Source organism: Cupressus sempervirens, chromosome 3 (assembly GCF_028749045.1).
Source record: "Cupressus sempervirens isolate cs-2001-9-10 chromosome 3, ASM2874904v1, whole genome shotgun sequence".
Classification (NCBI taxonomy): Eukaryota; Viridiplantae; Streptophyta; class Pinopsida; order Cupressales; family Cupressaceae; genus Cupressus; species Cupressus sempervirens.
Genome location: NC_143120.1, coordinates 1,085,896,590 through 1,085,968,678, shown reverse-complemented (window position 1 = coordinate 1,085,968,678; position 72,089 = coordinate 1,085,896,590). Strand labels below are relative to the sequence as shown.

The window sequence follows — 72,089 nt, the reverse complement described above, 5'->3', positions numbered from 1 at the left end:
CCTTATTGTTACTCTCTAATCACTGTATCAATTTATGGTAAATCCTTTGGATTAATATTGACCTGACAATCATTTGTAAATCCTTTAACTGGGTGGTATTCCATGTGAATGATCTAAAGTCCTCTAACAAGGCTCACTCCTAATAGGGTGATTGAAATCCTTCAACTAGATCACATTTAAAAGTGTGCATTGTAACCTTTAACATAGTTGGCCTTTCACAGGACATCACTTTAGAAGAGTGAGAATGAGTAGCATGTTACTGCTATTTTTTTCCAAATTAGATTTTCACATTAAATCATTGTTTCAAATGTGTTATTAAATCTTTTATGTTTGATTTTTACATTTCTGCAAATTGATTTGACAATAACCTACAAGTTTGAGTGATTGCATAATCTAATGGATGCATGCATGATGAAAATGTTTTATAGATATGGGTTCACTAAGATATGAAAACTTTTATTTGTACATATGGACCTTGGATAACTAATTCCCCCCCATCTCAATTATTCTAAAGAATTCCAACAATTGGTGTCAAAGCCATTTGCTTAAGAGGACTAGTTTGAAGGTACTAGAAGCACAAAGATCAAGATGTCAAAAAGAGTAGTACCCAAGCTTAATAGAGATAACTTTCCTACATGGAAAAGTCTAATGAAGCTACACCTAGGACTTCTTGGAGATCATGCACAATCTACCATTGATGTTGAGCATACTAATCTTGTTGGAACCCTAACTATTGAAGATCTAAAAAAGAAGAAAGAACAAAACTAGGCAATGTTGGAGATTTCCTCTATCGTAAGCTATACCAAGTTTGATGATATCAAAGGTTGTGATAGTGATAAGAAAATTTGGGATGCTCTACACACTATTTATGAAGGTGACGAGAATGTTCTAAGAGCCAAAGCTAAAAGTCTCAGAGGTAAATTCGATGACATGAGAATGAAAGAAGGTGAGAATATTGCTCAATATTTCTCTAGGATAAAAGATGTTGTTTATGCAATAAGAGGAGCTACTAGTAAGATAGATGATGATATTGTGTTAAGTAAAGTTTTGAGAACACTTCTGCTTATATATGTTATTAGAGTTTCTGCAATACAAGAACTGCGATGTATGTCAGGGAATGATCTAACTCTTAAAGGTCTGATAGGTAGGCTCACTAATTTTGAACTATCTAAATTTGATAATTATAGACCTAAAAATATTGAATATTCTTTCAAATCTAAGCTATCATTAAAGGAACTTGATGAGAAAGACAAAATATGTGTCTAGTGACAGTGATACAGATGAGGAAGATGTAGATCAACTTGAAGCACTATTAGAAAGGAGATTTCACAGAGGTAAAGGCAAGTTTAAAGGTAAATTACCTATCATGTGTTTCAATTGCAATGAGGTTGGTCATATTCTTGCTAGATGTGTAGAGAAGAAGAATTACAGAGGTGGTGACAAGTACAAGAGTAGAAGAGATGAAGATAGTAAAGACTATAAACACAAAGGCAAGAAGTCTTGCTACATTGTTAAAGAGGAAACAAAAGATAGATCTAAAGATCATGATGATGAAGTGGTCTATATTGCAATGAAGGATGAATCTGATGAGGATGGTGCAACTACAGTAGTGTCTTGTGTGAACAAGAATGATAGATGGATTATTGACAGTGAGTGTTCACATCACATGATTAGAGATAAAATTAAGTTCATTACCTTGAAATATTATGATAGAAATAGTGTAAGGTTTGGTAATGATGCACCATGTTTGATAAAAGGAAAAGGTTTTATCAAGCTCACAGAAAAGATTTTATGTGACAATGTTTACTATGTTGAAGGGCTTAACTATAATTTTTTGAGTGTGTCATAGCTAACTAATTTTGGATGTAAGGTTGAGTTTGAGAACAAAATTGCTAAGATATATGATACTGGTAGAAAATTGATTTGAAAAGGTGATCAAACTAGAGGTAATCTATTCTACCTTGATATAGAGGATGCTACTTGTTTAGTTGTAGAATTTGATAATCTGTGGCTTTGGCACAAGAGGTTATGCCATGTTAATTTTGATAACTTGGTTAGTATCAGTAACATGAGAAGAGTCGGAGGTTCAAGCCTAAGTTGAAGAAACCTGACAATATAATTTGTAAACAATGTCAGTTAGGCAAAATGACAAAGTCAAGTTTAAGAGTAAGAATCATAGCTCTAAAGGAATATTAGAGATTGTTCATAATGACTTGTGTAGACCAATTGAAGAGAAAAGTTATAAAGGAGATAAGTACATTATATTGCTTGTTGGTGATTATTCTAGAATGATGACTGCTATGTTTTTATAAAAAATATGATGCTTTCCAAATGTTTAAGTGGTACTTAGCAAGAGTTGAGAAGGAAGTAGGTAAAAGTCTAGAAAGTTTGAGATCTGATAGAGGAGGAGAATTTACATCAAATGAGTTTGAGATATTTTGTAATGACAAAGGAATCAAAAGAGAAACATATGTTCTTAGAACCCCTCCACAAAATGGAATTTCTAAAAGGAGGAATAGGTTTATAATGGACTATGCTAGGATGCTCATGATGGATAAAAATGTTGCTTTAAAATACTAGAGAGAAGTTGTTAGTACAACCACCTATACCTTGAATTGTGTACAATTCAAGAAAGGTAATCATTCAACACCTTTTGAACTATGGTATAATTTTATGAAGGTATGCCTACTGATGAAGATGTTTTAAATCAAGTTGCAAACCAACAATAAGTTTTAGTGACTATTGAGTCACATACTATGAATGTCGAATTGCATTCAAGAACTGAGCTACATTTAAGTGTCGAGTTACAAAATGAAGTTGAGGCACATTCTAATTCTAAAATTAGTGTACATGAAAAAGAAGTCAAACTACCTAATAGAGAGGTACATAGTGATTCAAAAGTTGAGAGACCAAATGTAGAAGCCAGAGCTAAACCAAGATTGTCTAAGTATGTCAAGAGACATCATCCTACTACACAAATTATTGGATACAAAGATGCTAGACCTATGACAAGGAACAAGTTGAGAAATGATACATGTTTGCTGAGTATACAAGAATCTAAAATAGTAAAATATGCCTTAGAATATGTAGACTAGAGTAAAGCCATGGAAGAAGAGATTGAAAAAATTGAGAAAAATAAAACATAGACTCTAGTTCCTAGACCAGAAGACAAAAATGTGATTGTTACCAAGTGGGTATATAGAAACAAGTTAGATAAAAATAGTAAAGTCACAAGGAACAAGGAAAGATTAGTTTGTAAATGATATGCACAAGAAGAAGGGATAGACTAGGGAGAGACATTTGCTCCTATTGCAAGATTGGAAGGAGTAAGAACTTTGCTTGCTTAATCTACATATAAAGGTTTCAAATTTTATCAAATGGATGTTAAGTCTACAATTCTAAATGGTATATCGGAGGAAGAGGTTTATATAGAACAACCAAAATGATTTGTTGATACTAACAAAAAAAACATAGTATTTAGACTACACAATGCTTTATATGGTTTGAAGCAAGCACCAAGATCATGGTATGAGAGACTACATAATTATCCCATGAAGATTGGATTTGAGAGGATTGATGATAACAACAATCTATATTTGAAGACAATGAAAAGAAAAGGTATTTTGTTATCTAGAATTTGTGTTTATGATATCATATTTAGAGGTCAAGATACTTTGTGTAAGGCCTTTGCAAATGAAATTAAGCAAGAATTTAAGATCTCTATGTTTGGAGAGATCAAGTTCTTTGTGGATTTTCAAGTACATCAGATGAAATATGGTAAATACATCACTTAGTAAAAGTATATAAAAGAGATACCGAAATTTTTTGGATTGAAAGATTCTAAACCAGTAAGTACACCTATGGTGATAGAACATGAATTGTCAAAGAATGATGATTCAGCTAAGGTGAATAAAATATTGTACATATCTATAATTAGAAAATTATAATATGTAGTACATAGCATACCTAATATTGCACTATCTTTAGGGGTAGCTACAAGATTCTTGTCTAATTCTAGGGAGAATCACTTGATGGAAGTTAAGAGAATAATGAGATATTTGAAAGGAATAGAAGACTATGGTCTATACTACAAGAAGAATGAAAAATTTGAATTGAGAGCATATACTAATGCTGATTGGGCAAGAAATGTTGGTGACAAAAAGATCACTAGTGGAGGAGCATTTTTTTAGGCAAAAGGTTGGTTGCATGGACTAGCAAGAAACAAAATTGTACTTCTCAATCTACTACTAAAGCTGAATATGTTGTTACTATAGTAAATTGTAAAAACATTGTATGGATTAAATAGCTACTCAAAGGTATGAAGGAAGAAATCACTAAACTTGTGAAACTTTATTGTGATAATATAAGTGCTATAAATATATCAAAGAATCTTGTGATACATACAAAGACTAAGCAAATTGTAATCAAGTATCATAGAGAATTAGTTCAAGATAAAGAGGTGAAGATGGTATATGTTAACACATAAGAGCAAATAGCTGATATCTTCACAAAAGCATTACCTAAGGATGCTCATGAGTATCTAAGAGGTAAACTAAGGGTGATACCCCTATCCAGTTCTATCTAAGAAACATGAGGAGTGCCCTGCATCAAACAAGTTGATTGACATATGTTACACATTAATGCAATAGATCTTACTTTAGGAGTTGCCTAAAGTAACCAAAGAGCTAGAACTAAAAATCAGTCACAAGCAAGGTAATAGAGGGAGAACTAAAAAAAAATCATATCTACATATGAAGATGACACATCTTTGGCATTATTGTCAAAGAGGGAGAAAAGAAAGATTTTTGTCAAGAACTATGTACTGAGATCAGGAAATCACAGAGGGAGAAATCCAGTTATAGCAAATACAAAACTATGGAATATCTACTCAGAGGGAGAAAGTGTACAAGTGTACCTGCTAATTATATCTACCTAGTAAGAGGGAGATAATGTTAAGGGAGATATAAAAAGGAAGTCATAAGGATGAGTTGATTAATTTTCTATTGATCATAATAGAATTTTGTAACCTATTCAGAAGATGGAAGTTGTTGATAGAGGGAGAGATTTCAATACAAGGAATTATTTTATTTTTGGTATTTTGTTGGTCTTACTAATTAATTCTAGTCAATTTGGTTTTCCATCAATGCCAAAGAGAGAGATTGTTGAAAACAGATTGATATAAGTATGATAAATGTGTTTTAATGATTGTTTTGTCACTGATGTCAAACCTGCTACTTGGTAGTAAGAAAATTGCTCATATGATTTAAGTACTATCATTTATTTGGTTGATGAAGAGGATTTAATGAAATGAGGTAATAATAGCACGTAGAGGAAAGGTTGAGTTATGATATGAAAAGGAGTGTAAGAATTAGTTAAGATAGTGATATTATAATGCATTGATAATCTACCTAAGGTTTCAAAGGTTGCTTACATTGAGCAAGTTTAGAAGAACAAGTTAAACAAAGTTTTTCTGCCAAGCTTGACTGAGTTGAGAGTAGGTGTCAAGAAAAGTTAGTACAAGCCAAGTAGAAAATTAGTTGGAGCTAAGAAAAGTTAATTTCAATGTAAACTGAGTGAAACTGTGTAAGTCAAGTAAAGTTTAGTTGATGTTGAGCATCAATAACCTTTAATTTGTGCCAAGTATTTTGATAGAGGATGTCGAATAAAATAGTATGTGTCGAGCATCAGAAGCTAGTTAATGCCAATTGTCAAAATTATGAGAAAGATCAAGAATTTGATGAATCTGATTTGACAAGTTTAATTTCTTGGATTGTGTGAATCATGTGGGAGATAAGGTTGATAAATTGGTGGCATTAAATTCATGGTGAACTATTTTGAGGAAAATTCAAACAAAATTGAAGGAGAAGTTCCTAGAAGGGAATGAAATGAAATGAGGGGTAGATTCATTGAATCCTACCTAATTTGACCTAACCCTAAATGGACGATGGAGGATGAATGACAAAATATCTTAATTCTCTATTTATAGAGATGGCTGGTTAGAAGCAAGGGTTGTCATGTGCAAGAACCTAAGGAAGACAAGGAGTCTAGGGTATTTCTTAATTTAGTGACCTAATAAAAGAGATTGCATTGGCAAACAAAGCAAGAAGGCTTAAGAGTATGAATTCTTGAAGACTGAACAAGTTATTAGAGCTAAAGTGTATGAAAGCCAAGCATAATGGAGGACTAAAATAGAAATCTATAATCTACAATTGTGTTGTAAGTTTTTATCAGATCAAACCTTACTATTACTCTCTAATTGTTGTATGAGTTTAGGGTAAATCCTTTGGATTAAGGTTGACCTAAAAGTCATTTATAAATCCTTTAACTAGGTGAAATTCCAAGTGAATAATCAAAAGTCCTCTAATAAGGCTCACTCCTAAAAGGGTGATTGAAATCCTTTAACCAGGTCACATTTAACAATGTGCATTGTAACCTTTGATAGGGTTGGCCTTTCACAGGGCATCACTTGAGAAGAGTCAGAATGAGTAGCATGTTACTAGTGGTTTTTCCCAAATTGGGTTTCCACATTAAATCATTGTATTAAATGTGTTATTGAATCTGTTATGTTTCATGTTTGCATTTCTACAAATTGATTTAGAAGTAAAGTTTGTAGCGATTGCATAATCTAATGGATGCATGCATGATAATTTTTTTTTATGGATATGGGTTCAGTAAGCTGTGAAAAGTTTTATTTGTACATCTAGACCTTGGATAATTGATTCCCCCCCCCCTCCCCCCCATGCTCAATTATTCTAAAAAATTCCAATAGATATACTTGGGAAACCTTCATTGAGGGAAAAAAAATCCAACCTCCAAAAACATCCATTGTCATGTATTATTCAAAAAAATACCATTGCAATACAACCATGGAAGCCTTCAAAGACATAGCCAAAACCAAGCAATCCATGTGAACAAGCATGAATCCACACATCACATGTCATGCTTCTAACCATTGAAAATTCTCACTTGGCTAACCTGTCAAGCCTTGTCTTGCTCAACTTTCTTTTTTTCTTTTTCCCCTTTTGTCTTGTCTCTACAACTATCCTTATGGCTACTTATATAGTAGCAAGTTCCAAAAAACCACCAAGTGGTATTACATAAACCATGTGCTACCTAATCCATTGACCCCACATTTAATTATTTTCCCCAATATTAAATAATCACATCAAATATTATCAAAATATTACAATACAACTCATCAAGTATATCCCATGAGAATATCTCCATGTTGCACATCTATCTAGGTGCTTGTTGGTAAATGGATTTGTCTTTCCAATAAAACAAACAATTAAAACTCTTAATTCCTAATCTCTCAAGAAAAACACAATTTTCCAATAGTTGAAGGATTGGTATTGTTTAATTCTTCTCTAAATTTCACTAAGGTATAGCTCCCTTATCAGATGTTCAACATAATCACTTTTAAATGTGAATTACTTTTAACTAGAAAGTAATAAGGGAGCTAAACCGTAGTGAAATTTAAAGAAGAATTAAAGAATAACAATTCTTCAACTATTGGAAAATTGTGTTTGTCTCAAGTGATTGAGCATAAAGAGTTTAAATTGTTTATTTTGTTGGAAAGACAAATCCATTTACCAACATATTTTTGGTGACTCTATTAGGGATCAAACTGCAAAGGAAACTCAGATGTGGAAACAACTTCCTACACTAATCCCTTAAGAAAATTATTGTGCAAATTCCTATTAAATCCTTACAATTTCAGATTCGATATTATGTAAACAATAATATTGTAGTCAATCATGAATACAGAAAACATATAGAGCAAGAAGACACATAAACACAAAGATATGCCGATGGGGAAAAACCTTTTGTTAAAACAACCCCACCCCTCCAAAACCTACACAATGTATTATCTTCAATACAAAAGGTTACAACACACTTGCAATGCAAGTTCTTTTAGGAGAACAATGACACATCAACATGCCAACTAGACATGTGCATTCACACTTAATTACATTATTTGCAAAAAATAAATTTACTAAAAAATAATAAGAATAGGAATTTTCCAAGGTTGAGACACCTTATTCCTAACATTCTCCCACTTTTCAAACACATTGTAAGAGCAATAGAAACATAACAGGAACTAACCATTGTAGGCCAAAAGGCCCAGATACTCCGAACACCATTTGAAATTCTCTGTGCCCACTAGTTTCATCAATGCATCTACAAAATTATTTATAGTATCTACCTTCTCCAAATTTACCTTTCCATCTTCCACCATATCTCTCACAAAGTGAAATTGCACATTAGTATGCTTCGTTATGGCATGGAAAGTTGGATTCTATGCAAGGCAAATAGCACTCTGATTTTTGCACCAAATAGTAATCTATCCTACATCGACACCAACATTAGAACACAACTCCTAAGATAAATGGCTTCCTTACAAGCATGAGTAGAAGCCATGTACTCAACTTCTATAGTGGACAAAGAAACCACAATTTGTCACTTACTCATCCAACTGATGGCACCACCAAACATAGTGAACACATAAGCATTGGTGGATCTCCTACTGTCAATATCACCTACCCAATCTAAATCCACAAACCCATGAATACAAATTGAATGTGGAGCTCTAGAAGAGTTACTATGATAATAAATTCAATAATCTAATGTACCCCTCAAATATCTAAATACTCGCTTAACTACATCCCAATGTACCCGTCTAGGATTAACTATAAACTTGCTCAGAAATCCTATGACTTGGGCAATCTATGGTCTAGTACAAACCATAGCATACATAAGACAACCAACTACACTAACATGAGGTACTCTACTCATGTCCTCCACCTCACTAAGAGATTTTGGACAATCACCTACAGATAACTTTGTTCCCATAGAAATAGGAACACACAATGGTATACAATCTACCATGTTGAACCTATCCAACACAGACTTCACATACTTACTCTAAATCAACCAAAGTTTTATGTTAGACCTATCTCTATTGATTTCCATACCCAAGATGTACCTTTCTGCTCCAAGATCTTTCATCTCAAACTATGCTGACAACTAAGATTTAAAATCAGAAATCATACCCTTACCCTGCCCAAACAATAACATGTCATCAACATATGATGCAACAAGAAGAAATTGATCATTTTAAACTTTGAAATAAACACAATGATCTAATTTTGATCTTACAAATCTAATTGACAACACAAAGGCATCAAACTTAAGGTACCACATCCTAGAAGATTGTTTCAAACCATACAGAGACTTCTCTAATCTACAAAGAAAAGAATCTTTACCTTTAAAAATGTAGTGCTTAGGCTATGACATATAAATCTCTTCCTCCAAATCACATGAAAGAAAGTTGTCTTCACATCTATCTGTTCTGTCCCTAAATCATATGATGCAGCAAGAGATAACTAAAATCTAATGGATGTCAACTTTGCAACAAGAGGGAATAGATACCACTTGTAAGGAAACTCAAGTGTAGAAATAGCTTCCTACACTAATCCCTAAACCTGTGAGTACCCCTTTGCAACAAATCTAACTTTGTACCTTTCAACACTGTCATCTGCACATAATTTCTTCTTGAACACCCATTTGCTACCAATAGGTTTCTATCATTTAGGAAAAGGTACAAGGTCCCAAGTTTTGTTTTTATCCAATGAAGCCATCTCATCATCCATGGCCTCAATCCAGAAACATGCATCTACCATATCCAAAGCCTCTTTCACAAATCTATGCTCATTAGTGTTAGTAATCAAAGCGAAAGCACAACTAGAATCAAACATAGAATAACCAAACCTTTTTGTCTGCTTTCTTTCTCTCATGGATCTCCTCAAGGGCTAAGGTTGAGGTTTTTCTTCCTCTTCTTTTGAACTATTAGAGCTACTAGAGCTCTCCTCATCATTAGACCCAACATGGTCTTTATGTTTAGTCTTCTTAGGGGTAGGAGGCAACTGAATAATATCTTCTTTCTTTTCTTTTTCATCTAGTTTTAGCACAATAGGAGAAGATGCTAGCTCTCTAAAAATAACATTTCTTCTATACAACACCTTACCAATCACAAGGTCCCAAAGCTTGTATCCTTTCACACCAACATTGTATTCAATGAAAATATATTTGACAGCTTTATTTTCCAACTTAGATCTTTTCTCCTTTGGAACATGTGCATAAGATTCACAACCAAAAACATGAAGATGTCTAATTGAAGGCTTTTTACTAGACCACACCTCCATGGGTGTCTTACCAAAAAGAGTTGATGTAGGAGATCTATTAACCAAATAGCAAGTAGTGGCCATAGCTTCAGCCCAAAACCTCTCTTCAAGACTAGCTCCACTAAGCATAATCCTAGCCTTCTCCATCAGTGTCGTGTTCATTCTTTCTATAACTCAATTTTATTGTGGGGTATAAGGAGTTGTCTTATGTCTCTCGATACCTTGTTCTTTATAGAACTATTCAAAATCTATTGAGAAAAACTCACCATCACTTTTAGTTCTCACACACTTAATCTTCTTACTAGTCTAATTCTCTACAAGGGTTTTAAATTCCTTGAACCAACTAAAGAGTGTTGTCTTACTTTTTAGGAAATAAATCCATCTCCTTCTACTATAATCATCTATGAAAGATACAAAAAATATAGACTTGGAGATTGAAGGAACTTTTACAAGACCAAATACATCAGAATGGATAAGATCTAAAATATCAGAAGATTTGTGAGAAGTACAGTAAGACTTAACATGATTTTGTTTACCATAGACACAAGGTTTGTAGAAATCAAACTCAAGATTACAATAATTTAACCCCTCAAAAAGATTATTGTTTTTTAGGTTTTTGAGATCCTTCTCATCAATGTGGCCAAATCTCATATGCCACAACATTATTTTTTCTACAAGAAGCTTTCCTTCCAAAGTGTTTGCACCCTTAGGTACACATGTTGCACTACCATCAGAACCAATAACCATATTCTTCTTTACTGCTCATTCAAATGGTGGGGATGAAAGTGTTAGCTACTCTTGTTTTTGAAATAGAAGAACTATTACACTAAGAAATGCATACATCAAGCTAAAACAAAGTACTTCTCCTAGTACCCTAAGCAAGCACCATAGCTCCTCTCATCATCTTGCATCCATCTTTAGAAAAACCAACTTGCATACCCTCATCATTCAGCATACTTATAGATAATAGGTTTCATGCCAAACTAGGGATGTGCATTACCATATCTATGCCCTTTACTCATCCATCGGGGAATCTGATAGTGACCCATCCTTGTCCAACTATCTTTAGGTGAGAATCATCACCCAAGTACACCTTTCCACCATCGAAAACTTCATAATTTGAGAACCAACTTCGATGAGAGGTCATGTGAAAAGAACCACCCAAATCTATCAACCACACATCATCAGATGCATGCATTACCAAGGCTACAATAAAAGCATCACCATCTTCTTGAGATTTTTTTGAACTTGAATCTAAGGCCTTATTCTTCTTTGGCTCTTTATAGTCTTTATGGAAGTGCCTAGACTTATCATAGTTCCAGCATTTTTCCGTGGACTTTCTAGGAGTCTTTGATTTTCCACAAGATTTGGATCTACCCTTTCCAAACTTGTCATTTTGCTTTCCTCTCTCATTGGATCTCCCACGAATAGCAAGAGCTTCCTTAGTGAAATCTGAAGGATTTCTTCACATCTCCTTAGATAACAACAAAGACACCACATCATCCATTCTGAAAGTGACTAAAGTGCTTCCAAGAGCCATCACAAGATGGTCCCATGAATCTGGCAAGGAACACAACAAGGTCATTCATTGATCCTCCTCCTCTATCTTGACACCAGATGATATCAACTATACAATTAGTAAATTAAAAGCATTTAGATGATCTATAATAGATCCTCCTTCCTCCATTCTTAAAGAATTCAAATTCTTCCTTGGAAACAACTTGTTCACTAGAGATTTGGCCTGATACAAAAACCCAAGCCGTGTCCACAAACTATTTGTGGTCTCCTCATCAAGAACATTTAGGAGAATTGAATCTACTAGATAGAGTCTAATGATACCCTTATCTTTTTTATCCTTGAGATCCCAATCTACTTGAGATACTATTGTTGGTCTCACATCAAGTGAAGCCACCTTCCATAGATCACAATCTTCAAGAAAGTCTTCCATCTTGAGTTTCCACAACTCAAAATTATTGCCATTAAATTTCTCCACCTCCATTTTTCCATATAATGAACATGCCATCTCAATTTACAAATAAGATTCAAAATGTTCAACACAAAACTCCCACTCAACTTGAGATTATCTCAAAAAACCCTACCCAACAACTAGGATCAAAATTTGATCAAGCTCTAATACCACTTGTAATGAAACTCAGGTGCAGAAATAGCTTCCTACACTAATTCTTTAAGGAAAGTATTGCACAAATTATTATTAAATCCTTACAATTTTAGATTTGATATTATGTAAACAATAATATTGCAGTCAACCATGAATACAAAAAATAGATAGAGAAAGAAGACACATAAACACAAATATATGTTAGTGGGGAAAAACCTTTCGATAAAACAACCCCACCCCTCCAAAACTTGCACAATGTATTATCTTCAACATAGAAAGTTACAACACACTTGTAATGCAAGTTCTTTTAGGAGAACAATGACACATCAACATGCCAACTAGACAAGTACACTTATAGATGATTACATTATTTTTAAAAAATACATTTGCAAAAAAAATAATAAGAATAGGAATTATCCAAGGTTGAGACACCTTATTCCTAACACAAATAGATAAGATCTAGTGTTTCATTAAGATTGAAAAGGATATCATGCACCACAATGGTACTCCCACACTATGATATTTTTCCCATTCTACAACCCAATATTGACTTTAATAATACTTAGGAAGATATCATATCTAATTTGAATGTAGTATCTTGGAGAGAAAGAGTAAGTGATAAAAAATACTCACAAGTTTCTAGACTCTTAGAAAGGGAAGAATAAATTGGTGAGCAACTTAGAGGGATTCTTGTAGTTAGAGAAGTTGCGGTAAACAAATCAGCTCAAGAACCAATGAGAAATTGAATAGAAAAGATTGAAAAATATGGTTTAGAGAAGATACACAAGGACATACAAGTATAAGGGTTTAATTGATGATGACTTTGAAGCTTTGAGATTGATCAATTTCAAACCCGATCATACTCTAAGAAGACAAAATAAAGTTTAGTCAATTAGCAAACCTACATCTCCACCACGTTCAGTACAACCTTCCCTTATTTTACAAGCTCTTGTTATGGTTGGTACTATCACTCATTCCTTCCTAAATATTCAACCTTGAATATCATCAACCCAAACATGGCCTTTTGGGGTTAGCAAAATAGACCTCTCCATCTTAGAGAAAATCTTGGATCCATGCCTAAGGGTGCTTGGGACTTCTTGCCCAAATTTAATGGAGACAACAAAACCCTACCTCGGTTCAAAACCCCTAGTAATGGAAATCCCCTTCTCATCCAATTAGCACAACTAGAAAAAGAAATGCACAAACCAATGAGAGAATTTTTGGCTAAATACAATAAGCTTTTGGAAAAGATTCCTGCAACTTCAAGACCTAATGCTAAGAATCAGAAAGGATTCTTCTTAGGTACAATGCCTCCTGATATTTATTTCCAAATGAGGAGGAATGTACCTATTGATTTAGAAGTGGCTCAAAGGTTAGCCATTGAATTAGAAGATGATCTAATAATTGCAGGGAGGTGGAAGAAATATGTGCAAACATATAGTGTTCAAACCTCTACAAGCACATATCCTATGGTTTAAAGGTTAGTAAACAATGTTATCACCCTAAAGAGACAATAAGGTAGAGCTAATGTTTATTTGAACCAATATCAAAATCAACCAACACAAAATAAATTCCCTACACAACAAGGAAGAGGTGTTTATTAGTCTTCTGGCCCACAAAATAAGTTACAGATAGAAGCTCCTCCTAGGAAACAGGTGATGTGTTCTTTTCATCTTACCATAGATCACGATGGTGAAACATGCACTGACTGGCTAAGCTATTTGCAAATGAAAGAAACTAAAGATCAGCATGAGATTTTTATTGAAGAGGAATTTGATCCATCTAATCAAGCACCCCAATAGCTTTCTTTCTCAAGTACAAGCCACATTCTAAAAAATGAAGGGATATCCTATTAGCCACGAATGACTCATCCTATTTTTTATTAACAAGAAGTCAAAGAACTCTGAAGTTCACACCTGGAGAAAGTTCAAGTCCATAAGGTACAAATGGGAAAGACCCTTCTCAATCAAATAAAGATACCCCTAAAGGTACTGAAAATACTTTTCCCAAAAAGAACATTATAAATTCAAATTCTTCTTCTCCTTTTGATATACTTCAATTTTGTAAATTTTCTTTTGTTATTATATTGTTGTTAAACAGATTGTCCTTCTTCTTTTCCTCTTTTTATGTGCCCAAACTTATAATGAAGTATAACTTTACACAACAGTTGGGAAACCGTTTCTAAGAATATCTAGTTTCCCTCTGAATTGAGTTACAACTCCCTATGTAAATGATATTCAATGAATTATGTTTTATCTCTAATTCCTATTGCGGGGTATGTTCTTAACCAGAGAACAGCAGAGGCAAAACCAAGCTAATCCTATCCAGGACTAACTCGGGCATATTTAGATTCTAATCCTATCCAATTTCAAGAACTCACACATCCTATGACTTCCCAACATTGGTGATGCAAGAATGCTATTTGTTATGCAAATGCAATGACATGAGATGAAAAATGAAGATTGAACATTCAAACCTTTGCAATAGGATTAGTTGACAGTACTCTAATCTATCTCCCAATCACCATTTGACCAAGAATACAATAAAGTGCTCAAAACTGATCATAACAATACTCCGATTGAAAGTAATCAGAAAAGTGTTGCCCAAATACTATGATTCATAACAAAACCTTTCCTTATTTTAAACACACAAATACAATACTCTGATCATATTTTCTTGAAGACTATAGCCAAACCTATTACAAAAACCAAACATTAATCTCAATACATGAATGAAATTACAGAAATTGAACGTGCTCTCTCCTCCACTCTAGCTCTCTGACTGTATGTAGAAAAGGGAAGCACCTGGACAGTAAAGAATTGACACCAAGCATGATTGTCTCTACAATCTCCCTCCATACCAACAATTTTTTGACCCCTTGTTACATCTTTTACAACAGCTTATATAGAAAACACCAGCATAAGCCTTCATGAGAATATGAAGTGCTTTGAAGTCAAAGATTTGGAAAGACTTTGAATAATATTTATGAAATTGCACATAAGGAGAAGCCCAAAAGACTTTGTCTCATCCTTTGATCTACCTCCAAGAATATGAAATGAAAAGACTCCATCAGTCGACTTGATCCTGGAATATTGAATGACAATTGCATAATGGAATCAACAAAGAAGCATTGACACTGCCAAAGTTCTTGCTTCTGCACCTTTGAACATCATAATGTCGATCAAAACTGGATCATCATCCTTGCACGTTCATCTATCTCAATGCACCAATTTTAATCTACTTCTCTGTCTCCTAAGCGATCAACCTTAGAATAGATTAAGATACCATTTAGATCAATCATGAACAGTGATTGATTATATGAAGATACTCCACGACATGCTATGCTTGAACAAACCTCCTTCCTTTGCCATGACTTACATGTTTAGTCTGCTATTCTTTCATTTTAGATGCATTAACCAGTATAACTCATAAGAATAACTCTGTTTTACAACTTCAATAAGGTATACTTCCTTAACATATAATATATTCAACGTTCTCAGTTCAAATGTGACAGCTGAATTTTGAAAATGTTGAGAACTTGTTTATATTAATCTCTGCAATCTTAATGATCAGACCATGCTTTGATCATTGTTAATGGAATATAAGACAATAACGGTGCCATTTTAATCCTCTTGTACTGATTGTATTCTCATAAGAAGTTACCATCATAACTGAAAATAATGACACTGGCTTTCATCATTATGAAAATATATAATGAAACTACTATGTTCGTGCCCTGTATTACAATAGTCCTCTTTGTCTTGACATAATCCTTTAATCACAATTCAATTTGAAATTCATTGCCATATCTGCTCATTATCATGCTGTGACACATGAAACTCCCGCCCTGAATGAGAGAAGCATCTTTAGGCCATGCTTCCAAAACCAAAAATGTTCTTTGAAAGATTTGAAAACAATCCAAATCATTAGTTTTTGAAAACAATTTGAGATTCCCAAGATTCGAGCTGGCGAGTTTTGGAGAAACGAGTGCGAAAATGACAATGGCACACCAGATTTCAAGATTTCCGCCTCGACCCTTTACACATACTTTCAGGCCAAACTCTTTGAAGATTAAATGTTCTTCAAAGAATTTTAAGAAGACTCAAGTGGATAGTTTTTGAAAACAAGCCATATAATGTCAAAAAATCGTTGGCGGGTTTTTGCCTCTGTTGGTTCACAAAAGCAATGGTGTAGCAGATCTTCAAATTTCTGCCAGCAAATATCTCGCTTGTTTCTTCATCATTTTGCCTGCCATTTCTTCCATTAACTTTGTAAAGGCCTAAAGAATTGATGCATGGCTTCATTTTGTGGGAAGCATCGACCTTTATTGTCTGTTAAGCCTTATTTGGCTCTGTTATGCCTTTTAATGGCCAATTCTTCACCCGCATCTGACTAAAACTTTTAAACTTCAAACTTTTGGATGTTGAGAAACTATTATGAGCTCATATCAAACAGTTCTAACCTCAAAAGACCTCTGAGAAATGATCAATTGCATTACAACAATGTAATAAGCCGAAACTTCACCCTATATGACCGTTATAGCTTTGAAAGATTGCATTTGGCATATCATTTGTTAATAAACAATCATTCTATTGTCATCTTCGAACCAGAACTGGGAACGTGTTTTAGGGAATGAACTCCTTTGAATGCATAGCTAGCATAATTAGTATATTCTCTATTTATAATTTGAAAACATATCATATTTATCACCATTCTATTGATGCCTTTGCCAAACATCGGCATTGTCTCATACTTCATCATAATTTGAAAATTAATTCTTTTAAAACTTTCATGTTATTAATGTGCATATCAATGCCTTTGAAACATGGTTAAGGATAAAATGTGCACTTCAAGCTTCGAACCTTATGCTTAGAATATGACCTCTTTTTAATGCACAACCCTCATTGTATTACTCATGTCACTGTTCTAATGATGCCTTATACCAATGATTAGCATAGCTCCATATTTCATTACAATTCTGAAATCAATTTGATCAAATGTTTTCAAAATTCAATCATCATTAGCAATGTGACATATGCAACAAATCATCTCATAGCCATATCTTTTGCATAGCTAATCACTAAGAGCTCAATTTTCTTTCAATATTAGATCCAATGTGTCTTGATAACTTTCAGAAACTGCCCTTTTCTGATTCCTCACAACATTTGAAGATAATGACTTGAAATCATTATTTTGCATGAAAAAGAACATTAATTGGAGCACAAGTCTCTACCGAGTTAGGATCTACAACCTACATAAATAATGAGACCTTGATAATAACCCAACCAGCTTGAAACAAGATGGCAAATGAAAATGAACCCGGCAAAGACTTCCTATCCTAGGGAAGATCTAGACCTAGACACCAGACTAACTTGAGGACTATATGACTCCAATATTGCCAAAAAAAAAAAAAAGGGTGACTGAAAGTCAGGCAACATATATCTACCATTGATTGTTTGAAATTCAATCCCAAAGAATTAGACAAACTAGTTGAATTTATTAAAGGTAATACTTGTAATAATTCCAAATGTATAAGAGAAACCTCTGATTCTATTGAAGCTCCCACTCCAACTCTTGAACATGCCCCAAAGAAACCCATAGATAATGAAATTTCAATGGATCTTGAAGCTGATAAACAAGATTAAAAACCCAATCCATTCTACATCTCATTATTACTAATCGGACGAAAACTCAAAAATTACATTATTGATTATGGTGCTTCTAACAACATTATTCTCTCTTTGGTTGCTAAATCTTTAGGACTAACTCTTAACAAGAATTTTGGAAAATGTTATTCTATGGGTGGTAAACAGATTCCTCTCATAGGTCAAGTAAAGGATACATAAGCAGTGTTGGTGTACCTTGACAAAAGATTGAAGTTAACCATTTTAGTAGTTGAGATACCAATAAGCTATGAAATGTTGCTAAGCCAAACTTTATGTAAGGACATGGGTAGAGAGATCAAAATGGACTAGTCCAAAGTAATGATCCTAATTGGTGATAAGAAGGTTTGGATGGCTCCTAAAGTGAAGAATCAATATACAAAATTTCCTTCAAATTATCCCAAATCCCACATCCTATATGAATAGTGTCAATTTGGTAACTACTTTGTCCAATATAATGAAGAAATAAGTCCTTCAAAATAAGAAGAAATGTGGAGCATGGTGTTTGATGGGAGTTGTTCTAGTTCTGGTTCAGGAGCTAGAGTTGTACTAATTTCTCCTAAAGGAGTTATGTCTACATATTCTTTCAAGTTAGGCTTTCCTAACACCAATAATACCTCTAAATATGAAGCTCTTCTTTTGGAATCACATGAAGCAAAATTGAAAGGGATAAAGTTTCTCATAGTGAGAGGAGATGTTGAGTTGATTATAAAGAAGGTTTGAGGTCTCTATTCTATGAAGAATGATAGGCTAAAACAATATCAAAACTTGGTATAGGACAATACTAATTTTCTTGATGCATTCAATATCAAAGCAATCCCTAGAAGTGAGAATTCTCAAGAAAACTCTTTAGTGGTATTAGCCTCATTACTTCTTCCACACCCAGAATTTGATCAGAATTAGTATTGGATTGAGATGATTTATCACCCTAGTGTACTTGACAATATAAATCACTAGTAGGTCTTTGATAATGACAAGGAAATTGAATAGCTCATGGCTTCCATAGGGTGCTTTCCTAATTCCTATTTTGAAGGTTCTTCAAAATTACTAAATGAAGGTCATTTGGAGCCCCATGATGAACAAGAGATAGTTCAAATGAAAGGAAATAAACTTCCTCATGGCCTAATCTCCCTTGAGAATATGTTGTCATGGATGGATGAAGGTCTTATATCAAAGAAAGATCCTAACCCTAAGGTAATTAAAGAATATGAAAAGATAAATGTTGGAAGTGAGAATGATATAAAGTGGATCTTTATCGAAAGAACATGTTCTATAGAAGAAAAGGATAAGTTAGAATCATTGTTGATAGAATTTAAAGATGTTTTTTCATGGAGTTATGATGATTTGAAAAAATTTAGGAATGGAGAATACAAGCATCATATCTCATTGAAATAAGAAGCCACTCCTTTTAGGTAGAAACTGAGAAACTACAATCCTAAGTGTCTGAAGCCATTCTGAGAGAAGTTGAGAAGATGTTGAAAGCTTAGATTATTTACCCTATTCACCACTCTACTTGGGTAGCTAATATAGTACCAGTACAGAAGAAGAATGGGGAAATTAGAATCTACATTGATTTCCACAATCTAAATCAAGCTAGTCTTAAAGATAATTATGCCCTCCCCATGATGGAATATTTACTTCAAGTAGTGGCTTGACTTGAGATGATTTCAATGTTAGATGGTTTTTTAGGTTACAACCAGATCATTGTAGTTGAACAAGATCAACAAAAGACTACTTTTATAAATCCCTGGGGCACTTTCACCTATATTAGAATGCATTTTGACCTTATTAATGTTGGTGCTACTTTTCAATGGGCCATGAATTGTTCTTTCAAAGATCTAAGCAACAAAATCATTGTAATTTATCTTGATGGTTTGATCGTGTTTTCTAAAAAGAGTAAGAATCACTTGAAGGACCTACGTAGTGTACTTCAGAGGTGCAGAGAACATGGTATTCCTCATAACCCTAAAAAGTTAATTTTCTTTGTTGAAGAAGGGAAATTTTTAGGACACATTGTTATGAAATGAGGAGTTTGAATAGATCCTAAAAGGATAAAGGCTATCCAACATTTGAGTCTTCTAGTGAATAGGAGTGGTGTGAAGTCCTTTTTGGGACAAGTTAATTTCCTTCGAGCCTTTGTACTAGACTTTGTTGAGCTTACCAAAGACATAACAAAAATGATGAGTGAGAAAGAAGTGTTTAGATGGAATGGAGATGGGAAGAAAGAATTCGAGGAGACTAAGAGATCCATTGCATTCGCTCTTGCATTTAGTGACTCCTAATTTTAAGAAAAGCTTCATGATTTATTACTATGCCTCCAAACATACAATGTGAAGTATACTTACACAGAAGGATGATCAAGGTACATAATCATCTATTGCATTTATGAATGCACCCTTTAAAAAGCATGAATTAAAGTACTCGCTCCTTAAAAAAAAGCTTTTGTCATGGTAAAAGTAGTAAAATAATTTATGTACTATATCTTACATTCATACTCTATTGTTTATGTTCCTAACATTGATGTGAAGAGTATTTTAACTCAACAAGTTGTGGGCTTGAATAAAAGAGATACATGGGTGGCTAAGGTGCAAGAATATCATATTGATATAAAGCCAATTAAGTTGGGTAGAGGGAAGGCTTTATGTAATTTAATTATTGAAAGCACTTCCATTTCACCAGAAGAGGAAGAACAACCACAAGTATTATTTGTAAGTCTCACTAATTCATGGTTTTTCCAAGTAGCTTATTATTTGACTTATGGGGATTTCCCATAGAGTATGATGCTTAGGGAGAAAAGAGATTTGAAATTGAAAGCTTCAAAGTATGTGATAGCCCAAGGTATTTTATATAAAAGAGGTTTGGATGGTACTTACTTAAGATGTGTAGACGGAACTCGACATAAGAAATTTCTCAAGACTTTTCATGATGAGGTATGCGGAGGTCATTTCTCTTCTTTTGTCACTACTTATAAAGTCCTTAGAAATTCCTTCTATTGGCTTGGAATATTTCAAGATGTTTATCTATATGTTAAGGATTGTGAAAAACGTAACCTATTCATGGGTAAACCTTAGCTGGTAGCATTGCCTCTTAGACCAAGGACTATTCATGAACCTTTTAAGCAATGGCAAATTTATTTTATTGGATCTATAAATCTAACCTCTAGTGCAGGACACATGTATATTTTGACAATGATCAACTATTTCATTAAGTGGGTCAAAGCCATTCCAACCAAAAATGAAAATACCCAAGTGACTTGTGAGCACGAATCACATCCTGGTGAGATTTAGCATACCTTTGAAAATTGTTGATGATAATGCTACATATTTTTCTTCTAGAGAAATGAGCATGTTCTACTACAAACATGGAATCACTATGGCACATGCTTCATATTATTTCCCCCAAGGTAATGGCTAGGCCTAGTTGAGCAACAAAATTTTGGTGTCAATCACAAAAAAGATGGTAAATGATAATGGTAAAGATTGGCATAAAAAGTTGTATGAGGTACTATGGGCATATAGGATTTCTCATAAATAGGTATGTCTCTATTTGAACTAGTTTATGGGATTAATGCACAAGTTTCTTTACCTCTAAACCTTGTAGCTTCAAAATTGCAAAAAATGATAGAAGATTTTATTTTTCAATCATCTCTGGAAAAAAGGATTATGTACTTAACAAAGCTAGAAAAGGAAAGGAACAAGATGGTAGATAGGATAATAGAAAACCAAATGAGAGTGAAGAAGATCTTCGACAAGAATGTGAGATCAAAAAATTTCATGCTAGGTGACAAAGTTCTCTTGTGGGATAAGTGAAATGAGAAGAAAGGGAGCCACGTCAAATTTGAATCCTTGTGGAAAGGTCCTTTCAGAGTATAGGAGGTAATTGGACCTAATGTTGTGAAATTGTCTTATCTAGACGGTGAGATCCTACCATATACCTACAATGGGAAACATCTAAAATTATTTAAGTTTTGAAGGTTTTCCCTTTCTTTGTACATATTTAGCTTAGATTTTTGTTTTTGTTTTTGTTTCCTTGCTTTAAGTCTTCCTGCCCAAGTTTCTGAGTTCCCTAGTTTTCATTTGAAAACTAGTCCCCAAGTAGAGCCGATGTTAGTTTGGGATTTTTCAGAGTCGCCATTTCTTTTGATGTATCTTTTTTGATTCACTCCTACTTAAATTGTTTATTTTTGAACCATTAGTTCTTCCTTTCATCAATATTTTAAATTGAGAAGCAATAGACAATTTATAGTAGCTCTTTTGTAGACCTTGTCCTAGCAATATCCTTCTCTCTTTCTTTTCCTATTGTTGACCAAGTTTGACCTGTAAAACCTCATGCCAAATGTTATTTTTATCAAGCTAAAACGTTCAAAGTTTCTTTAAGTAATCTTAAATAACTTTGTATCACTATGTGAATGGTACAAAGGAATCCTAAACCTCTTTGCACCTCTTGTACATAGTTCAATAGTTCAACAGTTCCTTCAGTTCAACTTGTTTTTTATTCTCACATGACACTTTGATGGGGACACAACCCAACAACAGAATAGACACAATAGAAAGGGGGAATTATATTAACTGAGAAAATATGCTAGTACAAAAAGTGCAGAGAAAATAAACTTCAAAACATGCCCTACGGGCTTACAATAGCATAAATCTGGAGAATATTTCTCCTTTTAGCACCTCCTCTCAAGCTCCAATCCGAACTGCCTTTTACAATGCCAAAAATCTCCTTAAATAGACCCCGGAGGGTTAAGGACTAGGAGTACATTCTAGAAAGTGCTAGTAGGCATCCACCGACAAAATAGAAGGTTCCAGAAGCCGCGTTAGAAGTCGGTGCAAATCTAGAGGAATCCAGAAACGGTAGTCGAACTTCCGGGAGGCATAACTTTCGAACCGTAGCTCCGATTGACAAACCGTTTACATTTTCGGAAAGCTCTCGAAGCGCTCTATAGCCCTATGGACCAGCTTCGCTCATCCCCTATTTTTTGACCCTTTTCGAGTCATTTAATGCCCCAAACCTGACTTTGAAGCATTCTTAGGAGGTCTCCAAAACTCAAAAAATTGCAATAACTTTCAAACCGTGGGGCCTTTTGACCTGATTCTTTTTCTGGAATGCTCTAAATCTCAATTACATTCATCTAGCCAAGTCACACCTTCTAGGTCACCAAAATGATGGCCAAATTGCATGCTCCTATTTTTTCGGGATTTTCAAATGCACTGATAGTTGGACCATGAGAGTTGGAACCTTTATTTGGGCCAAATGGGTATCCAAAAATGTAAAGACATGAAACAAAAACTAAGTCTAAGTACATTTTTTTGGGTGACACAGGATTGCCCTTATACCTTCGGATGCTCCTGCATCACACTTTATGGTTGGCCCTAATTGGATGCGTTGTGAAGTTCAAGGAGAAATTGCACTATAGTTGGATGTCATTCTAGAACTAACGCACTCATGTGCAATTCAATTATTTATGGAAAGGTCACAGATGGTTAACATTTTGAGATAGGGTCATCTTTAATAATCATGTCGAGACATTGATTTTTGGGATCAAAGGTAAAGATTTGGCACATGCAAAGGTAAAATATTACTTTAATTCCTTCTTTGGTAATTAATGTGAAAGCTCTTAATAGTCTCATCTACCATTTTTCATGGCATGTAAGAATTCATTATGCCTATTTCATATTTAATTCCTTGTCCTTACAGTGAAGTCTATATGAGGTAAATTATTCTTTGTAAAAAGAAACATAGGTTTCCTCAGATGATTTAAATGCTAGCTGCAGAAGTCTAGAGAAAGAATCATCTTTCATAGTTTCCATAGTTCTTGCTCACTAAGTAGCTTTCATATTTCCCATTCCTACATTTCATCTTTTGATAGACAAGGTAGTAACTGCTTCTTTTATTTCCAAAAAGTGAGGTTCTGAGTCATGAGGTCTACTCTGCATATGTTTGGAAATACTCATAGTATATATAGTAAGTCACCTATCATATCAGATACAAACCTCCTAGGGGTTAATTTAGAAGGAGTAATAGAGAGGCTATGTGAAAGACGATCAGAGCCCTTTTCAACCAAAATCTTGGAATGTAATTTTTGTATGGCTTCTACTTTCCCTCCTACATATCCCTATCTAGAATTGATTCAAGAATGTGTTCAAATGTATGATGTACCCAGTAATTATATTCTCAAAAAGGATGGGAGTGTGTTTCAAAGAATTACCAGAGAATTTGTGTCTAAATTGTTCCACCTTGAAGAACAAGATTTTGCCAACATGACTCCTATGTCATCTTTGGTGAAATTCTCAGCAACTCCAGACATTTAAAGGAATGTCATTGCAAGTAGCTGGACTGTGTCATTTAAAAAGGTGGTTTTCAGTTGTTAAAAACCCTTAATAAAGATCATATGTCCCCATGAGTTCATGATATAATAATTTTATTGCACAGAATATGTGGTTCTCTATATGTGAGTCTGTTTGAAAATAGGATGTATTTTACATCCATATTGCATTGGAGGGGTCACAGTTTTTGGATTGGGCCAAGTTAATTTCTATCTCTTTGAGGAACCAACTCAAGTTGGCTTTGAACCTAAATAAATATTTTCATATGTCCTCATATTTGATGTATATGTTAGCCAATACCCAAGATTTGAAATATTCACCTCATGAACTCTAGACCGAGAACATCACTGTGTATAATTAGTGCTCTTTGTTGCGTAAAGATAAAGCCTTGGAAATTTTCAAAAAAGTTCATGATATTTTCTCTAGGAAGCTATGTTTTGAAATGAGGGGTTATCCTTGTCGTAGATTCTCTCATGAGTCTTAGAAACATTTTCAATCTTATGGGAGCATATACATTCAATATCCTAAATTTACTTATTTGAGGATAGGTGGTTCTAACAATGAACCCATGTGAATCCCCAGATATGCTCTTGATTGTTTTATCCTAGCAGAGGTGTCTCAGCAACTAGTTGTTGTTACGAACAAGTTTTCAACCGAAGAAGCATCAAATGTTATCTTCTCACTTAAATTAGGAAAACTAACCTATAGAAGTATGGAGGATGTCATATGTATAAGTTCAGACTTAGTCAATTTATCTTTTGTCTTCTATCATGCTAGGAATTATTTTGATTGTGAGGGGATATTTCACAACTTATTCAGAACCAATGTCAAGTTTTGGCCTGCTCATAATGTTGAAGATTTTTGGGAGGATTATGCAAATGAACTGGAAGTATGGAAAAGAGAATCCTCCAGGTTTACCATTTCTCAGATTAAGTTGTATCAGTTGAGTGTGGATGTGGACATCACAGATGTCAAAGAGGATAAGACAAACCTAATTGACACTCGAACAACTAAATCGTTGGTTTCCAAAAAAAAATTCATGAACTGGGAATCTAAAGAGGAAGATAATATTCTTGAAAAGATGAAAGTTATCTTTGAAAGAAAAAATTCTTGGCTAAAGAAGAAAAAGAGAAAATGTGTTCAATAATAGCTAATCCCAAATGTTCTAATGCTACCCTTAAGGTTACAAGTAACATGAGATCTTCAAGAACTAGCAGTGTGAAGGGTAATGATACTTCCTTAGTGCAAAAAAATCATTCGAAGAGTAAAGTTGAGATGTAAACACCATCAAGACTTAATGAAGCTATCCAAGTCGATAGTGAACCTAACAAAGAGTAGGTTGGTGAACTTATTGATAATTGTCAATGAGTCCAAATGATAGTGGGTATATCTCCTAAGAGAATAGAAGTTATGAATACTCAAGCCAAGGGTAATGAACCTCAAAAATCTAATGCTTCTACCCCAAATTGGCTAGTTGCTTTGGTTAATAAGAAATGAAGCTTGGTACCTATTTTCTTTCAGGTAGATGAAATTGTGACCAAGTACACAACGAAGGCTCCACAACCCAAGAGAACTAAGAGGACAATTGGATAGTGTTTGACAATGCAACAGGTAAGAGCATTGTTGAAGTAGCTACATATAATCACAAGGAGGGTATAGATGAGATTGATTTGAAAATTTTTGAAGTTACTCACATAGAACTGGGAGTAATCAACCATAAAATGAAAGAGCATTGGGTGGAAGCATCAACCAAACAATTTTTTTTGAAATCTCAAAAAGATGGAATTGAGAAGAAAAAGATGAAGGAAGAAATAAATGCAATGGTTGATTATATAAGTTTTTTGAAAGGATAGAGTTTGGCATCCAGTGATCAATCAAAACTCACATTTGATCCAAGTGCACATGAGAATCAGTAGTTGGTGGTGATTTGAAAAAGGGGAAAGTTGTGATAACCTTTATCTACACTTGGATTGATCAAGTGGTAAACCTAGTTGCTAAGCTCATACATGATCTGCACAGAATCTTCATTCTTGTTGAGGTTGTACTCAATGAATCTTGCTTTCAAGTGACAATGTGGAAAGAAGAAGTTGAAAGTTTGTTAGCCATGGCCATTCAATTGGTAGAGGTAGTAGATTACAGTTCAAATAAATTCCTGGAGGAAAATCTATTGCAACATGTTAATGCAGGGTTGATTTATGTTTTGTGGAAAAACATAGCTTGGAGGATGTGTAATTATGGTTCAACCATCTCCTATGTGCAATCCTTTGAGAAAGAGTCCAAAGTTGCACTAGAGAGTGTGAACAGGGAATTTCAGATAATCAGTGCAATCCATTTCACACCACTCAAAGAAGGAGGTCTTGATTTTGAGACTGTGATGAACCTCCTTATAGCAATATCATGAGAATGCTCAAAATAACAGAATACAAAGTGATAGCAGAACTCAGAATGAATCTACTGATCGCAGGCCACTTCGAGGGGGTAACCTCCTTTGAGCAAGCTCAATACAATAAATTCGTCCGTGCTCATCAAGGGCCTCAACCTATTCTTATATACTGAGTACGATCTAGAAAAGTAATACTACCTATGCATGTGGGATAATAAAATATACTCACGGGACGACTTACAAAGCATATGCGTCCAACAACACTACTCTAACAAAATAAACATAAGGAACACACAGGTTCCTAACATCCCCTCTCCCTTAGAAAAAAGCTTTGTCCTCAAAGCTTAAGGTGTGGAAATTGTTGTTGAATCTGAAGAAGGGGTTCCCAGGTAGCATCCTCTGGTTGCATGCCATGCCACTGAATCAAGACCTCAGAGATGGAGCGAGAGCGAAGCTGGCGAGTGCGCTGGTCAATGATTGCCACCGGCTCCAGGATAATGGATCCTTCCGTATCCATTTCAGGGAGAGTAGTTTGTGCTCTGACAGTGGTACCCAGAACTTTCTTTAGACAAGAAACATGAAAGACTGGATGAATGCGGGAAGAAGGAGGAAGTTCCAGTTTATAAGCAACTGAACCAATCTTCTGCAGAACCTTATAAGGCCCATAAAATTTTGGGGCCAGCTTATGACGCCCTTTCAGCTTTAGGGAGGATTGTTTGTATGGCTGTAGACGAAGAAAAACCATATCCCCAACTTGAAATGAGCGCTCAGAACGGTGTTGATCTGCTTGTTGTTTCATCCGATTACGGGCCATGTGAAGATTATCCTGTAAGGTACGAAGAATCTGATCCCTGCTGCGGAGAACTATGTCAACTGCCTGGACTGGTGAGCTGTTGGGAGTGTAGGGAAGGAGCACTGGAGGTGCCTGACCATAGACTGCTTCATATGGAGTCATTTTAGAGGCAGTGTGGTAAGAGGTATTGTACCACCATTCAGCTAAAGGGAGCCACTTGGCCCACTGATGTTGCTGTTCGGAAGTGAAGCAACGAAGATAAGTTTCCAAGCATTTATTGACAATTTCAGTTTGACCATCAGTTTGTGGGTGATAGCCCGAACTCATCTTCAGTTTGGTGCCAGTTTTCTGAAACAGTTCAGTCCAAAAATGACTGGTAAAAGTTGCATCACGATCAGAGACAATGGAAGAAGGGAGTCCATGAAGACGAAATATCTGGTCCATGAAGATTTGTGCAACAGAGGAGGCAGTATAGGGGTGGCTGAGGGCACAAAAATGACTATATTTCGAGAGACGATCAACCACAACCAAGATCACTGTCTTGCCACCGGATTTAGGAAGCCCTTCAATGAAATCCATAGAAATATCAGTCCAAATCCGTGTAGGGATGGGCAATGGTTCGAGCAAGCCAGGAAGGAGGGTCGTTTCACCCTTGTGGCGTTGGCAAGTATCACATTCAGCCACCATCTGTTGAATCGTCTGTTTCATCCCTTTCCAAAAGAAGTTTCTCCTTGCTCGCTCATAAGTTTTGAGGAAGCCTGAGTGCCCTGCTGAAGGAGAAGCATGGAGTTCATAAAAAATAGCTTGATGTAGAGCTGGGTTCTGAGGAAGCACTAGCCGACCCTTGTATCGAAGAGAAGCACCATCCCAAGAGTAATGTGGTATAGCAGAAGGATTATTGGCTAGCTGGTGAATGATTTGAGATAAAGAAGAGTCACTGTCATAGCCCTGCTGAACAGACGCTAACCAATTGGGAATGGGCATAGAAATAGCGGAAAGGGAAGCTTGATTATCAAATGTGCGAGAAAGAGCATCTGCCACAATATTCTCCTTACCCTTCTTGTAGGTGATCTCATAATCATACCCCATGAGTTTGCTGACCCATTTCTGTTGTGTAGGAGAGGATACCCGTTGTTCCAGGAAGTATTTCAGACTTTGGTGATCGGTTCTGATGCAAAAATGACTCCCTAAGAGGTATGGCCGCCACTTCTGTACAGCATGCAAAATAGCCATCATTTCTTTTTCATAAGTAGAGAGGGCTAGATTCTTACCAGAGAGGGCTTTGCTAGTGAACGCAATAGGATGGTCATCTTGCAGGAGAACAGCACCCAATCCATTGCCGCAAGCATCACTCTCAATAGTGAAGGGTTTGGAAAAATCTGGCATCGCGAGAACAGGTGTACTGCACATAGCCCGTTTCAGTTGTTCAAATGCAGTCTCAGCAACAGGGGTCCAGGAGAAGGCATCCTTTTTTAACAGAGCTGTCAATGGTGCTGCAATTTTCCCGTAATCTTTGACAAACTTGCGGTAGTAGCCAGTCAACCCCAAAAAACCCCGAAGGCTCTTGAGAGTTTTAGGATGCGGCCAAGTTTTCATGGCATCTATTTTTGTAGGATCCACCCGCACTCCATGGTGTGCAACAATATGCCTGAGATACTCCACTTCCTCCTGGCCAAACACACATTTAGATAGTTTTGCACAGAGTTGATGATCAGAGAGAAGTTGCAAGACAAGCTCCAGATGATGGAGATGCTCAGCCCAAGTTTTGCTATATATGAGGATATCATCAAAGAAGACCAGAATGAATTTCCGGAGGTATGGTCGAAATATGTTATTCATCACTGCCTGAAATGTTGAAGGAGCATTCGTGAGGCCAAAGGGCATGACTAAAAATTCATAGTGACCATCATGTGTGCGGAAGGCAGTTTTAGGTATATCCTCCTTATTAACCCGAATTTGATGATACCCAGAACGAAGATCTAACTTGGAGAAAAAATGAGCCCCATGAAGTTCATCAAGAAGTTCATCAACAACTGGAATGGGAAACTTGTCCTTTATAGTGAGATGATTAAGTGCTCGGAAATCAATGCAGAGTCGCCATGACCCATCTTTTTTGCGAACAAGCAGAACTGGAGAAGAAAAGGAACTGGTACTAGGGCGAATAATACCTTGCTTCAGTAAGTCACGGACAAGTATCTCGATTTCGGTCTTCTGATGAAATGGGTAGCGGTAGGGCCTGATGTTGGGCGGAACACTGCCAGGAAGGAGCTGAATACGGTGGTCCTCTGGACGAGAAGGAGGTAATCCCACAGGTTCAACAAATACACCAGAATACTTGTCCAAAATGTGTTGGAGATCGGCAGGAGTGCTAGAGACTGCTGATGGCTGCATCTGAATGGAATGGAGCTGAGCGATGACACCATGTGAATTCTTCTTAAGAATTTTTTCCATACGGTGTGAACTGATGATGCTGAGAGACCCTGGTTGTAAGCCTTTCAAAGTGTGTTGGTGCCCCTCGGCTGAAAACTGCATCCAAAGTTCAGCAAAATCCCAGAGAATGGGGCCAAGAGTGCGTAACCATTGGGCACCCAAAACCACATCACAGCCACCTAAGGGTAAGGCAAACATGTCAGAGCGCATGTTATAATCGCCAATAGAGAGACGCACATTGCGACATTTCCCTTTACAAGGTAAAGTGCCCCCATTGGCAATCATGACTTCAAAGCTAGAGCAGGGATGGATAAAGCAATCAGCCTGTTTGGCTATTCGTGGATCAATGAAGTTATGAGTGCTACCAGAATCAATGAGTATAGTAAGAGGGATCTTCTTGAAGAAACCCTGGACCCGCATGGTTTGTGGAGTAGTGACTCCTGCCAAAGCATGGACAGATATCTCTGGTGGAGCTTCTGGTGAAGGAGGTTCAGGCTGGTGAGGCTCAACCTCATCATCCACTGTTTCCTGAGCATCTACATATTCTTCCAGTTCCGGTGGAGAATCCACATCCAAGAGATAGAGCTTTTGCTGAACACATCTATGGCCCCGAGACCATTTCTCATCACAATTATAACAAAGCCCTTTGTCTCGCCTGACTCGCATCTCTGTTTCAGACAAGTGCTTGATCGGAGTAGTTCTGGGAGCTGGTATGACTGGAGGGTTGTGAGAACCTGTATTTCTGAATGGAACAAAATTAGATCTGGAGCGTTGTAGAGCACTAATCTTGTCTTCCGCTAACTTAGCCAACCCAAGGGCTTCCATCATTGTAGTAGGTCGAAACATTTTGACTTCTGAGCGAAGTGCATCCTTCAGACCACTGACAAAACAACTACGGAAGAATTCATCAGACAAGCCCTCTGTGTGATTAGCTAATTTTTCAAACTCTGTCTGGTATTCTCTTACAGTGCCTGTTTGACGCAGTTTAGTGAGTGCTCCTGTGAAATCATCAAAGGAACTAGGGCCAAAGCGCTCCAAAATGAGGGTGCACAATTCTCTCCACGTTGGGCCTACATTAGCCTTGATGTACCAACGGAACCATTGAAGAGCTTCATGTTCCAAATGAAAAGATGCAAGGGGGACTTTGTGGTTATCCAAAGTATTATGCAAGCTGAAATACTGCTCTGCCCTATAGATCCATCCAGTCGGATCAGAACCATCGAAGCGTGGAAAATCAAGCTTTGGTCCACGAAAATTGCCAGAAGAGGACCCAGTATCTCCTGAATGGTTTCGGCTCATGGCTGACTGCTGACTGAAAGTTAAGACCCAGAATTTTGTCATCCAGATCTTGAAGTTTGGTTTTGAGGGATGCCATTTCTTCTTCCATGATTTTTGCTCCTGTACGCGTAACAACCATAAAGCAAGGTTTTTTTTTTTTTTTTTTTTTTTTTTTTTTTTTTTTTTTTGGAATGGGTAGAAGATGAGAAACAAAAACTTTTTTAGTTACGGCAAACTTGGATTTGGGTAAAACTCAGATAGGAAATGGGTGTTCGACGGGTGGTGGGAGACTATCTGGGGACAAGGGAAACAGAAAAATGAGGGTTTCAAGGGTAGGGAGGCGAAATGAGGCGAACAGTCCAAGAGGGATAAGGGAGCAAAATGAGGAATTGAATCTTGTGGCGCAGTTTGGTGGCGATTGGATGAGAGGTGAAAAAGATAGGGCAAACCCTAAAATTAGATAAATGAGGGATTTAGGGCTTTGATATGTAAAATTTGGGGTTGGGTCGCCAAGGAAGGAAGTGTGCGAAATGATATTGCAGACGTTCTGCGGAAGTATGAGCAGAAACAGAAAGCAAACAAGGAAGCTACGACTAAAAAACAGAAAAAATTTTACTCTTTTTTTTTTTTTTTTTTTTTTTGAACAGTCGACTTAGAAAAATTCACTCACAGACAGAGCAACTGAAAAGAGTTATTGCAATAACAAGAGATATTAGAAGTGAGAGGAACCTGAAGGCCACGACAGAAAAAAAATTTGATGTAATTTCCACCCAGCGAGCCCAAGAGAGTGCTCTGATACCAGATGTGATGAACCTCCTTATAGCAATATCATGAGAATGCTCGAAATAACAGAATACAAAGTGATAGCAGAACTCAGAATGAATCTACTGATCGCAGGCCACTTCGAGGGGGTAACCTCCTTTGAGCAAGCTCAATACAATAAATTCGTCCGTGCTCATCAAGGGCCTCAACCTATTCTTATATACTGAGTACGATCTAGAAAAGTAATACTACCTATGCATGTGGGATAATAAAATATACTCACGGGATGACTTACAAAGCATATGCGTCCAACAACACTACTCTAACAAAATAAACAGAAGGAACACACAGGTTCCTAACAGAGACATTAGTAAAGTAATATGGAGAATACTTGAACTTGATTAAAAGCCAAGCTGATCTTACCACAACTAATCTTACTAAGGTAGCCAAAGTTGAGGCAATGATAGACATGTATAATCGACAACTCCCTGAGTACCTTGATATGTATGACTAAAATGAATTAGGATAAAGACACATGGAAGAACTAGCTTCAAAGTATGAAGAGTCCAAATACAATTGTGATGTCTGAGTTCATGGGCACGTTTAGGGGATGGAAATTGGCACAAGGACCAATCAATGCAGAAGATGACAAGGTTGAAGCGGAGTCACTTAAGCAGAAAGAAGATAATTAGCTTTAGAAAGTTTATTGCTTTATGTTTTTTAGATAATATTTTAATAATTAGTTTTTGGGCCTACATACCCGTGAGTTGGTTACTTCAACTACTTTCTTAAACTATCTAAGAATTGAGCTTTAATGGAGATTCTCAAACATAGCTCTATATATGAATGAAACTCAGTAGTAGTAAGGGTTAGCAATTTTTGATTGAGATCAAAATTGAAGACTTTAGTTTAGTATTTACTCTTGACTTCTCTACAAGTATTTTGAATCATCAGTAGCATGCAAAAATAAAATAATTTTTGAATGAATGAAAGGTCCCATAACTATTTGAAGACTTTGTGCTTTGGTTTATTTTTTAATCAATTTTGAATTATGGAGCTATTTTCTATTACTAGAAACATATATGTGTTGGTATGTTTACCACTGTGCCAAAGCTCGAGCTATCAACAAATACTACAAACACTAGACTTACCCAGATCCATGAGAGGTTATTAGGCCATGTTGTAAACCCCAAAGGAGGTTTTGACCACCAAGTTAATAACCTCCCTCTCAGCACCAATTGAGGGTTCCACATTGACGAAATGAAGGAGACCTCCTAAGATTTGAAACCATGACCCAAGGCTCTAATACTAATTGTTGGTATGTTTACCATTGCACCAAAAGCTCGATCTGTGAACAAACGCCACAAACACTAGACTTACCCAGATCCACAAGAGGTGGTTAAGCCATGTCGCGAACCTCAAAGGAGGTGTTGACCACCAAGTCAACAATATGATGTAGATTCTAAATTTTTAGTTGATCCATCTTTGTCCTTCTTGAATGTATGTGCTTGTCAAGCCAATATATCACCTTTTTAGTTGAAGGATTGGACATCCTTTACTACCAAAGTACTATGCTAGTCTTCATTAAATATCAATCTGGGAGCATGAACTTGAGATTATGTCTACAAAGTTATGCTCTAGCCTCTACTAAAGTTCACTACAACCTTGAATAAAATAACCATTAAGGAAATCTATTTTATCAAAAGGAAAGACAACTATCTTATGACTGGAAGGAAACTCAGATAACTACTTAGCCATACATCTATGCACCTATTGTTGCAAGAATAGTAACTAGTTCTATTTCCAGTGGTTATAGGAACAACAGTTCTAAATTTAACTTAGAAAACTGAGTCTAACTCCTAATTGCTAAAGTAAACTCCACCTTCTATGTGGGCCCCCACGGAAGAATGAAGAAAAGATTAACTCAGACTAAAGTGTAGAAACTCAGTAAACTCGTGTATTCATTCAATAGACAACATTACACTGGCTTGAAAAACAAAAAAATATAACTGATAACTCTTGTCTAACTCTATTTGTTTATTCACTATTTGACCTTTGAGCTATAGACAAGGTCTTATTTAAAAGAAAGGAAATAACAGATTCCTACAATCATGACTTCCTCATAAAGGATAGTTCGTTACAACTCAAGATTCATACAAACATGCAACATAATAAAAAATATTGGGTATCTTCTCAAGTTCCCGTAAATACAGAGCATAGAAGATGCTAGATTTGCTCTACTATATGACGTTAATGACTTCTAGGAATCTAGGTACCGTGTAATAATTCCTTGCATGTTTAACTGATCACCTAGATGCTTGCTCTCCTATTCAGCCACTTCATTAGGTCCCTCTTATTCTATTGTAACAAGTCCCCTTTCTATGCCACTGAACAGGTCCCTTATTATTTTGCTAAACAAGTCCTTTCTAGTTTTGTTGCTAAGTTTCTAGTTGTAACGGTGCCATGATGCACCTCCTTCAATACTTGCGATTCCACAATGCTAGACCTTTGCTTGAGTTGTTTTGACTAATTTTGACTTGGCTTGGATACCTGCAGTCATCATTCAATGCACACAAGACTTCCTATAAGCATTTATTTATATTTATTAATTTTTAAAGAAAAAACATTAGTATTCGATTAACAATCTTTGCAATCTCTTCGGCTACAGGAAGATCTACCCATGCCAAACATTCATGAAGAAAGATCTTTATCAACAAAATGAACCCTTTTAGCCATAATTATGATTATCATTTCCATGCCATATGTTCATATCTTATACATCAAAAAGTACATCATATTTACTAAGGCACATAAGACCTTTAGTAATTCATTTATCCTTGGCTAGTATTTTATGAAAAGGGGGCTTACTAAATATTACTAAGGTATACAAATAAGACCTTACCATAGGCTTTTTTGAGAAAGAAAAGGATTAGATGCTTAGATAATTACAAGAAAATTTTGCTTTCACATGTTATTATTTCACATGACCAACATAGAATAGACATATATTTGATACAAGGAGACAATATGCAACATTTTAATAGTGAAATAAATAAAAGTTGTTTTCTGTTAGATCACAATCATATTTTTGCATTAAAGCACTATATGTATAATTACACAATAATATTTTATAGAAAATAATATATATGGAATCCTTCTATTTCACACGTCTCAATGAGTCATCCTTCTATTTCACATTGCTTAGAACTTTTCCTCCAACCACAAATTAATTGTCCAACACACACATTCCATATTAAAGTGTCTGCACTCTTTATGAAGGGTACGGACAAAGGAACCAACAAAAACATCTCATATGAGTTCTAGCATTATGTTCTATGTAACCCAATCAACCATACAACCTTAAAAGTCTTGTAGAATATTGCACACAACTGAGAGTTAGGGTGAATTGATTGTAAATTGAACTTTTATCACCTTCACAACTCCAAATCTAATATATGCAAGCATAAAAGAGAATACAAATGAACCATACACAATGAACATCAAATTTCTATGTGGAAGATTCAAGATGGAAAAGATCACAAACAAGTTAATTATCATGAGTAAAAATATTGGTTAAGATGATTTTTACAAAAGGTGGCTCACTACCAAAATGCTGCTATTAATGGGCTCACAACCCAAAAGGGCTCACTACTTTGAGAAAGAAGACAAAAAAGCAAATCCATCATTGAAGTACAATACTGAGAAGAAATCTTTGCTCACTACCTCAATTATCAAACAACATGATTTTCTCACATCGCAACTTCACAACTTTGCACCATACCTAATAGATTGCACATACCCTCTTATTTATATTGATCTTTAAAATATGACATCGTCCAATCAGCTAATAAAACATAATTTGATCAATTATTAATAAAAATGCATGGCTCTGTTGTTTATTGATTAAAAAATAATAATTTGGAATAAGGTCTAGATTAAACATTCTTGTTGTGGGGAGGAATGAAAGCGGACTACACATATTGCCTCAACCAAACCACACATTATCCATATGATACAAATGTAAGAACCCTTAATATTGTTAGCAACCACACATCTAAGCCAATCAACACAACCTAAACAAAACCAAAAAAAAGTTACCACTCTAAAATAATTAAGAATTTTGGAGCACAATCAAACACTAACATCACTCAAAACCTCATTGCAACACATTTTTCAAAGTGCCAACTATCTAAAGCATCATCCTTTGGACCAACAAAACCCCAAACCCAAATTTATAATGTATTTCCATCACTGATAAATTGAAACAACAACATAACTAATTCTACAACAACTTTAGCTCAACAAAAATAGCAACTATACTAATCACTGGAACAATCACACCATTACTTTTGCAAAACTGTCAACTCTACACAACATTATCATCATTAGTTCAATACTCCCTCTTTTTATTGATGACAATGTCCATCAACAGCAATCATAATTTCATCAACATATATAATTTTGTTTAAACATAATTTCATCAACATATATCTCCTAGAGATTCAAAAAACCATATTTGCATGCAATTCCCTTTGTGAAGATACATGAAATTCCTTTTGTGAAGATACATGCAATATGTTTCATCATGGGTGCATACACAATAAGTTTTACCTTATAGTCCAACACCTTTACATTTAAGAACTATTAGATCAAAACATATTGTTATCAATATAAATTATTGTACCAAACTCTTGGAAATATTACTTGTACAAGTGTTATCATAAATGATTGAGATGGATTCATCCTTGAAGATTTGCTTTATCCATAGTAATTTTAAGCAACATGACATAGTTGCAATATATTCAAATCTTGTAGAGGAACAAGGATATGCAACATCACATTGGTTTATACTAAACCAAGGAAAAATGCTCCACCAGTAATGCTTTTTTTTGTTTCGATACTTCTATCAAAATTTGCACCAATGCAATCTTTTGGAGTAAAAAAGCTTTAGGCAACATATGAAAACTTTTAAGATGTTTTGTATAGTATCAATTTAGATTTTAATATGTATATATGGTTGCTTGATGATTGATGATTTTAATACGTATACCTGCAATATGTGAACTTTCAATGATGCAAGAACTTAGCTTATAAGATGCCAGAACTTCATAATGATAACACCACTTAATATTATAATTTAAAGCCTTGAAAGCTACAAAACCAAAAAAACAAAAAGTCCCCTCTAAAATAATTAAGAATTTTGGAGCACAATCAAACACAACATTGACTCTTGTGGACAAAGAAAAAAATGTTCCACCACTAATGCTTTTTTGTCACCATACTTCCATCCCAATTTGCACCAATGCAATCTTTTGGGATACCACAATACGAATAGCTCTTGTTAGGTCAAATAAAAAAGTGGCTTCATACTTTTCTTGTCTACTATCCATTGAGGAATCTGATTGTTTATACGAGTAGCAATACCATACTAATATTGAGATCTGAGGCAAATTAAGGAACTTATATATGTAGTTCATGTCACCTTTCCAATTAGGTAATAGAACTGAATATGGCATCTCAAACAAATGTTAGAAGGGGAGACAGTTGTTTCCCTCTGGACTTCTCTCCCGACTGTATGTAACGAGTCGATTTCTCGAATGACCTAGTGGTGTAAGAAATTTTACATCACATCGATATATGGAATTTGATATGCCTGGTATAAGTGGGTAATCATTATTATATTTGCAAAATATCTAAATTGAGCTGCTAAGTAAGTTTTTAACATAGAGTTGGGGTGAAAATTTGAGCCGCTCACAACTAGCAGCAATTGACTATTTAACTAATTTGCACAGGTCATTCGGCACGACATCCCTGAAAGCTGAAAGGAGTACGTAATAATAATAATAATAATAATAATAATGTATCATTAGAGCATTCATACTATATTGCGCGTGGCTGATTACAAACTGTGAATATATTTGTAGTAGATCCCCAGTAACATTGATATGGACTAATCATGACAAATTCATTTATAACCGATATTTGTACTAAATTTATCTGCCTCCCCACTTGCTGTTTAATCATACAAAACCAGAAGGTTAAAAACGCTTTACAAAAATAATACTTTGCATAGATCATTGAGACGAAAACATTAGCTAACGCATATACCAGAACTTTTAACACAGATGTAAATAACCGTGAATACCCAATGACACCCTCTACCACATCTGAGATTTTCTTGACGCGCATGTAAATAAAATTGAGTGTGACTAGTAATATAAACTGTGAATATTATATATGTAGTAGAAGCGCAGAACACGTCCATCGATAACAATTACATGGCAAAACCAGTAGATTACCCATTTCACGATAAAACCAATGAGTATTGGTCAGCAAAAGAAAATTATGACTTCCTACTAGTAGCGATTTCTAATCCTACCAATCAACACAAGAAAAATCAGTACTCCTCGCCATCATCTTCATCGCCCTCTGCCGACTCTGCTCCAACTTCTTCGTAGTCCTTTTCCAGAGCAGCCAGATCCTCACGAGCCTCAGAAAACTCTCCTTCCTCCATACCCTCACCAACATACCAGTGGACAAAGGCACGCTTGGCATACATGAGATCAAACTTGTGATCAATACGGGAGAAGACCTCAGCAACACTGGTGGAATTGGATATCATGCAAACTGCCCTCTGAACCTTGGCCAGATCCCCTCCAGGAACCACAGTTGGGGGTTGATAATTGATACCACACTTGAACCCAGTAGGACACCAGTCCACAAACTGAATGGTCCTCTTTGTCTTAATAGTAGCAACAGCAGCATTCACATCCTTTGGAACAACATCTCCTCTGTACATCAGACAGCAGGCCATGTACTTTCCATGGCGGGGGTCACATTTCGCCATCATAGAAGAGGGCTCAAAAGCGCTGTTAGTGATCTCGGCAACAGAAAGCTGTTCATGGTAGGCCTTCTCTGCAGAGATCACAGGTGCATAGGATGAAAGCATGAAATGAATGCGAGGGTAGGGAACAAGATTGGTCTGGAACTCCGTCACATCAACATTAAGTGCCCCATCAAAGCGCAGAGACGCAGTTAAGGAAGATATGACCTGCACAACATAAACAAAAAAACTCAGCCAACCATTAAAATGCACATAATGAGTTTCAAACAATAAACCGATCATTACCCAGATGACCTAGTCGTAATTAGGCCCTACAAATCTATGGGTTAAAAATACAAACAAATAACAACCGTGGGTAGGAAAATTATTTTACTGACCTGAGAAACAAGCCTGTTAAGGTTAGTGTAAGTAGGGCGCTCAATGTCAAGGGAACGGCGGCAGATGTCGTAAATGGCTTCATTATCCAACAGAACGGCTACATCAGTATGCTCTAACAGCGAATGAGTTGAAAGCACGCTGTTGTATGGTTCCACAACAGAAGTAGACACCTGAGGAGACGGGTATACTGTGAACCCCAACTTGGATTTCTTTCCATAGTCCACAGAAAGCCTCTCCAGAAGAAGAGATCCAAGGCCTGATCCGGTCCCACCTCCGACTGCATGGAAAACAAGAAACCCCTGCAGACCAGTGCAGTTGTCCGCAAGCTTTCGGATCCGATCCAGACACAGGTCGACAATCTCCTTGCCAACTAAAAGGCATAATAACGAAATAATGTCACTAGAGATTCAACACAAAGCAAAGCAGTGCGTTGGAAACACTTCGTGTTTCAAAACAACCAAAAAACAGAAGTTGAGAAGGTTACTCACTGGTGTAGTGGCCACGGGCGAAGTTGTTTGCGGCGTCTTCTTTGCCGCTGATAAGCTGCTCCGGGTGAAAAAGCTGGCGATAAGTCCCGGTTCGAACCTCATCGATGACAGTTGGCTCCAGATCCAGGAACACAGCACGAGGTACATGCTTTCCCGCGCCAGTCTCACTGAAAAATGTGTTGAAAGCATCATCACCACCGCCAACTGTCTTGTCGCTAGGCATCTGACCATCAGGCTGAACACAACAAATTCAACCCAAAAATGTCTGTCAAAATATTTCAAAAACAAAGAGAGGAAACCCTGAGAAAAGAAAATCTATTGAAGCAGAACCAGCTAAGGAAAGCAAAAACATTGAAACCCTAAAATACAGAGTGTGATCCGTAACATAAATGGAAAAAGAAAAACACGGCATACAACGCCAAAACCGCTTTCTGAAACCCTAATTCCGCTAGATTAACTCTCATTAACATAAGCTGTAGCAGATGAACCAGACATTTGAAATCTTATACTCGAAGCGAGCATACAGAGAATACGATTCAGAACATAAATGGGAAAACTAAGACACAATCGTTTCAAGAAAACAAAGAATACAACGCCAGAAACCCTCCCAAAAGAAACACCTGCCTGAGTCCCTAACCCCGCTAGATTAACACTCATTAACCTAGGAATACAGCATAATAATCTCAAAATTTGAAATGTGAAGCTCGCATACCTGAATGCCGTGCTCGAGACAGTAAAGCTCCCAACAGGCATTGCCGACCTGAATACCGGCCTGGCCAATGTGGATCGAAATGCACTCCCTCATTGTCGCTAAAGAAAAACCCTCAAAAACTCCACAAAGTTAAAGATAAGTACACAGATTACAAGCAAAAGAATTGAATGCGGATACAGGGGGGCTTCGTGAAGACGTATACAAAGACGTCCACACGACAGCAGAACAAAGAGAGAGATGATAAAATAAATTCGCACGATCGCTGTGATGAATCAAAAAGAGAACACATGGATGGGGTTTTGTAGACGGCAGAAAGGCCTAGCCGTTGCGAAAGACGACAACCGGGAAGTTAGGCATTGCCGGCTTTGTGCCGGTCGACGGAGGAACGGCCGTCGGCCGGCAGCCTGTGAGGCGGGACTTTTCTCATTTCAAATACTCACTGACCGTTCGAGGGTCCTGGTAAGTTCACGGGATTTTGTGACCGTTCATCGGCGCGCACTGAGATTTTTTAATTTGATTTCATTTGAAATTTCATTCTATTTAGCTAAATTTGTGACCGTTTATTGGAGCCAATACGATTCATTCTATTAAGCTGATTTATTTGTTAGATATGATGAGGTGTCAGTCAAGTTGTTGTTGCTTTAAGCATTGATCGGAAGGACCCACACCGGGTGCCCCGGTCTTCACGCTTTCTTCAACGTTTCCATCATTCGCTTTCAAACACCTTACAAAGGACTGCATAAATAATGAAACCTACGGAAATGAATAATAATATCGAACCTTAGTGGAAAACACTTTTTCTTTTTATTATTTCTTAAACATCATCTCATCTTTCCACTTTTACTTTTTATTTCTTTAAAAACATCATCTAGAAACAATTTAACTTCAGATCTTGAAATAAAGTTTCCATACTCCTTATTTTTTTACTACTTGCTGTTAGTACTATTGTAATCAATGTTGTTTAAGTCGTTATGATTTGATTTCAATTCGACCAATTATAGAGAACAAAATTTAATATCTTTAAATTATTTTGTTATACACATTTTTTGAGTTTTTGAATATTTGAATCTAATTTTTTGATATTCATTGGATAAAAAGTTGGGGATCTTATACACGCTTTTTAAGGACAGATCCCCATTAAAAAAAATGTTACTTACAAATGTGGATATTAGATGAAACCGTGCTTACCACACTATTCTCAATGTTAAGTTGTCAGTCATTCATCCAATTTGTAATGACGGCTAAAATAAAATTATGCCTTTCATTTTACGTTTTATGAATTAAAATGATTGTCAATTATTTAGTTTTAAAACAATAAATTAGAACATAATAAATATTAATTAGTAAAATATACAAAAAAAGCGTTTATGAATAACTTATAACTATAAATTCCTAATATACACAAATATCTCAGATAAATGAATCAAGTTTCTAAGTTCTTTAAGATAGTTTTAAATTAATATTATTATAATAAATAATATAAAAACACATATTGTAAATTACTAAAAATAAGTTTTTAAAATTCTTTCTTTATATTCTATTAAACCAAGATTCCAAATTAATATACACAATCATCAAAATAGAAATATATCTAAAGCAAAACAAAAAATAGAAACATATATAATATAAAATAATTTATATTTAGCATACATATATATATTATAAATATTGTAAAATCGCATTCATCTATATCATAATACTAAGTTTCTTATAATAAATATTGATGGTTTAGTAATAAATTTACTTTATCTAAAAATTTAGCCTATCACTTTATATGGTCTTACAATTTTTTTACTTGTCATTTACGGTTCAAATGTGCAAAAACGGCTAATATAGCCATCAAATTCCAGGCCTGCGTAGACTATTTAATTTTTGGACTCGTTAATTTTTCCTTGAAATATATTATTTTTAATATATTTTTATGTATGTATGAATGAATTTGTAAAATATTTGAAAATTCAAATGAAGGTTTTGAATTTAAATTATAGAAATATTTTTTTTATATAAATGAAATTTAGAAATTTTTAATTGGTTATAGTCAATGAGCTAGTTGTTGTTTATATATGATTTAAATGAACATCATTCAATAGAACAAAAAAATACTAATATTAAAATAATAAAATTATTTGTTATCACAATATAGTTTATGTACACAATTTTTTATGTTTTTGAATATTTAAATCTAATTTTTTTAATCACGGGGTTTATACACATCACAATTAAAAAAATTGTTACCTACAACTATTTGTATTGGGCTTTTTCAAGAAATTGAGGCTCTGAAGGATAGGAGCAACCAGCCCAACAACCAGGATACTGACAAGGACCAGCAAGCCAGAGGGAGCAAGGACCAGGTGGTAAGCTAGGAGAAAGACAGAGGCCAGGTCTCCAGAGACCATCAGGATGACAGACTCACCCAGCTAGAGCAGAAGGTCCAAAGGCTGGATTCTGTCCACCAGATAATCACCAAACAGATAGTAGAGACCCTTCACACCTTGAATGAGAATATTGTCAATCTAGGTGACTATCTGACTACAACAGGCCTTAAAAGGGATGTGGAGCAGAACACAGAGCAAGGATTCAACTGGGATGAATTTCAAAAAGAGGCTAGTGACCAGGTGAATCAGGGGAACCAGATGAACACTCCTACCAGGATTCAGGAAGAAGTGGCCAGTCAGAAGGACAACGATGCTGCAGAAACCCTGTAGGTCATGGACACGGATGGCCACTAGCCTGTTCGCCTGGCTTTGTCTCTAGCCTTTGTACTTTGGCTTCGGGCCTTCTTTTGTTTCCGGCCTTTTGAGGCAATTTTTCTGTTTGTTTAGACTATTTTTTCTTGCTCTTTTTGCTGTAAAACTTTGGGTTTCAGGATCCCTGTAAAACCTGTTTTTTATTGGGCTATTTAATTTTCTAACTCGTTGATTTTTACTTGAAATATATTATTTTAATATATTTTTATGTATGAATGAATTAATTTGTAAGATATTTGAAAATTCAAATGAATGTTTTGAATTTAAATTATAGAAATATTTTTAATATAATTGATATGTTAGATCAATTAAATTTCTATTTTTTTTGGTTCATAGATAAATATTTAATTGGTTATAGTCATAGTTGTTTATATAAGATTTAAATGAACATCATTCAATAGAACAAAAAAATTTACTAATATTAAAATAATAAAAAATTTACCAAATGAAAATAGAAATAATATCTTTAATAAAAAATAATGCTTAAAATTATTATTATGCCTTTAACAAGGTAAGTACTAGCCACTACATGGCACTTGTATCTTCTTGATGACGGATACATATGTTGGTGTAAAAAACTTGCCCGATCAAATTGAAAAACAAAAATATTGTATTTGCCCTAGTATAAAAATCATTAGTGTATGTTTATTTTAACTTCTCTCATATTGGCTTCATCTATCTTGAGCATCACCTAGATGCAATGAGTGCTAAGGGCCCATTTGGTTGGAAGAATTGTTGAATGCGAAATTCAACTATGCTGGAATAAGCTCTCTTATGGAATTAGTACATTTTCAAAATAACTTTTGGAATAACATTTAGACTTGTTTGGTTGACCTGGAAGAAGAGATTGAAGATGCATCTTCTATGTTTGGTTGTAACAATTGAAATAGGAATTGGAATAAGCATTTTTTTGTAATTTTAATAATTTTTATTTTCTTTAAGTTAGATAATCTTTTAAATAAATAAAAATATTTTTTATTTATAAAAATTAACTTATTTTGATCAAAAAATTAGCATCTTAATTTTATAAAAAAATGGCTTTATGAATGAAAAGTATACAACAACCTTTGAAATTCAAAGGACATATTATATTGTGAATTATAATTTTATTTATAAATTGAATTGATTTGTTTTAAAATCATTTTTCAAATTGTTCATAGCTAAATTCTAATTATAATTTCTAAAAATTTATGTTTATTAGTTTAAAAAAATTAAAATTATAAATATTTGATAGAATTTTCTAAAATCTGATTATATTGAATTATAAAATATATCAAATCTGGTACTAGTCTTTTTTGTCAATTTATAGAAATCATATATTTAAATCAAACTATATTCAACCATATCAATTAAATATAAAATAAATATATAAATTCTTGAATCATTAGTACATTTATGTGAAGTATCATTTTTTAAAAGAGATGGTAGACACAGTGGTTCCATAGGAAATCATCTTAAAGAAAACCAAGTTTTTTTTTTAAATGATCATTCAAACTTAAGAAATTTAGAAAATTATGATCCAATTCTAGTCCGATTATGGTCAAACAAATAAATAAATCCTTATACAACTTGTAGCTATGCACTTTTTTTGTATGTGATCCCAACAAATAAGTGCAACTATAAGGCAAATAAGACATCATAAAAAGTAAATTTCAGCCTTATGAGCCTTACAACACTTGTAGTTTGTTCCTTCATCACGCATTATATTTGTTGATTCTGCACCACTCACCCAACCAAAGAATCCACACCCATCAGGTCTTGACAATAAAAAATCTTCATTGGTTCTTAGTATAATAATTAATTATTCTTTACGCTAACTAAAAAATTAATTCGATTAACAACCCTTTTTTATTTGAACAACACCAAATTTTACGTCTGGGATTTTTGGGTGTGTTTGAAATCTTTAACAAACATGGGCCTGCACCACATCAACATGTTGGCACATTCATTAAAGTCATCAAGCTTGCAACATCAAAAGCACATTTGTTATATGAAAATACACACTCAAAAGCATCAAAATAGGAATACGTACACAAAAAAATTATTGGAAGAAACTTTGTCAATTCAAATATCACTACCATTGTCAAAACTATTGACTAATTGTATATTATATAGTTCTGATATTTATTGAAATCTAATTGTATTGAACTATCTTCTTGTTAATATTGATATTTAGAACTCTACAGATTAAGAAATATTCATATTACATTGATATTAATGAAAAATCTGATATTAACATACAAGCATCCAATATTACAAATATTAATGGAAAATCCAATATTAACAATTTGTGTGTGTGTGTGTGTGTGTGTGTGTGTGTGTGGTGTAAATAGCATATATGAAATACATGCAAATCCAATGCTCACAAAGCACACAAGATATAGTGATAATGAAAGCCAATGCCCATAATGCAAACAAATACCCATATATTTATATATAACCAATAATATATTCAACACATTTCCTTACCTACCATATTCTAACATTCCTCTTTTGCTTGCTTGCTTCTATGTATCTTTAAATGACATGCCTACTATTGTTGTAGCGAGATTGCGGTTGAAATTCTCCCCTCTTCAAAACATACTTATGTTCATTCATGTCCTATTATTCTTCTGCTACCTTCTATGAAATTATTAGCATATTCTAATTAATTAATGCTAAAACATATGTGTGAAAAGAAAAGAAAACCATGTGTGCACATTGTGTGCGATCTACAGGGGTGATCCTAAAAGATCATTTTGCAATGCCAAGAGCGTTTGCACATTTATTAATGTTTTCAAGTGCTAAAACAACAATGACCTTATTAGATTAACTTAAAAATGTAAAGCAACAACTAAATCAGAAGCTACAAGCAAAATGATTACCATGGCAAATAATTTTGTTCCTTGAAGCTGCAATTGGAGCACATAAAACCTTGTTCCCCCCACATTAGCTCTCTTGTAAAAGTACTACATCAAAATGTAGTCTTTTTCTATTCAACGAGGTTTTGAAACTTACTATAACAAATTATCCTTGTTTTACTAAGCTATGAATTCACACAAGAATGTTGGAGATTTGTTTACAAATTATCCTGGCGCAAGGCACTCCCAATTCACCTCCATAGTTGTACTACTATCTAGATCAACCCAACATGAGCCAAAATTTAATCAAGGGCCAATGTCACTACATGAGGCTCCTCAATGGTCATTTGGGATGTAGGGAAATAGAGAAATGGATACATCTTTCAGGACAAATCTGAGGATCTGAAGAGTCTTTTGTTGTGCATTAAAGAGGCCATATGAGAATTAGAAAGCAATTTTGCATCTCAAACAAACCCATATAAAGTCCCCTTCTATTTTGGTAATAGCCCCATTCAGTGGCATTGGCCCCTGATTAAACTTTAGGCCTATAAATAATCCTTGATGGGTAGAACTAGATATCGGTACAATTATGAAGGTGAATTCAGTTTCACAACTTTCAAACACCTACTTGACCAAACTGAACAACAATTCAGTTTCAAATACAACTCCTGAATATTTTGAAGATTAAAATATTATTCAACTCAAATCTGACCACACATTGTGTTAGAGTGGGGTTTTCATTGCAACAAAAGACTGGTCTATCAATGCCCGATACAACCACTCAACTTATAGTACACAGGAGGCGATTAAGCCCTTGTCACAAATCCTGAGGGAAGCACTGAATAAATTTCCAACAAGCTCCCCCTCAAAGTTACCCAAGGGTCTGAGGATTTGAACTTGTGACTGTTATCATTTTTTACACCCCGCCAAGATTCAAATTTCAAATGTTTTACCCACCAACGGCTAGTGTGCAGAGTTAATATTATTTTAAATACCCGATCAAACCTTATAATGTGTTCTACGGCCTGCAAGTCTTCCATCGTTAGATCTAAAGAATATCTATGGTTGGCGCTATCTCACCATGGGAAGTTGCATAGTGGATACGTTAGTGACATAGCGCCCTTCTATCGCGTGTCGGTGGGTCCCAGGTATGTAGTCCTGTAAAGAGTTTGAGCGCCATAGATGTGAATTTGATCCACGATTGGCATCATGTCGCTTTTGAGATTTGCACGATAGATACCCATAGCGACATAACACCTCGACGACATGTGGCATAGATGACGTAATGGGCCCACCCTTCTTCAAAGTGATAGTACATCTCATCCTCAGTGGCAGTTGTCAAACGGGTCAGAATACAGTGGCATTTTTCCATTGGTCCATTCAGCTAGCTTGAGACGCAGTTGTACAGTTTTGTGGACCACCATAGATCTAAGGCAGATCTACGGCAGGCGTTATCTCGCTATGGAGAACTGCGATCTAATTTTAACCATAGCAACATAGTGCCCTTTCGCCATGTGGACCAAGGGGCCAAGTCTCGCCAAGGTATGTGTGCCAAGGACTCCCAAGTGTCATTCGAGTGTGGTGCATTTGCCGAGATGGCGCCAGGTATGATGGGCCCAGGTAAGAACAAGCATAGTATTACGACGAGTCTTCACAATTGTCAGATTTCAGGAAGATCGATGGTTGGCGTTATCGCGCTATTGAAAGTTGCACACTATATACCATAGTGACATAGCGCCTCAGTGACACATGTCAGATGGGCCCGTGTTATCTTATGAACCTCAAGGATGATGCCAGGTAGATACCAGGTGTGTTGACAGCATTTTGCGGGCCCAAAAGTTGAAAAGAAAAGCACAAAATACGACAAGTCTCCACGATCGTCAAATTAAGAAAGATCAACGAGGGGCGCTATCTCGCTATGGAGAACTGTGAGAATTTTAACCATAGCGACATAGTGCCTTGGTGACACGTGTCTCGTGGGCTCGGCCAAGGTTGATAGTTAACGGCTGGCAGTTAGTGTAACCGTCGTAGCTGGAGTTTGAGGAGTTGGCGCGGTTAGTGATGAGAGAGATGGTCAACTATGTAGGACTTCCGCGAGGTGGCAAAATAAAAAAAGGCTATTGGTCCATGTGGTCCATCCTACTTACAAAAATAGTTTGACTCGCTGACTCTGCTGATTCACAAACCAAAAAATGAAGGTAATCAGTTTTATTGCGCGATCTGATCTTTATGATCGATTCCAACTACCATGAAATGAATGCAGAACAAGAAGAACACTCCACCACCCATCTTTTGATCCATCTACTAGGTCAAAGCGCAGTTATGGCACAGTTTTTATCTTCTCAGGGCCCTGTTCCAAATCATTATGTATGGATCCGCATCCAGATCAGATTTCCCCTTGATTGTTCTCTGCAGAACTTAATGGCAGGTAGTTGAGAAGTCACTTTAGCTGGAAGAGATCTCAGTTATGCCTAAACTATAAAGGTAACTTTTGTAGATTTTGTTGCAGTCGAACCTAGTCGAACCTTTCTCTGGCTTTTTCTCTGCTATTGCTCTGCAATTCCAGTGTAAATTCCCATGTGCCTCTGAACTGTATGATTCTCTATTTTATCTCCTTCAGCCATTGGTATGAAAGTGCAAGAACTCTTTGCCTTCGCCATTGTTTTGTGAAAGTCTATAATATGCATGATTGTATCTCTGTTGGCTTGTGAATGGTATATGAGTGAATCTTTCTTTCCTTGTGACATTCATCTTGATCATCTTGATTTGCATGTGGTTATTTGATTAAAGCAAGCCTGAATGTGTATATCCTTAGTTTCATTCTGGTTCAATAGTGCATATATGGGCAGAGATTGGTCTGAACACTCTATTTTGGTGCATCGCCTCTTTAGATTAGGCTAGGTAGATTTGTTTCATGCTCCCCTTCTCCCTTTTCCTTTTCAAGAGTAGTTAGGTGCACCCTAATAGTAAGAGGAAGCCAGCCTTCTTTGGAAACTCAATCTCACAGTTCAAGTCCCACAGCTTGGAGGTTGTTTCTATGTTTCACTAGGTTTTCCTCATGCATAGGCTTTGGACAAGGGTGCAAACCTAAGTGACAATAGTGACCAAGCTCTAATACCACTTATTAGAGTGGGGTTGTTGTTGCACTAAAAGACTAATCTATCAATGCCCAATACAACCACTCAACTTATAGTACACACAAGGCATTTAAGCCCTTGTCACAAATCCTGAGGGGAGCACTGAACAAATTTCCAACACATTGCTCCTGTGATAGTACTTCAAATTGCTTGCCATGTTATCTTGTTTAATATAATTTGAAATGAAGTTTTCTTGTAGTCTGAATCAAATACATAGCATAGTAATTTCACCTTTAATATGATTTCTTTCAAACTAAAACAAAGCAAGTGTAGTAAATATATTGACTAAGAAGAACTTTGATCTAAACTTAACTGGATGCTTTTGAAGTTTGTAAAGCTCTGTGAAATAAATGATCTCATCTGAAACATTTGTTCTTAGAAGCAATTAAAACTTCTAAATGAGTGCTTTAAAAAACCTTTATGTGGAACACTATAGTCTTTTATAATCACAAGAATATAGATCACTAAAATAGAATATTCTTATTTACAACAACATCATTCAAAATTTTCTTCAACACAAATTCATCTTCAGTTCTATAGCAACCATATTGGAAGTTGATAAAGCAAGACAAATGTATTTAAAGTTGATTAAAATCATAGAGGACTTTCATAAGGCATGATATAAAGCAGCCATATTTAAAGGTGATTGAAATAGTATAATCACCCAATAAAAATTGGTTATTAATGTATCTAATAGAAAATGTTTTAACAATAACAAAACATATGTTGTGTTCTATCTAGACTCTAGAGTCCTCCATACTTAAGTAGTATATATTTGACTCTGCCCGAGTCAATCATTCTTAAAAAGCTTTTTTCTCTTACAATTTCAACCAAAAATGTACCATATGCCCTTATCATTGTATCTTCACTAAGCCTAGGAATGGTTCTGAGGGCATCATACATTTTCTTTATAACTAAATCAAAATCCTCTTATCCACTTTGATAATGTAAGGCTTTGGCATGCCCTCTTGGATCTTATTCAAGGCTTCAAAAATGATATCCATTGAGCCAACCATGCTTGCCTTCTTCTTCTTTCCCTTCCTTGATGAGGATGAAGAATTTCTTTGTCTGGTAGTTGCAGATGATTGGTTAGATTGGACAAAGTCATTGTCAATATTATTATTAATATCAACTACTATATTAAAATCCCCATCATCGTTGAGATCGAGGGCCTCATCCATTATGTCCCCTTCTTCAATTTCATGAGGTGTGGCAATTATAGTGCCTTCTACAATGTCATTGCCCACAATAAAGGATAACTCATTATAGTAATGGAATGGTTGCCTTTTGTAGACCCTCTACATGTTGGAAAAATGAATGAAATGGTTATTTGTCTTTCAATGTTGGCTTTACAAGATAAAATTATACTTAAATCAAATGAATTTCAAATAGCATTTTACCTTCAACAGTTCATTCCAAACACTATCTTCAGCATCCATGCATTGTATAGTTCAATTCCAAGCAAATCTGATTGTGTTTATCAAATCTTTCATGATTTGAAATGCCATCTTCCAAGTTTTGAGTTTATTTTTTAAATTATCCCTACTTAAATTAAGCTTTAATTATTCATTGAAGCATCACCCAATGGCGGTCCAAGCTTCTTTTTTGAATCTGCCTTAACCTTTATACCTAGTGTGACTTGCTCATGGAGCAAGTCAAGGAAATTGTGTTCCATTTCTCTTGACCATACAACCCTATTTGAAGAAGGAACTATGCTAGCTTGCACCTCTCTATCCATGCTATTGAAGAAAACCAGAAATCCAACAAAAGTAGAAATTTGATATGTTGCAAACGTCATTAGATTATAAATAAGAACAAACAAGAGGAAAGAAAAAAGAAACATGACACAATCATTCATAGTTGATCAAAAGTAGAGTAAAACTAAGTTATGATACAAAATATTAGTCAAAATTCAAGGGTATTGATTATAGTCAAAGGTAGACATGTGGAGATAAATATGTAGCAATGTCTATTTGAAATGATGGAAGGTACAAAGCCTATTTGCAAAAATATAGGAAATGAAGTTGTGCACATCCTTATCATCATTATTTTTGGTGTTTTTCATGTTGTATATTGTGAAATTGTCATCTTTGAATCTATCCTTAAGCTATTTAAGGAGGTTATGATAAATTATAGAAATGACAGCAATGTTGTGGATGAACTTCATGGGGTTTTGGTAGACGTGGATGAATTGAAAAATGGGTTGGTTGAAGAAAATTGTAACAAGCTTCAAGAGGTGGGTAATGCCCTCCTTGTTAAACTTGAAGAGCTCCCAGAATCATATACAGTAAAGAAGAACTTAACTGAGGCAATGAAATCATCCAAGATATGTCAACAATGTTAGTATAAATAATTATTATTTACGCTTTACTTAAAGTTTACTTAGGATAAATGCATTATTTTATTATTTCTTAGGTTAGACACCTAGGAGTTTGTGTACTCATTTGAGTTGTCATGTTGACAACACTAGAGTAAGCAACTCTAATTTAGCACATGGTGTCTACAACACTAGAGTTTGCATAAACAACTGAGTCATCATGTAGACAACGTAATTGTTCACACTATTATTTTAGCACATGGTGTCTACAACATAATTGTACTTGCTACACCTTTGTAGGCTTATCCTCTCATCATCACACTAACTCCTATGCTTAATGGAGGATAACCCACACCTGGTGGACATGTGCCCGATTGTAAGACTTATCATGTTGCTAACTCCTAGGCATTCTAAATGCATCTTAGAGGCCTTTATATTCAAGCACCTCTAGTGTACTATACATTTAATTGAATATCATATTGTTATTCTGATCATACTGTGTTGATCTATTTGTGCTAGTTATTGTGCTTCTTGGTCTTGGGTGAATATTGCCCTAAGGAAAATTCTTACATGGTATCAAAGCCATAGGAGCGTCATTTCATAGCCATTGGAGACCAATCTTGCTTCACCTCTCTAAGGACACCTTGATCCAGATCCAGAGTATCCGTAGATATTAGGAGCATCGAGAGCCAAAGCGGACCTCACCATTGCGTTCGGAGCATTGATTCGGTGAAAATCAACTATAAATTTTCCTATAGTGGGCAATAGTCAAATTTGAGACAAAAAAAATTTGCAAACTAGCACTCGAAGGCTTGATTTGCAAGTATGGTATAATCTATTAGATCTGCAATTTATTTTGATTTAGATTTGCATTTTTTTTCTCTACAATTTCCATCGACATTTTTTTGCATTTTTTCAAAATATTTTTCCAACCTATTAGGCCTGCAAAGAATTTTTTTTTGCAAGAACTAGGTGGTGAAATCCCGATCCCCGTAGAGAATATTTACTGTAATTGGCAGAATATTCCTTCATAATTTTTGAGTGGTCAATATATATCTAAAATTTCTCAACAAATAGCAGCTACTTTAACATTTCTAAAATTTATATCAAATCCAGCCCTCATACCTATCGAGGGGAACCTTACATTATCTAATGGCTCAGCTTCAGTTTGTCTTCTTCATGCGGCCCTATTTTTATAAGCACTGCAGGTGTCTTAGTGTTACGAATGTGGGATATTACCCACAAACTGACGGTCGATTAATCTTCTCTAGTGGATGTTAAATCCTCCTCAGTGACGTTGAAGGCTCCTTTTTCGACAACAATGAACACCCCCTGCTCTAACAGAGACTCTGATCACCACCGACCATCAAACAAACTCCTGTTGGTAGTCTTTCCTCTGGCATCACTGTACATCCTACCATGTGGAATTCCACTTGGCCTCCCATCGATCTGACACGTGGTCCCTCCAACTCAGCAGCCTTGTACACGGTTAGTGCCACCTCAGCCACAACACAGATGTCACCTTAGTTATGAAGCCCAGTCAGTGAAGACACGTGGCCTATCCACGTCATCTTAGTAGTCTACCATGTATGACAAACATGTCAACAACCACCTCTAAGCCATGCAAGCAACTATACCTACCAGCTTAGCATCTGTACAATCTGTACATTACTGACATCATTGTGACATCATCTGCCACATTACCAGGTGACCCATTTTTTGCTGACGTAAGCATTTTGCTGTGTTAAAATTGATGATCATTTGATCATCATCTGGAGGAAAAATTGAACTATTGTGGCGACTGCTTGGACATCAAATTTAGCCTCATAGTTTGCTGATCAGACCCCTCTCCAGATTTAGTTTTGATTTGATAGTTTGAATTTGGGAGGTCATATCTCAGTCATCTGGGCTCTAAATCAAGTGCAATTATTTTAAATTTTGGGTAAAATTTCCTAAAAATTTTAGAGGTGTAGTTATTTTCTAGTTTTTGTCCACAGATTTGTCAGAAATTGCATTTTTTGGTTATTGTACCTCTCTAATCTTGCATTTTTCAACTTCATTTGAACACTCCGTACGGGCTCATCTGGACTCCAAATCAGGTTTCATTTTTTTGAAAGTGAATAATTTTTTGTCTACTTTCCAGATTTGCAATCAGGTTATAGGCTTGTGTGGATAAAAATACTACTTTTAGATTAGGTCCTTTCTTTGTATTGTATTGCTTCAAAATTGTTGTACATTGCTTAGTTTCAGATTTGGACTCCAAAAGGAGGTTGTAAACAAAAAATCAGAAGACTAATAAGGCCAAATTTAGCAAGTGACTATTGTAATCACACTAAGTATAAAGTGCCAAAATCTTTCATTTGGGGGGGTTTCTTGATTGAGTGAACAAGGGGTGTGTCTCTTGGTGTTGTGTTCCCCTTTTTCTGTTGTTATCTTTCATTTCTTGCATTATGGAAAATCTTAAGTTTCCAAAATTAACACCACATAACTATGCTACATGGTCTATTAAAATGTGGTGTCAATTAATGCATAATGAAGTTTCTCAATATGTAGATGGTTCCCTTCTTAAACCTACAAATGATCAAGTATCTAAAAGTGAGATTCTTGCTTGGGAACAAGTAGATAGGAAAGCCCTAGGTGATAATAGGATGGGGGTTGAAGACAAGATCTTCTATCAGATCACGAAGTATAATACATCCAAGGAAACTTGGGATGCCCTCAAAAACCTATATGGTAAAGTAACCAAGGAGGATGTTTATAAAATTGAAGATCAGCTTGTCTCCCTAGATCCTAAAACCTTTGGTTCTATATACGATTTTATTATTAAGGTGAATGAATTAAGAACAAAGCTAGATGATTGTGGTAGTCCTATGAAAGATGATAGGTTGATCTATCTCATTCATAATAAGTTGCCATCTGAGTACTCCACATTTGTTTCTTCCTACAACACCATAAAGACTAGACTAGGGGTTGCCTATAAGAAAATCACTTTTCATGATTATGCTCAACTGTTAGAAGAAGAACAAGCTAAGTTGCAATCAATGGGAATTCTCAAGTCAATTAAGTCTAAGGAATTGGTGGCTAATAATGAGGGTTCTCAAAATTCAGCTAGTCAAAGTTCAAACAAAGGAAATGGCAAGAAGAAGAAGTGGAAGAACAACAAACAAGAGGATACAGAAAAGACAACACCGACATCCAATCAACAAGGCAAGTCTTCCTCAAATACAAACAAAAAGGGGGACTCTAATCAGGAGAAGAAAAAGTGTGCTTATTGTAAAAGGATGGGTCATGAAGAACATCAGTGTTATCATAAGGAAATTGATGAGTTGAAGCATATCATGAAGAAACACAATGTTCTAATGCCTAATGCTTATAAGGACAAAGGAACTTCATTCTTAGATTATAAGGGAAAGGGCATGCTTTATTGACAAACACTGTTAGTAAGGGAGATTGGATCATTACTTCAGGTGCCACACATCATATGGGTTCGTCAAAGTGAGATTTTTCTTCCATGACACATTCTGAGGTACCACATATCTTTGTTGGTGATGATACTAAGATGGAAGTTGGCGATAAAGGTGAAATTGAAATGAACAATGAAGCATTCAAGGAAGTTCTGTATGTTCCCAATCTTACCTCCAACCTTCTTTCTGTCTAACAAATGACTCATTATGGAGATGGAAATAAGGTTGAATTTCTTCTTGATTTAGTAGTAGTGAAAAGCATTAAGGATGACTCTATGATCACAATAGGAGAAGCCAATCATGATTCAAGGCTTTGTATTTTCTCCTCCTTTGTGCCTACATCAAATGCACAAGCCTTGTTATTACATTCAAATGTAGAAAGTAAAATGTGGCATGAGAGATTTGGACATCTCAACTATAGATATCTTCAGTAGCTTAGCAATAAGGAAATGGTTAATGGTCTACCTCAAGTTCAGTTTGTAGAAGGTGTTTGTTCAAGTTGTTCACTTGGAAAACATCCAAAAAAATTGTATGAAAATGGGAAGTCTTAGAGAGCACAATGTGTTCTTGAATTGGTTCATAGTGATGTGGCGGGCCCATTTCTAGTGCCATCATTTGGAAAGTCACACTATGCACTTACCTTCATAGATGACTACTCTTGCTTTACTTGGGTTTTCTTTATGGCTCACAAGAGTGAAGTGTTTGAAAAAATTCTCAACTTCAAGGCTCAAGTGGAAAAACAGTTAGGGAAAGTCATTAAAGTTCTTCGAACAAATAATGGGGGGAGTATGTCAACACAAGACTAATAGAATTTTGCACTCAAGACGGCATTGACCTTTAGCATTCACTACCATATATGCCACAACAAAATGGTGTTCCTGAAAGGAAAAATAGAACTCTCAAAGAGATGGCCACTTGCATTCTACAAAACAAGTCTCTTGATCAAATCTTTTGGGAAGAAGTGATGAATTGTGCTAACTATATTCAGAATAGAAGTCCTCACAAAGTTTTGAATGGTGTAACTCTTTTTGAAGCATGGACTGGCAGGAAACCTATAGTTAAGCACTTCAGAGTCTTTGGTTGTCCAGCATGGGCCAGAATTCCTCCACAAAAATGCAAGACATTAGAAGCTCAAAGAAAACCTTGCATTTTTGTTGGATATGCAAACTCACATAAAACCTACAAGTTGATGGATCCAGAGACACATGACATATTCTATGAGAGGAGTGTCCATTTTGAATAAAGAAGTCCAAGTTTTTATTCTTCAACTCCTCCTTCTTCCTCCATCATTGAAGAGAGTGATAGTGAAAATAGTGACTTGGAAGATGTGCATCCTCGACCAAAACAAAGGCATCAAATAGTTGAAGTTGAGGATACTCCTACTACATCTTCTTCCACTAGACCTAGATGGGCCAAGTAGACATTGGATGCCACATGACCATTGGCAGGAAATCCTTCTGATACAAGGAGGACAAGATCACACCACAACTCATTCACACATGCTTATATTGCAGTTGCTTCATATCCACAATCATTTAAAGAATCATCCGATGTTCTAGAATGGGATAAAGCAATGAAGGAAGAGTATAACTCTCTTATAAGAAATGAAACATGGGACTTAGTCTCTCTTCCTAAGGGAAGAAAATTGGTTCAATGTAAGTGGATCTATCAGACCAAATTCACAGCGGATGGAAGTGTTGATAAACATAAGGCTCACCTTGTTGCAAAAGGTTGTTCTCAGGTACTAAGTATTGATTACATTGAGACCTTTGCACCAGTGGAAAAGATGGATTCCATTCATTTGACACTCGCTATAGCAGCAACTCAAAAATGTGTTGTTCATTAGATGAATGTAAGAAACACATTTTTGAATGGGGATCTTCATGAAGAGATATTTATGGAGCAACCACAAGGATTCATATAGGATACTTCCTTGGTTTACAAATTAAACAAGTCTATCTATGGACTTAAACAAGCTCCTAGAGCTTGGTACTCCAAGATGGATTCCTTTTGTTCTCTTAGTAGGGTTCACTAGATGTCATTTTGATCTAAATGTCTACATTCTTCAAAGGGATGATTCACATTTGCTTCTTATGCTTTATGTTGATGATCTGATCATTACAGGGAGCACAACATCCATTATTGATAGCGTAAAGGCTACTTTGTAGGATAAGTTTTTGCGTAAAGGCTACTTTGTAGGATAGGTTTTTGATGACAGACTTGGGTCTACTACACTATTTTCTTGGTATCGAGATACATGAGTCTTCCTCGGGGACACTATCATAGCATAGGTGTGCTCTTGATCTTCTAGCTCAGTTTCACATGAGTGACTACAAGGCTACACCTACCCCATTCCTTTTGTGTGTTAGGTTAGAAATAAAGTGTTCCACTTTACTTGTTGATGCAACTTTGTATAGACAGTTGGTTGGAAGCCTTATCTACTTGACACATACATGCCCTGACATCTCATTTGTAGTTGGCATGGTTTCTTGCTTCATGCAAGAGCCACATGAACTTCATTGGAAGGCAACCAAGTGAATCTTACACTATATCCAAGATACACATTCGCATGGGATACATTATGCAACTGGTACATGACTTCAGTTAGTGGGATATACAAACTCTGACTATGTAGGAGATATTGATTCTTGCAAGTCTACTTTAGGATATGTGTTTCATCTTGGTTCCAGCCCCATTTTTTGGTAGAGTAAAAAACAAAACGCCATTGCTCTCTCATGGACTGAGGCTGAGTATCGAGGAGCTGTGAATGCAGCAAGAAAGGCTATTTGGCTACAACAAATTCTAAAAGAGTTTGGATTTGACCTACCTAAACCCACCATCATTTTTTGCAATAACTAGAGTGCTATTGAAATCTTGAAACATCCAGTGCAACATTAGTGCACCAAACACATTGAGGTTCATATGCACTACATCAGAGAGTTGATCCATGAGCAGGTCATCGCACTGCAGTATTGTCTTACTAAGCAGTAGGTAGTTGACATCTTCACCAAGCTCTTCACAGAGGTCAAGTATATTTATTTGTGAGATCTCTAGGGGATGAAGGATTTTTCACCACGGGGGTCACATGATCCTTCTCTTCTATATTGTACATATCTCTCTTTTTGGGGGAGGGTTTTTCCCATGAGGTTTTCCCTCTTTCTCTGTTTCCAAAGAGATTTCATTGCATTGTACTTGGGTACCTAACATGGCCTCGTAGCCAAGACCCATTATGCATTTCATCATAGCTTTTGTGAGCTTAAGTGCATTCCCCTAAGTTGCACTTAAGGGGGGTGTTACTGTAAATAATTATTATTTATGCTTTACTTAAGTTTACTTAGGATAAATGCATTATTTTATTATTTCTTAGGTTAGACATCTAGGAGTTTACATACTCATTTGAGTTGTCATGTTGACAACACCGGAGTAAGGAACTCTAATTTAGCACATGGTGTCTACAACACTAGAGTTTGCATAAATAACTAAGTCATCATGTAGACAACATAGTTGTTCACACTATTATTTTAGCACATGGTGTCTACAACATAATTGTATGTGCTACACCTTTGTAGGCTTATCCTCTCATCATTACACTAACTTTTGTTCTTAATGGAGGATAACCCACACCTGGTGGACATGTGCTTGGTTGTAAGACTTATCATGTTGCTAACTCCTAGGCATTCTAGATGCATCTTAGAGGCCTTTATATTCAGGCACCTCTAGTCTACTATACATTGAATTGAATATCATATTGTTATTCTGATCATACTCTATTGGTCTATTTGTGATAGTTATTGTGCTTCTTGGTCTTGGGTGAATATTTCCCTAAGGAAAATTATTACAAACAAGCCATGGAATTGTGTATGGAATGTAATCAATATGTAATGAATGATAACAATTAGGATTACTGCTAAGGAAATCTACTAGCTAGCAATTGGGCAAGCTTCTTTTGCTCAACAAAGGGAAGAGGAGCTTCAAGATAGGAAAAGGCAATAAGAGGAACAGAGAAAATCAGTTGTTAGGGACTAGATATATGCTTTAGATACAGAGGATATTGATGAGGATGATTCTCTTTTGAAAATTGGTCTTACTCCAGTTTATAGGGAATATCATATACACACTTGCCTTGGTCTCCAAGAATAGCTCTAAGATTACTATTTTAAGAATCGACAACTTCAACTAAATTCAGATTTGCAAATCTCTTTGATGCAACCCTTCATTGAATCCCATCAAATTTTCTTTGCACAGATTGCTGGATTTTTTGTAGTTGAGGATTGTATTCTAAGGACAGCAAGAGGAATGGTCTCCCCTATCTAGGTAAAAATGATATGGGACATGGTTGTTGCAAAGATGAGTTCTATTTTTGAAAAAATAGTTCGAGCATGGATGGAGGTTGAGAGCCATCTTCTCCTTATCAAGGATTATGTTACTCTACTTGGTGCAACTTTGAGAAGGTATGGTTACCAAGTAGATCCCCTGCTAAATGCTTTGGACAAGAACAAAGAAAAATATCATGAGCTTCTTCTAAATGAATGTAGAAAATAGATAAATGATCTTATGGAGAATGACAAGTATGAGCAGGTGGTGATGAAAAAGAAATATGAGTAAAATATGAATGTGTTAGCATTCTATCTACAAACATCAAACATCATGCCTGCATTCCCCTATATTGCTCCATTTTTTGCAACTATACTTGATTGTTATCACATTACAAGATCATTCATAGAGGATTTGATTAGTTATCTATCATATGTGTTGACTTGGTGGTTAGCACCTCCTTCAGGGTTCGCGATATGGCTTAACTGCCTCTCATGGATCTGGGTAAGTTTGGTTTTTGTGATGTTCATTGATAGCTCAAACTTTTGGTGCAATGATAAACATACCAATAATTGGTATCAAAGCCTTGGGTCACAGGTTCAAATCTTGGGAGGTCTCCTTCATTTCATCGGTGTGGAATTCTTAATTTGTGCTGAGGGGCTGATTTTTGACTTAGTGGTCAGCATCTCCTTCGGGGTTCACGACATGGCTTAACTGCCTCTCATGGATCTGGGTAAGTTTGGTGTTTGTGATGTCTATTGGTAGCTCAAGATTTTGGCACAATGGCAAACATACCAACAATATGGTGGTCACATGTACTTCTATGACATTGAGAAGAAGTATATGGACAAGCTTTTGGTTAATGTTTTGAATAAAACTCTCCTCAAGTTGATAAATATTTCCACATTGGGGGTATCTCATGCTATGAAAATTGCTACCAATATGATAGTTTTGAAGAGAGCTTGTGATTTTTTTATGTAGTATGCAACTCATCTTTGTGGAATTCCCATTTGTTCAACAGAAAGGTCTCAAGTTGCATTTGTTGCTTGATTAGGCTTGAAGAACTCACAAGATGTTTTGCATGAAGCAATGCTCAAGCTTGTCAAGTCTAAGGTGGAGGAGTTCATTTTGTTTACATAAAACATCAACTAGGTCCCTGATGAAGTTCCACAAAATAAAAATGAGTGTTTGAATGAGGTTATAATTTACCTAGAGACTCTATTGTCTACAACACAACAAATATTACCTTTTGATGCATTGAATAAGGTAGGAGTGATTTTTGAAGTACATATTAGATCACATTGTGGCTACATTTTTGTAGGACAATGTCAAGCAATTCAACATGAATGCAGTCCTTGGTATTGATAGTGATTTGAAAGTGCTAGATTCCTTTGTAGATGATAGATTCCAAAGTAATGGCTTGAGTGAGCTAGAGGGTGCTATAAGTTTGAAGAATTGCTTGGTATAAGCGTGACAGTTGGTAAATCTTTTATTAAGCAACTAGCTCGAAGAGTTTCATTAATCTTGTTGTAAAGGAGAAACATTACAATGCTTTAGTTGCAATGATTTATGAGAAATTTAGAGATGCATCTAAAAGGCTTTTTGGAAGTTTGTGGGGTAGAAACTCAAGGCATAATGCCAAGAAGAAATCTTTGGATACATTAGTCAAGAGATTAAGGGATCTCAATTGACATTCTCTATGGTATGTTTCAACTTTCTAGTTGCAACATGCAACCTGCTATAACACGTATGCTGATATTATTTCTTATTTGTGATCTTATATCATTACATTTAACCTAGTTAGCACTTTTGTTAAGGTTATTGTAATCTTTTCTTTTTTCAAAGTGTTTATATTTATAGTTTAATTTTGAGTTAAATAGGATTTTACAATCTTTGTTTGTCACAAGAATTTGTCCATTCAAAAACATGGTCCAGACCCAACAACATGTTGTCTACCACCAAAGTTATCTAAGAAGGGTATGATAAAGTATCTAATGTGTAAGACTAATGCAAGAATTTGTAAAAGTATTTAGAGATTACGTAAGAGTGATCTAAGGATTTGTTATAGTCATTAGGGTTTCCCAATCATCTATTTTGTTAGTTTCCTGTGTTCAAGGAGGATGGGATAAAGTATCTTATAAATACAAAAGAGATTCAAGGATTTGTTTTCCTAGTGGTTAGGGTTTGCAAGTACTATCTATCATATCTAGGTTTTAATTGCATGTCCTTTGAGATTGAACTTTGCAATTGTGTTGCCTACTTTCATGGAAATTATATCAATGTTCATTGCACCATCTAGATTGGTTGTGATCTATTATTGGTACTAGTTTTTTCTACATTAGGGTTCTGAGATTCTATTTTAGATGGGAATGGAATATTGAATGTAGACATTGAGGGTGTTATTCGTAATGTTTTCTCATCTCTGGAGTTTATTAGTAATTGTAACTATATTAGATATCTCTATTATTTTCTTGGTTGAAATATGGGTATTGTTAGCATCCTTTTGTTGCGTTGGTTGATATTTTTTGACCCAAGCTTGAAAAGGTGTGGAAAGAGTTGTAGACTCAGATGGTTAAATTACTTGAGACCAAATATCAATTATGGAGGATTCTCATAAGAAGAAGACAACATCATTTGTGGCTTATATATTAGTATTGGATGTAGGTATGAACCACAAATCACAAAACCCATAATAGAAGAGAGAAAATAAACCTATGTTGACTCATCCATATATAGGGATTAGCAGATATATCATAAGATCTAAGACTTGTATTTGGTGTAGATGGTCTATCATTGGATCCCAATTGCCAGAGAGAATTGATAATGATTTATTAAAAACTATTGGAACACAAGCAAGGCAATAATAACACAAATGTATATCCAACACAACCTGCAATATTAGAGTAGCAAATGAACATAAATGTGAGTGGACCTTATGCAAATTTAGCCATGGAATATCTACCCAATTGTTTGAACAAAGCACCTATGTTGAAGCACCCACCATTGTTGATACTAGTCCAAGCATTCAATCAAGCAGATTTCAGCTAAAACTTCAAGAAGTTGAGTAATGGAAGAACTTTAAAACACATTTCAAATGAAGGCAAATCAAAATCTTTAACACCATTAACCTATGCCAAAATATGGGCTATAAAAAAGTATGGGCATGCACCAAATAATGGTAGTTCCATTAAAATATGTTGTTCCATTCATTTATATCATTCATTCAAGCTATTCAAACACCATCCAAGTGTGAAGCTAATGTCATAAATATTTTGCAATATATATTATGCAACAAAATGTATCTCAAGTACAATATATTTCAAGTACAACTATTCTCAAGATCTATAGTCCTGTCACATCCTCTATGTTATTTTATCTCAAAAACTCCCCCAATCATCTCTATCCTGTTGACTCATCCCATATGTCTCAAGTATTGGTACATTTACCCCCTCACACTCATCATCCTCTTTAATTTCAACTTCAAATGGAATGTTGTCTTATACTGTAACGAAGTTGTGCAATATGCAACATGCTAATACAACCTTTGTCTATGTCATGATTGCATAAGATGTTGCATGCCTTGAGATAGGAAAATGTTGCTTCAAAATTCCAAATGTATGCTCAATTGTATTCCTAAGTGGGGAGTGTCAGTGATTAAATAATTCCTATCGAGTGCTTATCAAATTTTATCTAGAGAACTCCTTTAGGTGGTAGAGCATACATCGGTAAAGGGAAAGATGTAATGGCCCTTGGTAATAGGCCACTAATAATCACTAATATTGAACTGTGAAATTTTGTCAAACACTTGACATGCAAACTAAATACACTGCTGAAAGTAAAATGTTGAATAAAGGAAATTGGTATGCAACAAATCTACTCAAATAGCTGATGTAAAATAGTGCTAATATATTTATTCAATGATGACCAAATGCTTTTACATATGATATGAAATTTTCAACTCAGAGCATTACAACATGGCACATTACAAACAAACCCTCACTGGCTGAATGCAACTACAAACTAAAATGAAAGAACCTAGATTGAGAAAATGCTAGAGATTGAATGCCAAAGATGAAATGATGAAAATGCAACTCCAACCTGCCTTCAAACTTGCTGACTATACAGCCTGTAGGTACAACTGTACATGTATGGACTGGTACAACACCTAGCAAAAATAAATGCTGGGCTGAAAGGTGCCAAAAATGCTATGGAAATAATCACCAGGCTCCAAGGAAAATTCTCCCAGAAAATAAAAATCAAACTCCCAGCCAACAGTGAGATATGAGCAAAAATGTATATCCAGGCTGAAAATCAAACCCTGCTTGAAATGTCCAAATAAGCCCAACTTGAAGTAGCTAAATACCACTTCCAAAGTGCAACCCTTAAAAGGATATTTCACCTCCTTAGTTATGCAAATCCTTTGGAGACTTCATTCCTAATGATCGAATGACAATCTGCAGACCAAGATGGTGCCACAAATGCTCAAAGAGAAAAGTAGTGTAAACTCAAGTCATAGGATGTCCAAATGACAGGCCAAGCACTCTATTTATTCACTTCCCTAAGAAGCCACTTAGAACTTCTAGAAGTACCCATAAAATATTCTTATGAAATTCCTTTATAATGCACTTTTATATAAAAAGTAACTTTATAAAATAAAAAGTGCAACTCAACTCAAAATTATAATATTTTGGCCCCGCATAACACATAAAATAAAAATATGATAAACCCCATCTCTCCAAGAGCAAAATAGACCATCCAATCTCCAAATAATCATCATAATGAATCTCTCACCAAAATCATCTACCTACGAGAGTCCATGATAGGCAAATTCACTGAAAATGACATGTCACTAAAAAGGGGACATGACACAAGAAATCTCAGTACATTTGGATATCCAACACCAATCAAAAAACAATTTCCTACACAAATGCACATATAAAGTATATTGTTATAACCTCTCCACATTGATTGTAAACTTCACTATATATAAGATGATTCCACATACCATGAGGAACTATTAGTGGTTCCAATCTCAAGAGAGAAGAAGCAAGAACACGATTATCTATAACTGACCCTTCCCAACTAGCAAGAATGTATTGGAAATTATAATCAAAGGAACACACACCCATAACATTTTGTGACAGGTTGCCTTTCCTATCATGATATTTAGCTTGTATGTCCACATTGATAGTAACAAGTATATGAGTTCCATCAATTGCTCCAATACAATCCTACGAAAACAAAATCTATAATTAACTTTTCCCTCATACAAGTTAAGGTCAACAAATCAAATATGTGCCAGTAGGAAAATCACCTTGAAGTAGGGATCAAAATGGTTCTTCCCAAGAATTTTAGGAGTAGTTGGAGCAACAGGTATCAAATATTCAACATGTAGTGATAATATAGCTCTTAATACCTTGTGGAAGTGTCAACTTATTGTCTCTCTTGAGTGACTAAAGTTACAGGCAATCTTACGATTCCTCAAATTGTGGCCAAGCATATGGAGGAACATCACCAGTTTTTCTTCTAACAATAGATTTATCATATCTTTAATGCTTCCATTTCTCCTTAGAATTTGCACTAGACGAAAGAAAGCTCTCCTACTCATGTGAATTTGATCATGACAATTTTTTCTCATTTGAATGGATAATATGCTTATAAAATAGAATTTCATCTCTTATGCACTTACGCCTCTTTCATCTAGCTTATTGTGCAGATGCTACAATGTATATTGCATGGGTGACAATAGAAGCTACAATTGAAAGAATGATTCTATTCTTCCTAGCAATGAGTCCATGAATCTTGGATCATTAGCAAGATCCATCTCAATGACCTAAATGCACATCAAAAACAAAGATTTCAAAATGCTTTCACTCTAGATAATAGATATAGGCAATTTAAAACCTAGCTAATGAAATCAATCTAGATAACGATTTCAAAATGTATTTAATCCAAAGCATTGACCCAATTCTTGCTAACAAGTCTTCTACAAACACCCAAATGTTTCTCAGAGATATTGGTGCAATGCTCTTCTAAGAAATGTAAAAAATTAGAAAAATCTTATTACACGAGCATTCTATTAATACTGAAATGTTATGTAGCAAACTGACACTACATCCTAATACTTTTTAATAATAAAAATTTCAACAAAGAGTGAATCAACTATTTGATACAATCATTCAATTGTATGTTATCTTGATGATACACAAATGTCAAGTATATACTAAGAAATCAATGTATGTCAAGCTCACTGAGGAGTCAAAGGAAGTTCTAGAGTATGATGAGTGTTTCAATGTTAACCAACTTCAGAGTTAGTGTCTATCGAGCTCACTTGGTCACCTAAGGAAAGTTTGCATGGAACCAGTGTTAACTGAGCTCACTCGGTTACTAAAGTAAAGTTGGCATAGAATGAGTGTTAACCAAGCTCACTTGGTTACCAAATGAAGTCTTAAGGAAAGTAATTTTTGAGTTAGTGTTGACTGAGTTGGGTTGGCTAATGAAGGATTTTCCTATATTAGTATATTTGATCTGACAATTTTTTTGGTTAGTTCTAACTGACTCATAAGATGAATTTCATTTTTTTGAAATTGTATTTAAGCTATCTTGATAAGGTAAAACATATAAATATAAGGTCAAGTTGAGGATTGAATTGGAGAAGAAGCATGGGATTGAAAAGATAAATCAAGGAAGAGAATTAGAAGGATATTAGAGTATCCGAGTTGACTGAGCTGTAATGAACAATTTGATCAAGGAGGATCAAGTATTCAAGTCAAAACAAAGATCTGAAATCAGCAAATAAATTGCATTAGCAGTTAGGTCATATCATTGTTACTTTCTAATAATTGTAGTAGTGAATCAAATCTCCTAACAGAGTTAGCTTAACAACTATTTTCCAAATCCTCTAACAAGGTGGCATTTCTAGATTGAAGTATCTAAAGGCCTCTAACAAGGTCACTCTTATCAAGGTGAACTAAATCCTTTAATAGGGTCACACCTAACAGTGTGTTTTGTAACCTTTAATCGGGTTGGCTCCTAACATGGCTCACTTCAAAAGAGTCAAAAATAGTAACTAGTTGCAATTGGTGGTTTTTCCCAAATTGGGTTTCCACATTAAATCTTGGTGTCTCTTGTGTTCATGTTATTTTCTTTATGATTTTGTAATTAAGTTAATTAAGGTTAATCACACTAAACATCTTAAGAAGCAATTATTTTAGTGTTTTTTGAGTGACAGTAATTCTCAGTTTTAACCGAGTGTTCTTGTGTTAATCGAGTTACAACAACATTTTAGTTTCAGTAGAGCATTGGTTTTGAATTGTATTGACATATTAAGGGATCTTGGATTTGTTTTTTGGTAATTGATTCACCTCTCCTCTCTTAGTTACTCCTCTTATATTTCCAACAATTGGTATCAGAGCTTTTGGTGCTTGCAGAGAAGGTTTCAAGGACCTAAGCTAAAGATTAAAATATCTTACAGAAGGGAGATTCCTAAGCTAAACAAAGATAACTTCCAAGCATGGCAGGAAATTATGAAACTCCATTTGGCAACCATTGGTGACATGGGCTTAAAATATCCAAAGAAAAAATATGTGGCACCAACTGGAACTTTGACTATAGAACAAATTATAGAAAAGAAGAACCATAACATAATGATGATTGACATTACTTCCACTCTTAATTACGTTGAATTTGATGAAGCCAAAGACTATGGCACTACTCATGAAATGTGGATCAATTTGAAGGATATCTATAGAGGTGATGATAATGTGAGGAAAGCTAAGGCAAAATGTCTTAGATGTAGTGCTTTTCATGTTTGCAATTTGTACCTTGTTATGTTTTGATCCTAGAGATACTTGTTACTCATGTTATGTTTACATTTGAGATGACCTGATGGTCAGATGTTATACTTTGATTTCTAGTATCATAGATGTTAGATTACTATGTTGTTCAGTTGATCATATCTACATGATGATGCTTTTTGAGATGAAAATATGTTTTATGATGATATCTGGTTATTTGGTGTTTGGACATATCTCTGATTATGTTAAATGTTGGATTTAATGCTATGGTAATTTACTTCATTCTTGCTTTGTTATGCTTTATGAAAATACGAGTAATGTAAATGAATTACTTGAGTATGATTAAATAAATGGATAAATTAGGTTATTTAATGCATTTATTGCTTCAACTATGTTATTATATGAAATTGTACTTGATCATGTGTTTTAGTGTACAAAATTTATATCCTTGGCAGTGGCAGATGGAGTTAGTGATTCAACTATTCATATTTTACCAATGTCATCTATGTATGGTCGACGTATCATATTTAATTGTTTAAATTAAACCTTTCGGTAATCTAATAAATCTATACTCATTTGCATTATGTGATTAGACCTGTGAACGTGTTTGTGCATTTAGAGGTTTACCTTGTCATGAAAGTTTATAAGGTTTTCTAAGATTTTGGGTTTAAGGGTTTTCAAGATTTATTTTAAGTAATTTGAATTTTCGGCAACTTTTCCATAGATGACTTCCAATTAATTAGAATACCCTATTTTCATTTGGGTTGATTTTGGGTTTAACTAGGTTACCCGGTTATTTACCCTCATCGATTATTCACTCAAAAAGTGAATAAGTATCCTAAGAGGAAATTAATTCCTCACTTCTCACTTTTGCAAATTAGAAATTTGGGATTTTTTTTTTTCAAAATCCTCTTTTGGAGGGTTGTGTTTCTATTCTTTGTAAGAGCTACGAGTGTGAGATCATTGCAAGATCAATCTTGTTGGATCCAACTCGGGGAGACCTTGGTTTGTCACAATTTTTGTCAGCTTTTGCGAGATATTTATTTTATTTGGTTGATTCCCATTTTAGTCCTTTTGGCTGTCAGGTAGGGATCTCCCATTTTTATGTTTCAGCTCCATTTCTGGTAGTTGTATGTTAGGAGGTATAGAACTAGTGTTCTCCTCTATTTCTAATTGCTAGTTCTACCCGGTTGGTTGGGTATGAATGTTTCCCCAATTTTTGGGATGAGGGTTTGGGATTTCACACTGTTATGCTTGTTATTTTTGCATATGATGTTTAAACCTCAATTTGATTAGATTTTCGTGGCTTTTGTGCCCTAAGACCAAATGGGTTTTAAATTCAAAGTTTTTGAGTTTTTGAGTTTTTACTTTGATTTGTGTGTCACCTAATTTTCTCAAGTTTCCTTGGCATGATGTTGGTCGTGGACTTGGATTATCTGTAGGATGTCAATCATACCATTGTTGCACTTTTATGTTACATTGGAATGTGTACCACATCTATTCTCCCAATCTTATTTTTTGATTGAGTATTTTATTGCTTGTGTTCTCATCCAACCCTTGTTTTATGATCTTCGTGATGGTGATGTGCCACACATGAGCACGTGCACATGCATTTGTCGGGTGAGTTGTGAGGCCCAATCTCCCATTTATATTTCGATTGAGTCATGTTCATTGGGGTTGGGTTGGGAATATGCATGCCTATGGGCACTCATTGTTGGATGAGTATGGGTAGGGTAGGGTAGCATCATGGAGGGACTTCTACCACAACCTTGGTGACTATTCCTAGGTTGACATGAAGAAGGCTTAATTAAGTGATAACTAAATAAATTATTGGGTAATAAATTTAAGATAATAAAATGTGTGAGCACCCAGTTATGTCCAAGGACACAGGATTGTGCTCCTTCCATTAGGAAGTTAGAGCTGCCAATACTAGCTTGGACTACCTGATGCCAAGTGATTTATCCCCTAGTGAGTCCCTACATAGTTGACTTGTTGAGTGTTTGACTAGGACCTATTGTACTTGCATTGTCTCATGATCCTGGTTGCAGTCTTCTTTATTGTCTAGCGTGAGTGTTAGCCATGGACATTTTCTTTATGTGTGTTTGTGGTTGGATCATTATCTCCATCAACATGATGAAAGTGGGCCTATGGGTTTCACATGGTTGGGAGGCATAGCTACCTATACCACTACTAGGGACCAATGTACAAAGATGATCTATTTCCAATTGTGACCAATGCTTGATGTTCAATTGGTATATTTGGGATTCCAAAGTATGCTTCATTGTGATTTATGCTTTCATTGGAATGCTTGGATATCATGTACAAATGATGTTAGTTTATTTTATGCATTCCTTTATTGTAATTTTTAGCATATGATTAGATGATGTGATTCACTTAATTGGAGTATATATTGCTTTAATGGATGATGTTATTACATTTTAGTAGTGACACTCTCATAAGATAGCTCTAACGATCTAATTGACAGTTTGAGATGTTACACAAGGGGGATGGCTAGGGCCTTTGAGGCCTCATGATACTATTATGGTTGGGAGGAACCATGCAAGAGTTTTGTTTTGTTTTTTTCATTGCGATGTTGCTTTTAGTATGTTGTCATATACTGCTTTAGGTTTAGATGGTTAGTTGTGTTTCCATCTTTCTGATCTTGTGTTCAAGTGTCCAAGCCTCAACTTGTGGATCCAGTACTCCCCAGCGTGGAGGTTCTAACTCTCTATTTTATCCTCCTAAATGTTCTTGGAGCATTTCTTTCTTTTCCTAGGTGTCAATTTTTTAGCATTGGGTGATACTTATAAAGTATTACATGCCCAAAGAAGGAATGTCGTGTGATACTAGAAAGTATTGCATGTCCTTTGGTGAATTATCATGCAATATTGGTAAATTATCACATGACCTTAAAAATAGTATTACCTTGACCCTAAAAGTGTCACATGACTTTTTGAAAATTTTTGTATGATATTAGTAAAGTATCACATGGCTGTTTGAAAATGTCACACGACTTTGTGTGAAAACCTGCACGGGTGACCAACGGGCACTTTTCAGCTTGACCAAAAGGTTTTGAGAGGTGATTGGGATACCCTTTGTAGAGTTCTCAAACCTTTTGGTTTGACCTTTCAAATTCAGAACATTTTGGATTCGAATGCATTTTGTGACTTCTGTAGTTTGTCATTTTTGGTCAATAGTGGTGTTTGGAGATATGTTGGTGTTTGGATATATGTTTAGTCTTTCATTGTGATCTTTCTGATCCTTGTATGTTGATTGTAATGTGCATCCATATTTGTTTAAAAATATATATATCTTAACTTTTATTTATCCTTGTTCCAAGGATCTCTGGGAGGGGCATTATATCTGGTATGAGAGCCCATGTTGCAACATTGGGATCTTTGTGTTATGCTTCCACTATATTATTATTTTTATTGTATGTTGTTATCTTATGTCTACTTATTTTGATAACTTGTTCTGGTTCATGCTTTTGACTCTTATAGTTGTGACGTATGATTCTGACCTTATCTTGTTGCTTCCATAGTGATGCCTCCTACACGCAAACCTAGTGGTCAAGGTAGTAACCAAAAAAAATTGTTAATTAAGAACACCATGAGGAGGAACATCAATATGGTGAGGGAGAACAAGGTAATAATGATCAATATGGCATTGGGGCACTAATGCCTTTGCTACAGGAGATCATAGCTCAGTTGGGACCTCATGCATAGGAAAACCAATGTGACCATGGCCAGGAAGAGGTATCTCATCATGAAGATTCCCACGTGTCTAAGCATAGAGAGGAGAAGTGTGAGTGTGAATTTTCCCACTCACCACTTGGTGGTATAAGGCACCATCAAGGTAGAAGGGGCTGTGATAGTGAAGACTCCATCCATTTGGATATTATGAAATCTCTTCAGTATTTCAAACTGTCATTCTATGATGGTAAGGGAGGTTGCCTTAGGGTGGAGACTTGGTTATTAGACATGGAACATTACTTTTCCATGTACCAATATGCAACCATTTTGAAGGCTTGTTGTTTAGTTATGTAGCTGAGGGACCATGCACCCATTTGGTGGAACATCGAGGGGCAGAAGTTTTAGATCAACATCACAAATCTTACCTGAGAGATCTTTGAGGAGAGATTCAAATAGATATTTTTATCTCCTCAATTTAGGGAGGTTCATGCTGATGTGTTCCACAAGATTAAGTAAGGGAATATGATGGTGGACCAGTACAAGATCATATTCTTTGAGCTTAGGTAGTACTCATGTTATAATCATGATGAGATACTCCTTGCTCAAATTTTGTCTGAGGTCTAAAAGACTCCCTTATTGGAGAGGTTCAGATGTATCAACTTAAGACACTTATCCTTGTTGTAGAAAAAGGAATGAATTGTAGAGAGTAGTTTGGCTAGAGATTTCAGTGGGAAATTAGGTTCTCAGAACCATAGTGCACAAAATTTAGGACGTGATGTACAATTTAATTAGTCCTCAGGAAAGGGCCAAACCTAGTCAACACCCTCCCATGGTGGATATCATCATAAAAATCAATAAGGGAATTGGTCAAAGGGTGGACAAAATTTAGGTGCCTCAAGGAAGAAAGGAGAAGATCAAAGTTGTGACCAGAAGTCTCAACAAGAACACCCTCCTCATAGTAGTCAATAGAACTCTAGCAAGGGAAGTGCACCTTATTCTAGTGCTACTCAAGGTGGATGTGGAACCAGTTCCAACTTTCTAGGAGAATGTTTTTCTTGTGGCCAACTCGGCCATAAATTAGCAAGATGTCCTATTAAGCCTTCTTTGAACTTGGTAGAGGTGCAACTAGATTAGAACCTATTGTGGGAGATGCAAGTAGAAGTCATCAAGCCTTTGCAGTAGTTGATAACTGTCAAGTTGAGCATCAAAGTGTTGTAATTAAGGCTATGTACATTGCATGCTTTTTTATCTTCAATATTATTTGACTCAGATGCTTTAGATTCTTTTATTTCACCATCTCTTGTTCAATAATGTGGGCTAGTGGCAACATGTCAAGTTGATAGGTGGCAAGTTGAGTTAGCCACAAAATCCAAAGTGGTTGTAGACTCCTTGGTCATTGGTTGTAGATTGAACTAAGGTACC

At 35.5% G+C, this 72,089-nt stretch overlaps 1 protein-coding gene and 1 pseudogene across 1 annotated transcript; one reads left to right on the top strand and one right to left on the bottom strand.

Annotated features, from left to right (window-relative positions):
• Nucleotides 1-38,144: 38,144 nt before the first annotated feature.
• Nucleotides 38,145-40,629, bottom strand: LOC149570546 (tubulin alpha chain). The gene is made up of 4 exons (XM_089823130.1): nucleotides 40,361-40,629; nucleotides 39,649-39,883; nucleotides 39,160-39,530; nucleotides 38,145-38,989 (listed from the first exon to the last, which is right to left on the bottom strand). The coding sequence occupies exons 1-4, from the start codon at nucleotides 40,451-40,453 to the stop codon at nucleotides 38,336-38,338; spliced, it is 1,353 nt and encodes a 450-aa protein (XP_089679256.1). The 5' UTR covers nucleotides 40,454-40,629; the 3' UTR covers nucleotides 38,145-38,335.
• An 18,121-nt stretch (nucleotides 40,630-58,750) lies between these two features.
• On the top strand, nucleotides 58,751-60,870 carry LOC149570545 (exocyst complex component SEC15A pseudogene; annotated as a pseudogene).
• Nucleotides 60,871-72,089: the final 11,219 nt, after the last annotated feature.

Excerpts from the sequence above, each read along its gene's own strand:
- LOC149570546 (XM_089823130.1), bottom strand. The coding sequence starts at position 40,453 with ATGAGGGAGTGCATTTCGATCCACATTGGCCAGGCCGGTATTCAGGTC. Across the intron at positions 39,531-39,648 it reads CGCCCGTGGCCACTACACCA|TTGGCAAGGAGATTGTCGAC; the intron begins GTGAGTAACCTT and ends TATGCCTTTTAG. Across the intron at positions 38,990-39,159 it reads TTAACAGGCTTGTTTCTCAG|GTCATATCTTCCTTAACTGC; the intron begins GTCAGTAAAATA and ends TATGTTGTGCAG.